This window comes from Mastigoproctus giganteus, chromosome 6 (genome assembly GCF_048544385.1).
Source record: "Mastigoproctus giganteus isolate SK-2022 chromosome 6, ASM4854438v1, whole genome shotgun sequence".
NCBI lineage: Eukaryota > Metazoa > Arthropoda > Arachnida > Uropygi > Thelyphonidae > Mastigoproctus > Mastigoproctus giganteus.
The window spans coordinates 132,791,342-132,863,430 of NC_143580.1; the positions used below are offsets into that span (position 1 = coordinate 132,791,342).

The 72,089-nt window shown below is 39.1% G+C and overlaps 1 protein-coding gene across 3 annotated transcripts; it reads left to right on the forward strand.

The window, feature by feature from the left end:
- Positions 1-9,258: 9,258 nt before the first annotated feature.
- On the forward strand, positions 9,259-41,546 carry LOC150084588 (dual specificity protein phosphatase 10-like). Of its 3 annotated transcripts, none has more exons than XM_090376495.1 (4): positions 9,259-9,493; positions 14,951-15,643; positions 28,096-28,500; positions 39,097-41,546. In XM_090376495.1, exons 2-4 carry the CDS (start codon positions 15,016-15,018, stop codon positions 39,405-39,407), a joined length of 1,344 nt encoding a protein of 447 aa, XP_090232621.1. In that variant the 5' UTR covers positions 9,259-9,493; positions 14,951-15,015; the 3' UTR covers positions 39,408-41,546. The 3 variants fall into 3 exon arrangements, with proteins under 3 accessions (XP_090232621.1, XP_090232622.1, XP_090232620.1); XM_090376496.1 differs by lacking the exon at positions 9,259-9,493 and adding an exon at positions 10,706-10,768; XM_090376494.1 differs by lacking the exon at positions 9,259-9,493 and adding an exon at positions 13,188-13,371.
- Positions 41,547-72,089: the final 30,543 nt, after the last annotated feature.

Here is a 72,089-nt window from a genome sequence, read left to right on the forward strand (position 1 = left end):
AATTAGACCAAAACGCTCTAAAACACCTTATAGAACCATGCCATGCAGCTCATTTGCTGTTATTCGAGACAAAGGAGGTCCGATCCGATACTGAATAAAGATTCTTATGTTTTTGCCAGTTTGTGTAAGTCTCTGCGTTAATAGCGCATCCAAACCTCGATACCGTTGTCCTTGGCAGTTTAACGGTTTTCCTCCTGTCCTTGCTTAGAGAGGTATGGGTTCAAATCCCGTCAGACACTGGAAAAATTCTTAAATTCCTCTTCAATCGGGACTGGAGCAAGTCTTTCCCCTTTGCGTTGAGTTCCTTCGGTTGTTTCAACCTGTCCAACATGAAAATCAACCAGTAAACACACTTATAATGTTCTTTGGACTTTTTGACTCTAGACACACGTCGATAAGCAAGCGAGCTTACATTATAGACATTTTTGATCCAATCTGTGATATGCTAACCATTAGAAAAGGAAAAGTAATACGTGATGCAGCCCCGAATGATCCTAGTCCAGCTGATATATGGGGAGCAGCAAGCGTAGGAGACAAGCCGAATAAGGCACCTACATGTGAGTAATATTTTTCCCTCCACAGTCATCCCTATCACGTTTCACAAATGCGACTCGTGTCTCATCACGCACGAGCGTTTCCAAAACTTTTCATGCCTACATCCGTTCGGACTTTTTTTTTTAAACCTCATATCGCCCTCATCCATAGACGAGAATATACGTAAAATTAAATTCAGAGTTTGCAGGAATATTGGGAAACAGAGTACCATTTTGTTTTTCTTTAAAACTGGGATCACAATTAGAATCTTCTTCGTAAAAGGATTGTTATTTAAATAGGCGTGTCAAAAAGCATTTTTATTTATTATTGAAAAAAATTTCCTTTGTTAGCTGGTCTCAGGAAAGTTGTAGGCCTTCCCGAAGATATTTTTTAAGTTTCTTTGTCTTTTCATTATCGCCACGCCCCGAAAAAATCAGAAAAACCGACCTTGAAAAACATGAGTTTATGGTAGAGTCTACTGACGCTCCTTGGCCTGAGTTGCCTTGCGAGTACTTAAATATAATCCCAGTTTATAGGTCCCCGTAGAAGAGCAGTTAAGCGAAAGAGTACAAAAATGCTTTGAGTAAACGTGGTTCAAGTCCGCGTGACTACTAAATACGGTATATTGTTCGTATTCTTTCTTTCTTGTGAACCCACGCTTAGCTTAGTGGTTGCCAGAGTATAAGCAGAAAAATTCATAGAGTATAAATAGAATTATTCAAAGGTGCCCTAATGAGACGTTGTCCTCGCAATCCGCCATCTTGAATCAAGATTGAAATGAGCTCCATTCTTTGCGATATCAAATTATTTGCACCTACTGCACTCCCTTCTGTACGGCCCATACAGAACCTTGTTAAATATTTCCTTAAGTTGTTCATCAACTTAAGGAAAGAGAGCGCTGAAAATCTTAAAATTTACAGCTACCACGCTGTATCCGTGGTTGAAACTGCCACCACAAAAAGTCAATTATTCTCATCCTGAGATTTGTAATAGTTCTAAGTACTTTGAATCATCCTTACCCTTGTTGCTGTGTCTGGTCTTTGTCAATCTGGCTTCCAGTTGCCTGTGTGGCCCAACGGTTTTTCTTCTAAACGGATAAATATTCTCTTTCGGATGACTAACTACCCGTTGCATTTCGTGGAAGGTCCTTTTGTTTGCCGAAGTCTATTTTCTGTAGCTGCTTTGAATCGTTCTGGGAAGAATTTGGCCATGAAGCTAAGATGATACTTTTATAATGTCATCTTCAGTAGGATTAGGCTTATTGAAAATTGTTTGGATGTTCTGGACTACAAATGTATCGTGTTTCTAGTTATATAAAAACAAATCTCTTTGTTGTACTTGTGAGTCAATCCGGTAAACAAATATCTTATATAGGGTATAAGAACTACAGTGTCGAAAGAAGGGAAGGGAGAGTTGTTTTTGATGATCTCCGATCACTCGACCCACTGGTTAACAACAATTTTCCAAACATGCGCAAGTTTAATCGAAGTAAATTCAAGGAGTTTTAAGGTTTGAAATTCCTGTAACATTGAAGATGTCTCGTAACATTCCTGTACAGATATTAAATGTTATTTTAACCCTTCATGACAGTGGAAACCTCTGTAATAATAACGTATTCAGAGAACGCTGCAGCAAGTCCAAAAATGTAGAGGTAATCTTCAGAGGACAATGGCGTTCTGTTTATAAGAACGGGGTTTATGCCAGGTGTGAATTGTGCAGAATTTAATCAGCGATAAAACACGTGGTGACAGCTGTATCGTCTGGAAGATTCATCAAAACTACTGACCAGTTCACAGAAGCTAGCTCCAACTTCTTCAGGATGGGAGTTTCAGCATCGCTTTGGCGTTATCGGCAGACTTTGTGGCCATCAGAGAACTTTAGGCGAGGAGCCCTTTCTCTGTAGTTAGAATCGACTCAAAGATGGCTCTTGGGTTAGTGATAGTTGCAAAATAACTGCGAACTGGATTCTGATCCTATGAAGCATCTGAAGTGATGAACAAAACGTTGCACCCAGCTAATCCTAGCAGGGCTTTATCAGTTTCTTGCAGCAGACTAAGTCCGGATTAGCTCTTGGTGTGGATGGAAATTATGCTGAACCGGAATCAGAGTCCACGACTTGAGGCCATCACCTTTTCAGCTGATGGTTTGGTTCGAACCTTTTTTTTTTTAGGGGGTTAGAGCTTTCTTGTGACTAAACGGGATAAAAATCTATCTGGGTTAGCAAGGATTCATTTCAGACATTTCAATTCTTCTCTTTTCTAAATTTTTTCTTTAATGATGACAATCATTTGACAATTGATTTCCATCTGAAAAATAACAGATGGCAATAAAAAAAAATAAAATACAAGCATCTGAAAGATGGCCGACCAGACCTTGGGTTATCTTCAACTGACTCCCATCCTCTTTTGAACTCTGCCGGCCACTTCCAACAGCAGCATAACTGGATGATACTCCTTCAAACGCTGTAGTCCTTGTTTTCATGGATTTCTGCTCTCTTTAGTCAATTTCGATTATTGAACGATGCTCGATTTGCTGGATTATCATTCTTCTTCCATCTACCAACATAAAAAATAAATCTTAGAAACTGCATCAGGCAATGACCCACAATCTTTAGATGTTATTTTATAAGATATTAAGCTATCAAAATAACCTACTCTATAATTCCTTAATACATTTGATATATCCTGTTCTTAGAACTGTTTGACCACCCCTTGTAGCTCTATATATATATCCGGGATTCGTTGTTCCATTATTATTTTTCTTCCCTCTCACTAAACATTATCTGGATCTGCCATTTCACATCAAATAGGAGAAATTTGACAAAAGAATGTCACTCAGAGAGGTGCGAAGCCTTTGGAAAATGGGTCAGTCCTGTTCCTGTGTATCTCCTTGGTTATTAACAAATGTCGATTTAGGGGAGTCCCCCATTTTTAAATTGAAGTTGAATGATTACTCGTAATGGCAAATGATCTTCACCGTATTTTTCCACGCAGATGAATTTTTACAAAGGAACGGTTACCCATACTTATCAACTGCACACTTGCTGGTCATGCTGATGCAATTCACACGATATATCACCCTTTAAAAGCGGTGTAACCTGGCGGAGAAAGCGGCAGGTTGAGCAATTTGTGGAATGAGTCATGCCAGCCTCTCCCAGACTTGTCCTTCGATATGGAAACTTAAATCTTCATAATGTAGTTTCAGGAAAGCGCCACAAGAGGGAGAGAAATAGTTCCTCGTTGGTGAACGCGACAAAGAGGAAACCCTACACCGTTCTGAAATACTAAAGTTACATATGAACGGAAAACTATGGATAAGGAGGAGAAATCGATTTACACTCATTTGAAAGAATGCTTCTTAACGGTGCTGCGTGAGGAAAAAGACATTGAAAAATCGAAGTCGCGCTGTCAATATCTGTAGAACATGCAAACTTATATCTGTTACTCCATCAGACGTTGTTTTGATCACAGTGTTTATTAAACAGTGGATTTTGCTTCCTTCATTCTTGAATTTAATTGTTAAAAATGTTTGTTTTACTTTTAAGAACGTATAACGCACATTTTATCATTTTAATTGTTAAATTCTAATTGTTAAAAATGTTGTTTTACTTTTAACAATGTATAACGTGCATTATGTATTTTTAATTGTTAAATTATAATTGTTAAAAAAGTTGTTTTACTTTTAACAATGTATAACGCACATTATGTATTTTTAATTGTTAAATTTTAATTGTTAAAAAAGTTGTTTTACTTTTAACAATGTATAACGTGCATTATGTATTTTTAATTGTTAAAAAAAGTTGTTTTACTTTTAACAATGTATAACGCGCATTATGTATTTTTAATTGTTAAAAAAGCTGTTTTACTTTTAACAATATATAACGCGCATTTTATCATTTTAATCGTTAAATTCTAATTGTTAAAATGTATGTTGTTTTACTTTTAACAATTTATAAGACGCATTTCATTTTTAATTGTTAAAAATGTGGTTTTAGTTTCAAAAATGTATAACGCGCATTTTATCATTAAAAGATTAACAGACGCATTCTTTAATTTATTTTATTTTTTTAAAAATGAAGCTATGGTAGTTTTCTTAATATTAGCCAATTAGTTCCAATTTTAATTTACAAAATAAATTAAAGTCAAGTAAATGTTGATTTTTTGGCATTTTAAAATTACATAAGTTAATACTAAAGTCTTAATTTCACACAAACAATGGTTGTGTACGATATATCTCTTTTTCTCTCTCGTTTTGCTATTGGCGTTTCATTTTCTGGAACAAAAATATTAAGATACAAACGACATCATTCTACGAATATTCTATTTTAATAGTTTGCAGAAGAAAAAAAATAATCGCCGTTCAATCTCATACTATTATGGCAATAATCCTACTTCTCCCTAGCTGATTTTCAGGATAAAAAAAAATGAAAGAAAGCAAAGATCGTAATAAGAAGATGGGGAACTTCCATCCATGAAAGAAGATGAATTTTATGATAATAAACTGACCGAAGCTGCCACAAGATTTGTTCCTTTCCCGCACTTTTTTTTTCAACTTTACCACCTACTGTGACGAAGAGGGCTCCAGGATAGCCCGGTGAGTCACTTTTCAAAGAAAGACCTCTGCAGCTGCTCCTCTTTCCCCCTCCTCTGGTTTCCCCATCTCCTAGGGTTAATGTATTCAAGGTTAAAGCACTACAAACGTTTTTTGAGCTGTTTTCTAAATATGTTGGCGACATTTCGGTTGTAAGAAGCACGCTCACATAGAAACGGTGCACCAGTGAAGAGCGAAGTTTAAAGAAAGAAGGGAAGGGGAGTACTCTCAGAACTCCGTAATTAAACGATTGGCGTTAAAAAAATACTGATCAAGAGGTCAGTAACACCACGTATAGCGAATAGACATGTAGCAGTAATTGAAATTGTAATTTACTCATATTATATTAATACGAATAAATTACAAATAAATTATATTTGTGTATAAGCGCCATTTCTGAAATATTCTTCTCTTGCCTGACTTAGATAGAATACTGACTTTTGTACCGCGAGTTGTTCATCACTTTCTATTTCCTCAGTAGTGCGTTCACCCTCCTTAATGGCGCTGCTCAGTTATTCTAAGAAGTTGGCTCGTGGTAGATGCGTTATTTCTCCGTGTTAATAGTTGGTTGCCTTCAACTTTGTGACTTAATCTGCATTTCTGTCCTGATGATGCTTAATTATTACTATTATCCTCTCTCTGAAAGCGGAAGAGGCTATTTAATACCTCAACTTCAAGAAAGAGGTTGAATAAACAAATATAGTTGGTTTTTAATTTCACGTGGGCTTTCTTCTCTCTTTGGACGCTCGGTCCAAGTTGAGCTTCTCTTCTTTCTTGCATTTTTGAAACATCTGGAAATTGGAAACTTTTCCTGGGCTCTAATTTCTAATAAAAAGCGAAAACTGCCTTTTTTTCTGTTCATTTCCAAGTTTTTCTGGAATAAATGACGTCAGCTTGTAGAACTCAAAGGCTGCAAATATCGATTGAAACAGTTACTTCTTTAAATACTGAAATAATCTAAGGAATCGCTGAATGTATTGAAAGTATTAATGGATATAAGTTGAAGTGTAGGGGGGGGGGATTACACTGTTTTTAGCGTTAAAAACAAATGTTCATTTTCCACACTGTATTCTTTAAACTGTTATCCACAAGTTTCGTCAGTATACAGAGAGAATAAACAATATCTCAAACTTTTGCACCTTGACTCAGGTTTCTGTAATGCACTTTGTGACAGTTAGTCAGAGCTGTTTGTAGTTTAGCCGGACGTGCACTCATTATGGATAATCATAGCGATGACATATGACACAAAAATCCCCCCCCCCCTTCCTTCCACGTACCGTGAGAGAGGGATGATTAATGTGAAGCAAGTTTTAGATTTCTTTTCACTTAATACTTGAAACAACATGTTTTTGTTTTAATTTTTCAACTTGTCCCGAAATATTCTAAAAAAAACTCAAACCTAGAAAACGTTTAAGAATATTAATAGCGTTACTGCTGTTATTAATGATCTCAATTTTTTTTGGAAAAGAGATAAGTGCCTATTCGGGGGTCTTATCCTGAAATAAAGTTTATCTCGGAGGACAAGACTGCTGAAATTAAACTCGGGTGATAATGAGCTGAATTATTTTCTTTTAGGACTTAGGGATTAGAAATATGCTACTAAATGAAGTCATTTACCTCGGTGTTCGAAAAGGGTGATTTAAATCTGGGCGAGTACCGATTGGTAGTGAATTTAAAATATTAAGAACATTAAACTCCTTTTGAAGATTTAAGTAATCTTGTTGAAATGGTCCTGGATGGTGACTTCATAAATAAAAGGCCATAACATTCTTCTCAAAAGTAAGGTGGCGTTTGTTTGTAGTGCAGCATTGAGGCAACTCGTATTTATAATTAAAATCAGATCGACTTATATAAGGTTTTGGTTTGTATGGCGATGCTTAGGATTGATAAAAGTATACACTTGACGCTAGCTAAGTGTCAGGAACACGTGCATTTACTACACAGTATTTTAAACGTTTCTTAGTACACACTTCTCATCAAAATTCTCATCTTTTCTGAAGTAACAAAGTTGAATTCGATGAGGACTCTTCATAAGAGTTTTGTCGCCATTTTGTTAATAAAGCGGTGGCTTCGCTTTTTTTTTTAAAAATTGCCCTTAAGAGTACGTCCCCCGAAAACCCTTCGGTCTGTTGATATCCCTCCACAAAGGAAGAGAAAAGTAATAAGGTGTCATCGCACTCTGTCTTCAGCAGCTACTCTGAGGGTGGGGAAAAGTAACACCCAGCCTAGCGTGAATTAAAGACAGGAACCCCAACTGCGTGCTGAGGAGCAGCAGCTGGTTTAGAAGCAACTCTCTCATCTTCCCATTATCTTTGATAGAAGAAAACAGCCCGAGATAGTGAACGAGATAGAGCAGAACAGGATACAGCTATCTTTTAGCCTTTCTCTGACTGTGTGTGCGTGTATATAATATTTCTTAAAAAGAATTTATTTATATATACTGTATATTTACCTTATACTGTACATATTAGGCTTATCGTCAGCCATTCATTTGTCACAGCAATTACCAATTGTTAACAGTATTAATCACTATAGTAACGCCTTAACAATATCCTGACTCTCCTTTGTTACTTTTGCTGAACAAATATTTGAATACGTCTGCTTCGGGTTATAATAATGTGGACACCAGTTCTGAAAGAAAAAAAAATGTATACAGAAAGCTGCGAGTCAGGCCACCTGGTGGAACATATTTCAAGTTCCATTGAGTAGTGGGCTACTCACTTCTGCAAAGGGAGAATAGTTCATCCTCTCTGGATTCCTCCTGACCTTTAGTTTACTCTTCGTTGCCTGTAGGACTCCTCTGTCTATAACAAAGTTACCAACTAGTTTTCCAACTTTATTGGGTCTTCAACGAATTTGTCATCAGAAATCTTAATTAACAAACCGCTATTGTTGATTAGCACGATGACAACGCGCAGACATACGTAGAAACTATGCGTTCATCTAGATCTCTCCTGAGCGCCTGCGTTTGAGACAGGTGCAGTTAGCAACTCAGCTGTCTTGAGGATGGCGTGTTACGACAGCTGCCGGTGTCAGTATACGAAGCGGAAAAGAACAAAGTTGAGCGAAGTTTAGGCGTACACTTTATGCCTCAAGTGCAATATTTTAGCAAAAGGAGCATCTAACGGATACAAATATCGATATGTTTTTTATTATCATCTGGAATCAGTTAATAAAATAATGATGATGACGTAACGCGGGAAACTGGCTTATAAAATAAGCCAATTTCCCGCGTTACGTCACAATTATAGACTCCAGTTGTAATTGTGACGTTTATAGTATAATTAAATGCAAATTGTTGTTTTAACGTATTTTATTGTCATTCTATCCGATTAAGCCTAACTCTGAGAGAGGGAGAAGCAAGCTTTTAGTTCACATCGTGCCTGATCCAACTACTCCAAGCCCGTGACTGCTAAATACGGTGCTGTTCTTGCATTCTCTCTCTCTCTCTCTCTCTCTCTCTCTCTCTCTCTCTCTCTCTCTCTCTTACTTTCTGTCTTGTGAACTCCTCTGACCTTGCGTACAAACAGAAAATTATTTATTTATTTTTGTTTAAATTCTGGAAGATCTCTGCAGAAATTTCTTCAGGGATCTCCTCGTAAGAAACGTAAATAAAAAATCATTCGCACGGACAAAGGTCACGGGGGGGAGGGAAGGAAGAACAGGGCTGCTTGAGGTTTGTGCGGGATCGTGTGCGCGCGCGCGCGTTAGGAAGTGGGACAGATCGGCGGTACGCAGCTGAAAGGGCGCGGCAAGGAGGGCCCATTGATGACCATCGAGTTTTATTGTTCAAGGCCAGATGTCGTAGCGGAGTGCTTCACAACTCTTGACTGTTCGCATGTAAGAAGCGAATCTTCCATGCTCGGTTCCCTCCTTCAGCCGTCGGCAAACAGATATTTCCGGTTTCCAGGCTTTGGCTACCGCCGTCTGTCCGTTCTACCATCTGCTCCGAACGCACCGTAAACAAGGCGCACGATAGCGTTTTACGCATGTGGCGGCGGCGGTGGCTCGGACGACCTCATTCATCCTGTCCCGTCGTCCCTTGCGCGGCTCTGTGTGTACGGTTTCCGTGACGTAAATGTCGGGATGAGTCATAGGGCTAAAAGTTGTCTGGAACGCTGTGCGGTACGGACCTGTTGCTCGCTACAGCTAAATGTCCGTAGTTCGTTAAGCGGCGTGTTCGACCCCATCACTTTGCCAGACTCACTCGGTGAGTTTGGACCTGTTTCACGTCGAAGGGGTGACACTGCCCGGATCCTGCGGTAGTTCCTCGTGGTCTCTACGGAGACCCAGTGATTTAATTGCTCGTGAGAGTCTGGTTCATTCACTGCTCGCTCATTAGTGTACCCTCGGCACCAGGAAAGGTTAGGTGAGTATTGTATTGTTGTGATAGTTTGCCCGCTGTGGTGCAGTTTCTCCGTCCTTGCCAAATTTGCTCGTGCTCATTCAAGGAAGAGTGAATTAGCCATCATAATCGTTGTATGTTAAGACTGTTGGGGATAATAGATCCAGGTGACCCCAGATTTCCACTTGAATCTCGCGGACTGAAGTTAAATGTAATGCAAAGATGACGAAGACCCCAAGTTCCTTATGGATTTACCACCTTAAGTTTGCCGAAGTTCAGCTTTCGTTCGAGTGAAAAGATCTGGTTTTGCTAATTCAGTCCGAATCTAAATTTCACACCAACCAAAAGAGATTCTATGGTGTTAATTCCTCAGGATCGTTTTTGCTTATACACGAAGCTGATCTTACGTCTGCCAAAAGTTGCTCAAGGCTCCTTTAGAATCAGTCCATCTTGGTGTGCTCACTATCGGGAACAAAACACACCGCATGAATTCCACCGAAGAAGATCCCGTGCACAAAGGGCATTCAGTTTTCGTCGATACGAGGGCAGTGCAATAACTGTTACACATTCCTCTATTGTTGTGGAGGTGTTTTTACCCGTCAGAGCTTCCCTATTGTAATATCCCCCTTCCTGGGCATAACCCTTCAAAGGCCTAAGGGTCTTTGAAGAGTTATATCGACAGCCTCTAACCTTGGGGATCTTAGTCAATATAAAATAGAAATATCATCTGGTATGACCTTCACATATGGTCCAATACTCCTTCACTGTCTTGAAAACACTCGTTATGAACAGTACCCGCGTCCGATTCAGTAAACTAATGTACTTCCATTATCTTACAGAATAAAATCTAAACCCCACTTATTTTGGCCCTAATTATTTGATTGAAATTTTAATGGATCCAAGGGTGATTAGATTAGCGCTGACATTACTAATGGACGTCAGTGTTGGACATGAATCGATATATCAACAATTTGCGTTGTACTGCTGTGGGCCACAGGATATTAGTCAGTTGGACAACCTGGAATCTGTGTGGTTGTCTCTCGCGTGTGAATCAGGCATCTTAATCAGACACTAGCCGTATATTGTGATGATGAGTTATTCGAATGCACTGGCAAAAGATTCCGCAACACCGTGACGTCATCGATGGTACATGTCAGCGAGCGGAGCCCATTGATTTAAGTGCGTACGGTGGTCTCCGAAGTGCAGTACACTGATAAAGGCAGCCTTGAAGAATTCGATAGTGTGTGGCGACGCATACGAAGACGAAGGTCAACTCTTTCATCTGTGGTGGACTCACAAGTAAGGAAATCTATTAACTACCCATCAAAGAAAGCTCGATAAATTTTATAGTTTATTTTAACATGCGGGTGTTTTATTTAAAAAAAAAAAAGAAACAAAACTTCCCCTAGTTTATTTTATAGATCTGGTACCAATCTTAAGAGTTCTTAAATCTCAAGTTGGAAATGTTGCGCAATCGGACATCTTTCTTGGCCTGACCTTATCATTCCTCCGGGATCATGGCTGTCAGTTACTCGACATCCCATGACCATTTCCTGTGAACTGCCTTTAAGCCTCACCCCAGACTACATCCGGTGTGTACCTACTCCAAGAAAGGATTTGAATTACTGAAAGGACTGGAGCAAATCTCCCCCTCCCCTTTTATTAAAAAAGCATTGAAAATAATTCTAAAAATACGCCTGCTGCGTGGATTAACCTATTTTAGTTCACTACCAATACAAGTGATTTGTCTGGATGTTTATTGTGAAAGCGTAGTGGTTTCTACAAAAATGAATAAAATAACCGGGAAAAAAAAATGAAGGAAGTAGTCCCAGTTGAAGTTATGAAAGCTGGACTTACAGAGAAATCAGTCCCAACCGGATGGGTTAGGTTCAACAGCCATCCGGAAATTAACACGCCATAAGAAATATAGGTTACGTTGTTTTAATAACACCAGCAAAGAGTTGTTATTCATTTGGAATTATTATTATACGCGATAGGCTCGAAGAACCAAAATAATGCCAACTTCAACGCTCCCTGGTGTTCTAATTAATTAATTTTTGTAGAAAAGCCACTGTGGGAGTCTTCTCAAAGAACGGGCCATCGTAGGAATAAAAATGGCGCATTGCAAGCTCCAATGGCTTGGTAGTGCAAGCCATAAAGTTGTTCTGAGTCATTTGTTGTTTTGCATATTGAAGCAGTAAACTCTATTTTATGTTGTGGCTTCTTTATCTATACGAGATACGTAAAAATATGGAATGATCAAGTAATAAACGTAAAGCGTGACTGTGTTTTATTACCATAGTTTGGACGAATGCGAAACTGGAGCACCTGATTTATTAGTAACAGCATGATTCATGAAAATGAGAGAGAGATTACATCATTACAAAGGCAGTAGAGAAATACAATCGTCCTCCGTGACAAGTGGTTTGCTGTTCGTTTGGTTTCGAATATGTGCGTGATTTGTAGGAATTCTTAAAGGTCTCTTCAATCGAGGCTTTAGTGGACCGATTTTTCAGCCTGCATTACATAAAATCGGCCTGTGGATGAAGTACGCGGTTGTAGGGGGTCGTATGAATGTATGCTCTAAGAAAATCTGAAGACCAAGTCTTCAGACAAATAGGCCTAAAAGTTAAATTTCTGTATAGTCTTTAAAACTCTGGTACTGTTGGATTTACTGTAGTTTTAATTAACTAGACAGATCTCTGGTGGTAGTCCTTTCTTTCTTTTTATTTATTTATTTATTTTTAACCAATGATATGCCGAAATTTTGGTCCAAGCATCTATAGCGTTCAATGTGAGTGATCAGCGACCTTTTGATTGAAAGATCGTCATAAGTTAACCCTAGTTCGTGTCAAGGCTTCAAGTATACGTCCATCTTAATTATTCGCACAGATTTTCACACGCTTTTCTTCTTAGATAAGCATGGAAATCTTTGAGAATAATTAATATATTGGGAGGCTGGCTAAAGACAATAATTTGTCTTTAGCCTTTAAGTACTTCCATCTGTTAACAATCAACAAATCCACTCTTATGCAATATTGCTGTTGGCATTTAAATCCCAATTGCTGCGCTGACGAAAACTGAGCAACAAGAATGGCTTAGGGGGAAAAAAATCCCCGTTTTAATTAAACTAACAACACTCTATAAAGACTTCTTTGTTTCAACAGCAAATGACAGAACGTATCAGAAAGAGCGTCATTATCAAAGCTGAATTCAATTCCAACAACTAAACTTTTTCCCTAGAAGTTTATTATTGAAAATATTTCGATTAATAAACCAGTTTTTGGGAAAACTCTCGCGTTTTAACATTTGTAATAGTATTTTAATGACATGCCTGAGAAATAATTCCCAAGAATCGGATTTTCATACTCAGAAGTGACTCACTCGATACACCAAGATGCTAAATGAATAAAGAGATCTTTAATGGATTATTGATAAAAAATCTTAACCGACTTAGTCATTATACTACGTCTTCCTCGTGAATAATATGAGCGATTAGATGTCCGATAATAAAAGCAAATACATTATTTAACAATAGACTGGTCATTTGGTTCGGGCAACAAGACGGGACGTCCTCAACAGGCAGACCACGCCAGTCATCTGCTACATCTACACACTCATATCGGGGATTACCGTACGCTGACGTCATGTGTTGCGTCACTCACTGTCGTTCGAAATGCAGTTGGCAACGTTCATTGTCATCTCACAATCGCGTCGAGCCACACTAGAAGCAGCACGTGGAGGTATAGCTTCAAGGGACGGTGCACATTCGCCAAAGAAATGCGTGTTCCTTCTTAGATCAGCATGCAGCGCCTTCTACACGCTTTGGAAACTATGGCATTGCTTTGTTACCCGGACTTTGGAGAATTATCGGCTGTCAGTTCGTTTGAAGCATTTTCTAGGTTAGTATTGCCTTACTCTGTTTATCGCCGGGTGGCTATAAACAGAGTCCGCACGCGAACTTGAGCGATGGTTTTAAGTTTTCCGTGTTTACATCGTAAACAGGCTCGTTTTATTTACTAACAAGGAAGGCCGATGTTCTGTTTTTATTCTTCGAGTAAGAAATGTTTTAAAACGCCGATTTGAATTATTGTGGTCACGTGAACAGCTAGCGTACGTCATTTCCGATTTCTTTTTTTGCAGACGATCTTTATAAAGCATTCTCGCATTAAACAATTATTTAACGATTTTTTTTTTTAAACTGAGAAGGACATTTATAGTTTTTAGGATTTTTATTATTTTTTATTTTAGCAATCTCGTGCATATGTTTCCATTTCGGCCCTCTGATTCATTGTAAGAAATTTTACAGGTAGACGTCCCACTTCCTTTCATGTCTTCTTGTGGGGTACTGTGAGTCAGCGGTAGGGGAATGCCAAGCTTAGCATGTCACGCTTCAAACGGAACCACACTAACGTGTCAGGTATTTGTCTGGAGGGAACACAAATACTTTTTTTTTTTTTTTTTTCTTCTCTCTCTCTCTCTCTCTCTCTCTCTCTCTCTCTCTCTCTCTCTCTCTCTCTCTCTCTCTTTCTCTCCGAGAAGCCTTATGATCTTTTGTTTTCCCTGGTTCTAATTGGTTGCTTGTAGCACCGGTCCTGTTTCTCTGTAAATTATGAAATAATGGAGTTAAAATTTAAAAATAAACTAAAAGTGTGTGGGGGAGGGCAATAAAAACATTAGATTTTGTTTTTGCAAGAAACAGTCGTGTACTTGCAAAAATCGTGCCAATTTTTCGAAAAAAATTATTGCGTAGTAGAGCTTTCCAAAAGGGCAAAATTACAAGAAAAAAAAACAGTATTTCCTTATTTTATTTTTATAATGTTTAATTTCCATAGTTAAAACAAAAAAAAAAAAAAAACTTAATTTACAAGATGCATGCACTTACACCCCAAAATAATGGACACTTAAATTTTCTTCGGCTGTTTTCAGGGGCTCTGTTCTTACGAACTGGCATAACTCTTCGAAATCTGTTGGAATACCTGGAAAGAAATCAACCAACGTGCATTGACAGTCCAACTCCAAACTGTCTCACTTATTCGGCTTTCAGCTGTTTATTTTGGCAAAGCCAGGGCCGTGCAAAGATCCTTGGAAGCCCGGATGCAAACGAGCTTACGTGGCCTCGTTTATTAACTTTGACGGCTCCCTCGATTGGGCCCCTTGATCGGGGGGCCCTAGTACGGCACATCCAAATGCACCCCATTAATGATTAAAATATTTCTTTTATATAAAAGAAACGTTTCATTAATTAAAACAAAAACAAATAATATTTTTATTGAGAGTGCAGCCTTCCTGCACACAATAATCAAATTCGTTGCGAACTGAGAAATGAAAATTCTTTTTAATAGTTAAACTAGTTAATAAAGCGTTTGATCCCCGTGTAGTGATTGCTGTTCCAATTTCTTGCATGTTGTGACTTTCCATGTACCCTATAGTAAAACATTGTTTTCTCTGTTAATTTGTTTTATCCTTTACGTTTTCCAGGTCAACAAACGCGTTTTGGTCGTAAAAGCTAAGAAGTAGGTCGACGTACTTCCAAAGATCTGTCAATGTCCGCAGCAGCACAAGTACAGATCTTACCGGAAGTCTCTAGCATGCTTCATGTTGGCGAACAGCGGCGATCAAGACTCCATCTAGCACTCGGATGCAACCTCTGTTTTTCGCCCTGCACCCAGCCATCCTCCCAGTCTTCCCTCCACGCGTCTGTGCCGATCCAGAAGAAATGCCGACTGGAAAACGTAACTCCAACCTCTTCGGAACAACTCACGACGAACAGCAGCAGCAGCGGCTGCCATGGTAACAAGAACTACTCGAAGCACGTGAGACTGGTGCAGGTGAGCGAGCTGGCAGAGCATGTGAGCAACAGGACGCATTCTCCTTTCGTGTTACTTGACTGCCGCTCGTTCCTTAGTTACAACGCCAAACACATCGTCGGTGCCGTCAACGTGAACTGCACGGACCGCATCAACCGAAGACGGTTGCAGCAAGGTCGGACAGCTCTGTGGGATTTAGTGCCTTGCAGGGAAGGTAAACAGTTACTGAAAGACAATCTCCACAAGGAAATTGTGGTCTATGACGACTCGACGACAGATTTGGACAAATTACCCGCCTATCAACCTTTAATACTGGTGGTGTCGGCCTTGTGCGAGAGTGGGGCGAAAGTCGCTGTGTTAAAAGGTAAGAAACTTTTTGATGTGTTGTGTGTTGGTCAATTGAATAATGAATGTTGTTAAATATGAAGAAATTGATGGTTAATTTGGGAAGTTTCATTGTCTGTCAACAAAATGGATTGAGTAGGCGCTTCACCTCATTGAATTAGACCTTGAGTCCATTTTTGTGCGCAATAAACTTGGCACCGGTCCTTTTTGGGGCAGCTGACACTATTGCGCAAGAAACTCCAAGGGTCCCGCGAGCAGCACGTGGATTTAGAATGCATTTTATTCCTTTAATTTATACGGAGGGAACTTTTCTCTCAATAGGAAGAAATGGGACTTTATCGTTTAGAAGCTATTACTGTTCATCCCACACCAAGATGCCTGACCGAAATTTTCATTCGCTTAATTTCGCTACCCAACTCAAACATTTCAATTTTATCTAGTCTCCACGTAATAGGCGACCTGCTGGATTAAAAATGTTCGTACAAACCACTCTTCTATAAATTTCATACTAACACTTAGTGCGAAATAAGTTTAGTGCCCAGGGGGCGCCACCACGGTCGATGAGAGATCCGGTTTCTTAACTTTCTGTCATATCGAAAAGGAACAGGGAGCACTTATGATGCTTCTTTTCCAAGAATCTCTTGGTCTCCATCTGAAACTGATCTGCGTGATTCGCAGGGTGGGCCACTTAAAAGGAAGCCGAAGGATGCTTATTACGTACATAAACACTACAAAAGAATACACCCAGATAAAGTATTTTTAAAATGAAATATGACCAACTGTATCTTGTGATGACTTGGATGCACTTTTAAAAGACATAAATCTGTTGTTGGAGGAGATTATACAGCAATGAATCTAGGTCTAAGCATATTGGAACACGATTGTATTATTTCAGGCAAAAACAGGCAGAAATATTCATTATTTCTTATATAAAATTCGCTTATTTTTATTAATTGGAAATAAACACTAAAAAGGTCTAAAGATCTAGACTTTTCCACAGATGGTGAGCGGTGAAACATTTTCATGTATATTTTGATAATTAGGACAAAAAAAATGCAACTGCAGCTGCCTATTCATATAGATTGCAGAAATAAATACGAAATAATAAAATATTATCGAAAATTGCTAACAATAGAAAAAGACAACAATACTGAAATTAAAATATGAATCATGATGATCTATAATATTCATTAAGTCTGTAATTACAAAAGACTTCAATAATTAAGCAACTTTCATGATTTTCGTTTGCTTTCTGTTAAATAATGACCACTTCAAAAGGAAGCTTTTATGATTGTTATTTTTTTAGTTTAAAAAGTATTTTTAAGCGGTTGAACTTCTGAAAGATGAAACAATTATTCTGTTTCGAATAAGCTGAAAGGGAGATACGTGGTGGGTCGTTTTAATAGAATTAATTTAAAATATACACTTCTATATATAAATTAAGGCATTAATTAACGTATTAAAAAGTATTTGACCTCTTTAATACGCAAACATAATACAATTTGGCAATTTCGACATTGTCAAGAGTCTTAAGCCTAAAGAGTGCTTGACTGGAATTAAACAACAAAACTGTTTTTAAGGAATTTTTAAAAGAATATCCTTATATTTAAAAGTAAAAAAAAATCGGATCCCTCAAGATGAGGGCTAACATTAATCCCCTTCCCCCAATCTTTAAATTATCGCCGAATTTTTCAACTAACACCCAACCCCTCATTTTATCCCCCTTTTCTGGTCGGTTCAATTTATGCCCCACCCCTCTACTTTCTCTCCGACTACATGTGCCTATCGTCAAATTTATTTTTACCGCTGCTTTGACCGACATCGCAGTTGTAAACATGTGTGTATGCGCAAACAGGACTAGCACTGTTTTGCAGTGGAACACTTACACTCCATCCCTCCCTTTCGCCATGTATTAGTCATCCGTTGTCTGTGTGCCAATTCTCGCTAATTTATACAGTGATGCTGTAATAAGAGTTCCGTGGTAGTTAAATACGTCTAAGACACGCAAAGGGTGTCAACTTACACGCGAGCGTATATTAATATAAGATTACTATTAGACCCAATACCTATTGTACGCATTCTTTCTTTTTTTTTTTTATATAGAACAATCTCGATCTTTTATCCACTTTCATTTCTAGTCTATATTTAGTTCGGTTGTACTTTTCGGGCTGTTCAGACCCCCTTTATTTCAATATAAAGGGCATTATACCACCATTGTCAAGTGCGCCCAAAAGAAGATATTATCATGAGAATTCAATGACTCATAATTGGATGATTGATTCAATTATAATACCATCGTATCATAAATCAAGTAGTCTTTCTATTGAATTCATGAATCAAAGGGCTGAATCATAAATCCTGGTTGTTATCTATAACGTATCCAAGATTTATAGCTATTTATTTCGATATGTCATCATAGCCTGGACTAATCAGGAAGCATAAGTTGATGGTTGATGTCTTTATATTCAATGACAATAAGATGACAACCTCTGCTTTTTAAATAATCCGATTTTTTTATCTGTAAACAACTTCTTTCTAATCAAAAGAAGCTAAAATTTGTTCAGGATGCTTTTTTTTTCTGCATGGCAGGCGCTTGACGTCATTGATGAGATTGGTTAAGTTAGGGTAATCGCCACGTTGTCCCATACATCCTTGATGACGTCATAACTTTGTCTGCCCGCTTTATACAACCTGCGTTCCAACTTGAGCCACACAGAAGTAATAACTTTTAAGAAGAAAGTTAAAAGTTCTTGAGTTGTATGCCGACTGATGAATAAGCGAAATGGACACATACGAAACCTTATTTTTCGGCTGCGTTTGCTTCCTGTTGCTCCTGCCTTCGTGTTTTAATGACTTCCAGCTGAGAGAAGTCCCAGACGTCACCTTAAGGGACCAAAGATACACGCGAGTTACAGTAGCGAGTAGCTGCACTATTTCTAGCCATGAGTTTCCCGTCACTCCACCAAGATGCTGTACACAACATCCATTAGATATTAATAAGCGAGCCAGGACACATGAGTCAGTTTTAATTCAGGTTCTAGTCTCCTTGGCTTCCTTGTCGGCAAGCCAAGGAGTTGTCAGAGCAGGGGAAGGCAAAAGCTCAGCGAGAGTTAAGCTGTCTGCGCAGTTTGGTGGTGACTCGGAGTCAAAGAGGTTATTCCTCATCTGGAGGTCAGCCAGTTTTCTCAAAGACATCCCGCTTCATAATGATTAGAGCGTGAGTCATCGTGTCATGTAGGACACACGTTTGACACGGCCCCCGCTCGTGTGTGTGTGTGACACAAAAACAGCGTAGCCATATGGTAGGGGATGCTTCCTCGCAGTTTTCTGCTGTACGCTTTGTCTAAATGATGTGTGCCTACGGTGATTACGACAGGTGCCGTTGTGGTCTGCACTCGTCAGTAATTGACGTGAACTGTAGTTAAGTTGAGAGGCTATCGTAACGCTTACTCCCCGGCGATTTATCCATCAGTTCCTTCCCTCTTTAGAAATATCATAGTATGGGCGCGCGCGTGTACGCCTTTCATCCGGCGATTAAGGTGCTGTGTAGTTGGAAAGTCACAAGTGTTTGAACATCTTCAGATGTTCAGTCCAACTCAGACTGTGGCCTGTAAATTTCAATAGTATTGAGCATATTTGGACTGGAAGTTCTTCATATTGGTCTTACACGATTTTTGCTGAAATGTTTTTCAATTAGCGCAAAGACCAGTCAAGCTGGTCAGTCCGTTTTCAGGGGATAGAACCCTGTAACCTTCACCAGTGACCAACTGACTCACAATGGAAGACATTCTACAAGGGCTTTCTTCGGTGTTCAATTAAGAAAGCGGAAAGTATAAACAGAAGAATGGCGGATGCCACTCACAAGAAAAAGCAATGATATTTAAGTTGGGTGCCCGCACTGATGCTTTACCTCAAACATCGTTTTAAAATTCGAGGATAATTAAAGAATTTTAATATCAAACTGAAATTCATTTTATAGTATTCAATTAATTTCAATTTCATTTATTATCAAGATTATATTTGCATTTTTCGGGTGGATCGCTCAAGGACCTTTTGAGATTCATTCTTATTAATTCCGTGATTTTGCATTTTACACCTAACAAGCAATGGGAATGACGGGGCCCTTCCCGATGATTTATGTTATGGACAACCGGATCTCCTAATCATGCTCGCGAATAAATAATATTCGAGACATTGAGGACGCAAAATGAACACATTCCGTTGTGTGTCAGATCATTTCAATTCGTCAGACCGTTTCAAAATGGAAAAGGCCAAGAGCTGAGTAGTGTGTGCCACAAGGGCGTGCTATATCCCAGCTGCTAAGCACGTAAACAGTTCGAATGTTTATTTAAACAAATCCCGACAGCCTCGTGTAAGGTGGAACCCCCAGTTTTAGTGTTGTCTTCGCTCGATTAAAAGGAGCCACCTGGCGTCATAGACACGCAGCTAACTAGCAGGACTATCTCTCGTATTTTTGCCGATTCACTTCATCCCTCAAAATAGAATGCGCACATGTGACGAGTATTTTAGGAAACTCATCCGTCAAGTAACACGCCTACTTACTTTCCCTAAGAAAGGGATCAAGGAAAAAGAGAAGTGTCACATGACAGTTTTTTTCTGGGGGGGAAGTCTGTTTAGTTTATTCTGCACGATGAAAAGTCACTCTTAAAGGGGGGTGGGGGATCTTCTACCCAACCTGAACCGTGGTGGTAGTTTTGATTTGGATAAACTCTAGAAGCTAAATGAGGTTCTCGATGTCCATTGTGGTTCAAATGCAATCCTTTAAAAATGCTGTTAAATGAAGGGGCATTTTATATAAAGTTCCGGGGGGCTGCGCGTGCAGGTTATCTGAGACGTTTAATCCTTGTGGGCTGCGACTAATTTCTGCCGAATCCGTATTACTCTCCCTTCGCGCCCGTGTTTTCCTTATTCGCATTCTGATTAATGGGCTTTAAATTATCACGCGGGCTTTCCCTTTCAAACAACGCTGCCTATTTAAATACGATAAACTTTTGCAGCAATCTATTAACTCCCTTAATCTCGTTTAACGTTAGTCAGAGAGAGAGAGAGAGAGAGTGAGGGAAGGATGCAGGAGGAGAGAATCGACGCTATTTAAATTCCGAGTTGCAAAGTAAACATTAAAGATGGATGGCGCGGTTTTAATTAGATACAAATCTAAGGCGCGTGTTACAGATCGGGACACGCATCCCACCCGGTTCCAAAGGGCACAGCCGTGCAGAACAGCTATCGGTAATCTTTTAGAAAAGGAAAAGGAAACTGTTTTGATAATTACTAAACTGTTAATTTTATTGGGATTACTTTATCTTTATATATCTTAGACTAACTGTAATAATAAGTATCCCTCCGCCTTCGTTTAACTCGTATTTAAACCACCGAAGATTTTAGGCTTCTGTTGTCAGGTGTGTTCAGCCGCAGTGCATTGCATATTAGAGGAACGGTAACTGCTTGAAATGTTGAAACAAGTGTAAATCAGGTCAGGGCTATCGGACTGACTCATTTCTTCAAAGATGAATCCCCGAAACAGCTTGATTCACGTGAATATGGATTGGAGCATTGCTAGTTTACCACTCTGGTTAGTTTCTTGTTTTCTTTCCCTTAAAATATTTTATTACAATACTCTATTCTTCCCTTAAGACAATTTTCTTATTGGAAAGCATAAAATTCACGAGAACTTTTGTAGGATTAAGGGGCCATCATTTTTTTTTCTAGTGGAGCAGAACTTTGAATATACTTTTGGAGTGAGGGCGAAATTCTTATAACCGCTGTACTGATGAAGAAACTTAATTCGTGAGGGAAGGAGGGGGGAGGATACAAGTATAAAGATATTTATTTAAAATTTCATGAGGGATTTAACACCCCGATCCACAAAGCGAGTGGATCGGGGGGGGGGGGTTAACAGGTCCAAATGTCCTATTATCAGGGATACATAACATGGTTCATTGGAATTTATTCCCCCACCCCTCTGTTTCTTCGTGGTATCTGATACTTGTTTTGTCTGATGCTCCTAAATGGATGATCTGCATATCATCTCCAGTCAAATTCTCTAGAGGAATACACGATTAAATCTTTTAAAAGCTGTGACTTTAGACTGGGACTTCCCCACCACGTCTAGAATTTTTTTTATCGATATTAATGGATTTTAGAAAACAAATATGTATCAGAAAGGGGTCTCATTGTAAGATCCAGCGTGTTCATATAAACTTTCTTAAGAAAGTCTTTCTATACGGCAAATGATCCTTCATTGAACTGTGTTACAATCAAATACAGGAAATTTAGACTAAACCAGGTAAGGAAGTGTATTTAATTGTAAGTTAAATCATTATTTGCTTTTGATTTTACTTTAATGGTCCGGTCCGAATCTTTGTTGACATGGATGACTCTTCACTAACAATAGGAGATGAGTTTCTTCTTCGAGTGCAGCTTTTATCCAGAGGTTGTTTTATTCACTTACGGACATCACGACCTGGAGTGTGTTGCCCTTGGTTAGAGTCATTACCGGACACCCTTAATGCAAATGATGTACTTTGAAATTACTATCGCCATTGTCACATTCGCTGCGAGTGTGCCAACAAAAGTATTATTTGTAAACGGAAACCGCACGAGGGCTCGAGGTATTGTAGTGTCGACAAGATAGCTGTAGCGAAGCATGAACGGTGTTGCTTAAAGGGTGGGGTTTCCCGGGCTGCCGGGAGTGTGCGCGCGTTCTCGCTTAGTCACCAGCAATGATTTGGACGATCTGATTGCCTGCTTGCGCAGGACACCGATGTGCAGTTGGGAACCACAGTCACTCTCGGCAGCCCATTAACTGGGGGCCTCTTCGTAGACCGTGAGCGTGACCGGTCGCGAGAAACGCCAGCACATCTTGATCCCATAAATCCCCTAATAGGTCGGAAATGCGAGGATTAATAAATCTGGAGTAACATCCATTAACTCGTCTGCCTTACATAAGCAACTGTTCGGGATCAGTCGTTCGCTGGCCACACCCCACATTTTCTGAATTAACGGAATAATCTGGCTGGAAGAAACATTTCCCACCTTTGGGGAAGGGTCTGGTGGATCGCCACAAAAGACATTTTTCACGTTCATATAACCTTTAATGTGTTTATCTGTGGATCCAATAGGATTTGAGTGTTCTTGCTGGACACCATTAACAGTGATAAATGCCTGCACCTGTTTTAGCGCAAACTAGGATTGGCAGTTTGTTTTTGGATTTTGATAAAACCTACTACACACAAAACCCTTCTCACTGATACCACAATACCCAAGTGGAAGTCATAATCACCCCAAATTGCTGAGAAGTGGAATTGTGATTCATGAGCTCCGCTTCTGTCCTTGTAATGTTTCGAAAATTTCTTCTTCCTTTTAGTCTGTCAGTTTGAAGCCTATTTATCTATAGAAATCCTTGGCTCTCCAGCATGTACTGACATTGTTGATCACGACTGCAACTTGGATACCAAATGCGTCAATTATTCCATTCTAGTGTAAACCCTAACTAAAATGGCGATAATTCAGAAACCATTCAACTCTTTTGGCATCTGTTTATCAATTAGATGATGTACTTTCAACAGCCGAGTGACATCACATTTAATTCTCTGGTTTACATAATCTGTCTGTCTCTCTCTACAAGTTACATAACCACTTTACATTTTGATAGTACAGTATTTCCAGTGTGACGTAAGGAAGCCGACTTTCTCAATGTCTCCTTCACCCATCTCATCTACCGGTTTTTTCTATTTGTTAATCTCTCTTAAAATTTACATGGTCTCATCAAGACTACATTGAAATTTATGCCAGCAGTTAATTAATCTCTAGCCGAAGGCGAATTCTCGCACATTTTTAATGCAATTATGCTTTCTCGATTTGAATTGGTCCACTTTTGTGTTTCTGAGGCAGAGTGAAGATATACAGTGTTTAACTTACTTAATATTTTAAAAGCCTTAAATACTTAAACCAGCTCATCATGCAAACAACGACTCAAGTGTCTACTCAAAGTAAAACTCCTTGGTGTCCGTAACTGATCTGGTTGCTCTTTTTTGATACTTTTTTTAAGGTTTATTTCCATCCTAAATGAGATTTGGAACTTCACTAAAAGAATATTTTGTTATTTCAAGATAACCGATTGATCATCATCAGCCATTTTCAATCCACTGCAGGATGAAAGCCTCTCCAGCAACTTTCCAGTTCCTCTGTTTTGTGCAATGGCCATCCATCTACTGCCCACGAACTCCTGAACTTCATCTGTCCATCCCCGTTGGTTCCCTTCCAGGTTTTCTTTTAGCTCCTCTTGGGTACCATTCTGTTATTTTCTTAGTCCATCTGTCGTCATGTCTTCGAGCTGTGTCCTGCCCAAGTCCATTTCAATTCTTTAGTTTTGATAAGACTGTCCTTTACTTGAGTTGGCTGTCTAGTCTATTTGTTTCTCTTTTTATCCAATAGGCTGATTTCTAATAAAACTCGTTCCATTCTTCGCTGTGTAGTTTCAGCTTCTCTTCGAGCAATAAGGGGATATAAGTATTTCGAGAGTGGCTGTTGTTGATTGAGTACGTTTGGTTATAACCTGGACAAACAATAGATAGTGCACGAATTATTAAAACTAGATGCTATATTTGATAGCCAGCTAGCAGAGGCAGATTAATGTTATAAGTTGTCTATTCAAATAATGGATTTTCAGATTTTTAACATCATTAATTCCATGGTATTTCCGTATAAATCACAATTTTTACTAGTCAAGAATTGAATAGAATTTCCTCGTTGATTTAAAGAGAGACTACAAACGAATTTGAAAGAAAATCACTCAAGGGACTTAAGAAAGGCGTCTGATTTGATTTAATGAAGAATATTCTCACAGTTGAATGTTTTCAAGGGGTGGATTTATTTCGCAATCATTGTGTGTGTGAGAGAGAGAGAGAGAGATGACACATCATGTGCATGTATGGACGGTACCGGAACTGTAGCGCACTAATTAAACAGTAACCTTGGCATATTTCCTGTCCTTATCTCTGGTCCGCTGGTCTGGTATAGTATGCCTTAATGACCACAGTTTAGCCTTTGTTAGGCTTCCCTCCACATCGAATTTTGTTCGCGTGACGTCACCTGTTTCATAAAATTAGTTTAGACTCAAATGGTTCTAACAGGAGAAAGAAAATGGCGAAGCTCTAAAACAACAATGATCAACAAATTGAGGCGTGCCACGTGAAAACGCGCCAGTTCAAAAGAACTACTCGTGGCGCCATCTTAGGAAAAATATTAAATTGATTTTTAATAATTATAAATTTAAAAAATATATAAATTTATTTTATAATTTTAATTATATTTTATTATGTGCAGTATATAAATGTACAGGAGCGATGAGAGGATGGATGGATGGACATTTTGGGGGAATGGAAAGTTCGCTTTTTAAATTTATCGATTCTTCTTTTTTGTGTTGTTTGTCACAGACCCTGTTTATAAGGCAGAGGTTGCGCTGTACTGGTATATATGAGAGAGAAAGTACAATTAAGATTATTTTCTTTAAATAAAACGCGGGAGGTTAACCCGAATAAAACTAAAAGAATTAATCGTCATCGAGAGAGTAGCCGGATAAGAAATTTATAGAGTCTGAGACATACACGAAATATGTAATTGGCAGAAACTCTTCTTTCTATTTTAGTCCTCTTTTCTTAGGAGGTGCTGACAGATAGCTGAATGATGAAACGTAGCTGGGCCCTGGGATCGCACCGTGCAGTCTGGGGCTTGCCAAGTAACGTCGTATAACTATCCTTAGAGGAAGAAAGGGAGGGGGGAAGCCGAAGAATGGCGTCTTGTTGGCCAGTAACAGCTGCTATTAAGGAAACCCTCATTCCTACGCGGTGAGGTCATCGCATGCAGTGAGAAAAGAGAAAGAGGAGGACCAGTTATTTTAGAAGGATAAGAAGTTTTACAAGTGGCTTGTGTTGAGGCTAACTTATATATCACGTGGTGAGCGCGCAAGTACGTTGTCTCTGAGCTTGTGATGTTGGAGAAGCTGACAACTTGGTATGTTAAAGTGATTATAAAACGGGTTGTGTGTTGAGGGCCCCGAATGTGGTGTTTTTTTTCTAAGTGTTTGGATTTATGCTCAATCTCAAAAGCTGTTGCCATAAGGATATCACAAGACGGTACCGATTAAGGTCTGTATAAATAGGATAAAGTTTACTTAGAGTCCGTTGCGCAGTGGTCTGCTTTTCGATAGTTATTTGGCGTTTTTTTGGAGTAACTGTTTGTAAATAGTGTTTGTGTGTGAGAGAAGATATTGATGGAAACTGTTTCGGATTATCTTTTTGGAGGCTAAATCCAATCCAAGATATTTTATTATACAAGCCATAATGAAAGCAGTTATGGGCCCCCTGATCTTCAGCGTGTTTCTTTGTATGATGGTACTGATTCACATAATGTGAGATTGGTTTATTTTATTAAAACTAATAAGTAATATGATTTATATATTTTCTACTGAATCTCTGGATTATAAAATTATAGCAAAATAACTTAGTTTAACTAACGATACTGAATTCTCAGGCCAAAGATTTGTATTAACATTGCCACTGTTCAGAACGCTTCACCTCCATCTTCCCATAAGACAGATTAATATATATTTATTTAATAATATAATATTGGTAAAACTAATATTAAATTTATCTCTGTGATCATTCATATTACTTTAGTTGAATTTTGCAAAGGGATTTAGGATTGATATTTTATTTTTTTAACGAAATAAGTTTCAAGGATCTCCGTTCAGGTCTATTGGTAGGGATCTAGGTCCTCTGTTTCTTAAAGCAGCGTTTTGTGGATAAATAAAACAATAAAAAAGAATTCTGAATCCTGTGTTGATGGAGATTGTTAGAAACAAAGCCGTTACCTAATTGTGCGCGGATGCTCAATTTTCTTTTTCGATATGTTTTTAAGAAAAAATATTAAATCTCTTGGAAGCCAATTTTGAAATTGGCTTGATCAAGCCACAAAAAATATTACCATTTGAGTTGTTCGGTAATATAATAATCAATTGTAGCATGGCAACGAAGAGTGAGGTGTCAATACATGGTGTCTGTAGATTGCACGAACTGGGCTATCGGTTTCTATGTTTTGCGGGATGAAAAACTCGACTTTCTGGGAGGTAAAGACAGTGCAATTCACTTCAAGCTACCTAACTCCCTGTGCTGTGAATAAAGCACAAGTTCCTCCCGTCCCGACAGAAGTTTCACAACTTCGATTGGTCACGAGATTAAGATCCGAGCCTTTTTATGTATCTAAGTTGAATCTAAGCAAGTTAATCCATCTTCGATGTAGGCAACACACAGAAAACTTCCTGTTTATAAGAGATTTTTGAACATGGACAAGTTTATTCTCCTTCCTGTTTCTTATCTTCTTGCCATGCTGTTATTAAAACTTGAGCGATGTTTATACAATGGAAAAATGGTTTCTCCCTCTCTCAGATTCATGACACATCTTAAGATTTATTTAACAGTTTTCAATAAACCATTCCATTCACTTTATCCTGAAGAATTGATCATTGTTGGTGAAGCTGTCCAGTCCGAAAATGTTACAAAGTTCGTCAGTCCATTCACTCCACGAATAAGCATTTCTCGAAGCAACTATATATAATGCGTAGTATATAAATATACAGGAGCGATGGGAGGACGGACCATTTTGGGGGAATGGAAATCTTCCTTTTCGGAAGACTATATTTATGTCATACAGTAGTAATGACTCACTTTGTTATCTCTGGACCGAAAGTCTAGCAAAGGTGCCTTTTTAAACGCCCCTCTCCCGAACTTGTAGCCATGAGTCAGGGATAGGAAAGCAGAGGGCAATGGCAGACACCCATGAATCATCTCACGCGGGGCACACCACCACCCCCTCCTCGACCTGGGAATTGAATCGTCATGGAGGGACCTCTAATGGCCTCTAATTAATGGGAAGCTTTCTGTGTTATGCGCTATAAAATTCAGCATCCCTAAATGATAATAGCTGGGGGAACTTGCCGATGAAGCCACTGATAGACCCATCCCTATGGAAATATTTGAGCTTCGGATAGCAGTGACCTTTCAAGACTCGACGAAGCTCGCGTTATCTCCTCTTACGGAGCGTACGCTAAACAAGATAAATACGGCCGAAAAGCTAACGTGTGTATGTTGTCGGTGGTGATGGATGATCGCCACATTAGCAACGGCTTATGGCTACTCTCTAGTCAACGAAGTTTTCATGACACATATTCAGAATTCGCTGCGCTCCACGATATCTCTTTTCATTTTTTATTATTTTCTTTTTTTTAAAGCTCTTTTCTGGGTGTTGATGTTGGGGTGGCAGGGGGGGGAGCGCGCGCCCACTTATAAAACACTTCTTGTTGCGCGCTCGGCACGCAATTATCTGAGCGCCTTGTTGTGTGAAGTCATTGTGACGTAATACATTTATTTTATTTTTTTCACCCGCTTACAGGTGGATGGCGGGAATTCCAGCGTTGCCATGGTGATCTCTGTACGGACTCTCAGTCGAAAAGCGTGTTCTCAGACGAAGAAAGGGATCAAGAGTGTAGTTATCCTCCAGAATCTTTGCCCGCTCTAGTCAGTTCCACGATGCCCGTGTCTCCAAACTCCGATGTGGTGTCGGACATAGAAAACATGAACGCCACCCCCATCCTGCCGTTCCTTTACCTGGGCAACGAACGGGATGCTTCCGACCTCTCCCGACTCCGTGCCCTGGGTATTACATACGTCCTCAACGTAACGGCACACCTGCCAGGGTACCACACGGAAGAAGGGATTAAACACAAGCAACTTCCTGCCTCAGACAACTGTCATCAGAACCTAAAGCAGTACTTTGAAGAGGCCTTTGCTTTTATAGGTGAGTACATTTCGATATAGTTTTAAGTTAGCTTTAGTTCTCAGATCTTGAGTAGTGAATGAATTACTGGCAATTTTCCCATATTCGTTACAAAAACAATGTGCTATCCCAAGAGTGAATGAGTGGGTGTTGTTAGAAGATTCCAGATGATTTTTTTGACACTACCAATTCATCAGCTTGTCCACTTTTTCACACGAAAAGTGGGAGTCAAGTAATTCCATGTGTGCCATCAGGAAGTGCGTTTGCTTATCCATGATTTTGGGTTCGTGCTGGTGCCGTTGTTGTGGCGTGATTGCGCTAAGCAGGCAGCGACCTTGCCCTCCAATCAACAAGGATGTGGCAAGGAAAAATCCTTGACCTGCCAGTCATGGTGTTTAATGAGTAGAACTCAAATTAACTTCAGACATAATTGTGTCAGCTTCTTGATTTATGGAACTGTCTTTTTGCTTCTTATTTTCTCACTTCGTTACCATTCGCTTTCGGTAGCATTCGAAGCTGCCGTTAGCAAATGGGAGGAATAAATAAGACCAGGTACGCGGGACCCCTGAAGTAGTCGGCAATAGCTTTAGTTACGAAACAGGTCAGATATGGCGAGAACTTTTTTTTTTTTTTTAATGATTGAATAACACGCTAGAAATGCTGTAAGTCATAACCTCGTTGGTTTTGTTTCGATTGTAACGCATGGAATGTCAATTCCGGAAGTTTTTACTTATTTTTTCTAAATTTGTAACCATTTTCTTAACTGCAAAACTGATGTTCTTAAAACCATGCTTAATAAGCTTTCAAAAAAAAAAATTATAAAACTTCCAACAAGTACAGAAGTTTTAAGCGTTGTTTTACAAGCCTAAACAATTAATAAATATAACTCATGTTATTTTTATGAATAATTATGTTAAACAATAAAAGGTGTTTTCGTATAACTCAAATAATTCTTTTATTAATGTAACAATTCTTACTATTAAAGAAGAATGTAAAATAACTTTTTTTTATATTTTAACTATTTATATTAATCTTTTTTGAATATCCTATTAATATATATATTAATTAGTCCTGCATAATAAGACAAGCTGCCTATGTACAGCTTTCGTGGAGAGCATGCTCTCGTCCATACCATCTTGGTTATATCTTGTTATGGACAACTAATGAAAATGAGGGGAGTCATTGTTATATATTTTTATCGATTATAAATTAAAAAAAAATCAAAATACATCTAATAATAAAGTGGTCTGCGAGTACATCATTATTTAGTTAATAATGAAACTCTAATGACAGCTGTTTCATGCTTCGAATATCAAACAAGCCGATTCACTGAGTGAAACGAAAACATGTTATGAACTGGATCAGTACAGCTCTCATGTTTGTTATCACTAATAGCAATTTTTTACCATCGTCATTATGTAAATTTTATTTATTTATAAATATTATTATTTTTTTTTGGTGTGTACTGGTACACGATGTACAAAAAGGTACACTAAATATTGTTTCTCGTGTGTTTTGCCTACTGATTTCTGAACCTATTTACTACATTACATTACGCGTGGAGTGAGAAATCGTCAGATTTATCAGCCCCCTTTAGGGTTGGGGAAAACTGATTGATCCCTCATGGATAAAAGGGTGTCGAAGTTTTCTCCGAATGTTGCCGGACTCCTGTAGCTTCTATCCGAAACCCCCCTAAGCCTACGGTCGTAACGCGGACTGTGCTTGTAGAGTGCTCGTTCATTAGTATTACACGATTATAGCGCCCTCTGCCCCGGAGTAGTGCTGCGGTGTCACTTGTGCGTGGCAGATCCTTTTTGTCTGGCAACGTAATCACGTCAGCCGACTACTATTAATCATCCTGATAATGCAATCAATAAAGCTTACATCTGCGTACAGCTCTGTTGGTATTCGGACTATTCGGCGAACCAACAGTTGGTTCTTTTTTTTTATTTGTTTTTTTTTTTTAGTTTTATTTCAAAATGTCCTACGTGTAATATTCTTATCTATAAGATACCAACGGAATGTCCTTTTATTTTCTCTGAGACATTTGAAAGGCGAAATTTAAGAAGTTATAATATCCGTCTTTCCCTTTTTTTTTTTTTTTAATTTATATTTCTTATTTTTAACGTTGAAAAGGCTCCGCAATGGTTTCTTTCGTACTTATCTTTCTGCCCCTATAGATATTTGTATAACCGTGACGTCTGGATGAACTTCGCTTTAGCTTCGGAAATACTAAAAATATGACGTCTGATCGCCGTAGAATTTAACCAGTCAAAAAGACAACTGACGCAGCTCTCCTACTTTGCGTCAAGACTAGTAATTAAGGCGCTAAGTCTCTAATACGTTGATTTCCGTTGAAGAGAAAGGGTGCCTTGCTTCGATGCACTTGTGGATACACTCCAGGGAGGAAATTCCCACGCACTCGGGATCTGTATGTGGAATAACAGAAATAGCGCGTTAACGAGAACAGTGCATTGTTTCGTTTCGTGGCAATGGCTGCCGATAAAGGAGTTTGACCGAAAAGCTTTTGATTGAAATTAGCTCGAATGAAAGTACGGTATTTATTAAGAAGTGCCGAAGAAATAGTGGTTTGGGGATAGTGTACAGTAGTACACGCGTTAGAGTTGAACAAGATTCTAGCCCACGTAGCCATTAAATACCGTGATGTTCTTGTATTCTCCTCATGGTCCTATGTGGTCGTATTTTATCCTAGGACCAACGGTTTTGTTTGCATTAGCTGTTGATATTTTTCTGAAGGTTTTATTTTTTTTCTCTTATTCATAATACTTCTATTGAATAAAAATTACAATTGCTGCTAGGTTATTTGGTTACTCAGTACGTAATTTAAACTTGGGCCAGATTAAATTGATCTACCTTCATTCGTTTAATGGATGCCACAAAAAAATAAAGGTGGTTTTTTTTTTTCCGCTTGAAATACGATATTGGTTCAACTGGATGCTTCTCGCTGAGCCAATATCGTCTGCGTGGATGATAAATGGAAGCACAAATTTATCTTTCCGTTAGAAAACACGTCTGTTCTGCTGACTTTGATTAGTCTGTGGAAAAATAGCGATTAGTCACCATTGCAGTCTGCTAGTTTATAAATTAACCGTTCGTAACGTTTCTTTATTCAGTTATAGTATTGGAAAGAAACAAAAGATAATGCGCGTGAATAATCCCGTCACCGACCGCCCGTTGTGTCAGTGAATATCACTTGACCTAATCTTCTGAAGTCTTTCCAGATTTTAGCGAGAAAATGAAAAATACCTTTACAAATAGAAACAACGCGCGGAACAGTACAAACAAAAGCCCCAGTTTTTACCCTCATTAAGGGTTGTTATGCTACCTTAGCGTACAGTGCCGGTATCGTGAAAAAAAAAAAAGTGGGTCATGCATCCCCAAGCTGTTCCCCGTTTATATAACAAACTACTACATCTGAGTTTTCTGAAAGGAGCCGTCTTAGCAGCGAGAAGTTTGGCTTTGATATTTGATTTGACTCAGCCGTGGCACTTTGTACTGGTACCGGCATCCCGGCATGCAACATAGCCTTATCCCCTCAGGTGTTCAAACTAGGGTCAGATGACGTCACGCCTGCCCCCTACTTTGTGCTTATTGTCCCGGGACAACTGAAGTGCTGATTCATGCGGGCGATTATGTGATACTTAATAGTATGAAGGGGCATGGAATCATCACGTGCGACTGCGTTGCGGAGGTAGTCAGCCACAGGTAAAAAGGGGGTTGTCACGTGGGAAGTGACTCATATCTACATGCGCTACGGAAACAAAGCCTTGGGAACAACACCGTACTGTTGGTTACATCAGCCGTTGGCTTTGAGCGATCTCTCTCTCGTTTGGTGACTGATTCGCCATCTGGTGACGGTTCGGAAGAACCCGTTTTGGGTGTTAGTTTGGATGGGGAGCGTATTTCAGACTTCCAAGCATCCTAAATGCCTCTTACGTGAGTAGTACTTGATATTTGGGAGTGTCTATTCGAGGTTGCGATGGCTTGCGGAAGTAACGAGTAAAATCCCTTTTTTATAGGGAGAAAGTGGCGCGGATTTCCCACGAAAAACACTGCTGGTAGTTCTGAATGAGTTATGAAACGAATAGCTTAGGGGATGCGCTAATGATTCAGCTCATCCCCTAACCTATTCATCCTAAAAGGTGAAAGATCATTTTTAGGCTTAAAGTAGTTACACAACGGAGAATTCTATTCTAAATATTTAACAATTCTTCATGTTGCTTTTTTTTATTATTGATTCTGAATTTGAGCAAGTTTGAGCATTTATTTGCAATGACTTTTCACTTATTCACATATTTTTTCGCAACTGTGTGCAGTTGCGAAAAAATATGTGAATTAGATGAACTTTAATTCCGAGTTTCCCCAGCATGAAAACTCAAAATCATCATAAATTACCTACTTAATCTGCTATGGAATCTCTTCGAGTATATTCATATAGAATTCCGATTTAATCACTTCCAACAAATCCTTTTCTTCGGGATCCATAAAGTTTCGATACTGGTCGCTTACACTATGATAAAATAATTTTTATCGTAAAGATTGTACTTAATTAGTATCAATCATCCCGAGTTTTTATTAAGCTTTTGGTTAATAAAAGAATTTTTATTAAAGATAATCTTTTAATAAAAAAAGTTTATTTTTAAATAAACCCACTTAAAATGATCGAATCGTACCGATGTCAGCTGACCTGGAGCTTATCATTTGATTATCAGACAGTACTTTGCAGTGATCTGTTAACAAATTGCATTGGACTAGAACAGTCCAATTAATAACTAACGAGCTTGCAAATCCTACGTGTTTTATTGCGTCACAAGTCACTTGGGCCTGCTGTCTGAATTCCCTTGTTTATTAAAGAAAATTACTGAGTTATAAACATCTCTGATCTGTTGTAATTTTCTTTTTCTGGTTGCTCTAATAACCTTAGAAACTAAATACCGCCAATCTAACTTTCCTAATCTGCCCCTAATGATAATCTGAGTGCGCGAAAAGGTCACTTTTAGTGAATATCTGCCATCGCTTCTGTAGAAGCGGAAAATATGCAACCAGACACAAAAGGAGCATTGCAAACTTCAGAAAAATCTGCAACGCCATTGTTTCAAATTTAAACTTTTTTACAGATCGTTCCAACCTCCACACCACCGTTAATCAACTTTTTTATTACTCTCCTAGTGCGAACCTTCAGCAGAGTACCCCAGAATATATCCCCCTTTTTTTTTTTTTTTTTTTTCAACATTGCTTTCGTGACTGTCCGGCAATGGGACTGTCATGGAAGAAAACTTAAGTCCCTTCGATGACTGGAAGAATTTCTAAAGGCCTTTTCACAATGGCGCGATATGGACAAAGTCGCTGATCTGCGTGAAAATCAACAACAGAACTTTGCAAGGAACTAATCGTAAGTGACACAACTACCACAAGAATTTTCCTCCGTCAATCTCGTCTCTAAAGGACATCCAAATCCAATGCACCAAACTTTTTAAAATCTCCTTGCGAAGCGAATCGGAAACAAATTGAAAAACCTTGAGGTTATCGCATTAGAGAATTAATGTTGATTTGGAAATAAGAACAACAAACCTTCATGAAGCCCATAACTGCCTGATAACAAGCGCTTTACTAAATCAAGGTTAGCGTCTCCATATTGCTGAAAAATCAGTTCAGAATTCTAGACGCAACAGACTCTTCTTCCACAAACTTTGAAGCTTCCCTTGCCCACTTAAATACAGAATCATTAATATCACTGTTGTATACTCGCTCCCACCCAGATTCTCTTCGAATATCGGCACTGTTTACAACAGCCTAGAGGACTCAATCTCTGGAAATTTAAGCCTTCCTCCACCAAGTACTCTTAAATCCATATTTCTTAAATACTCTGACCATTTCAGCAGGACTATTCCAATATTTGCTTCGATCTGATATTTTGTTGGATATTTGCACATATGTTAGACTGCCCCAAGATAGCTGTCCATCCCTAATTCTGCTACTGATCAAGAGGATTCCAATGAGTACCATCACATGAGAATGATGAGGATCATCATTCTCACGACACATCTATACCAGTTATCGGAACTTGGGATTCAACAGTGTTGGGAACACTTTCACCATCTAATATGGATTCAACACGTGCTGCGCGTGACTTTTTACTTTAATATTGAGTTCATATTACAATTAAAAGTAACAAAACCAATTATGAACTGATTCTTCTATCTTTAAAAGCATGCAAAACATAAACCAAAATTGTACCTTGTAGGTTAGACAAACATTAACAGTGCATGTACGAATGGAAATATGTTACATCGATCTAACATTGTGCCACTGGAGTTATACCGATTTCATGGGTCTTTTCTTTCCTCCCCCCTTAAAAAAGAAAAACCCGATATTCTTCCACCAGCTGTCTATACAAAATGACTCATGGAGCAATAAGGAAGTCCAAGTGAATTACAAGGATCTTCCCATCTGCTCAAATAACAACGGCTTCGATTGGAGACGTCGATGCAACAAGTATTTAACTCCCACACACTCGTATTCTTCTGCTGGTGTTAAAACCTCACCTCATATCGTCCCCTTAACGTATGGCAGTTCGCTTTTTAATAAGTAAACGGATAAAGTTATCGCGATTTATCTTCAAAATGGCGGAATAATTTATGTTCCAGCGCGCGGGGATAAAAATAAAAATATTCAGTAAATCTTCGGGTTCTTATGAGAGAGGGAACTATGAATTCCCGCCCCTCTTTGACTTCCCCGCCGCTTGATCACTCCAGTATGAATGAGAAATGACTAATTCTGATAAAGGGTATGTTTAAGTCCTTTTTAGGGGGGAAAGGGGGCAATGTTTCGCTCCCTCCCTGAGATCACCCTATCCGGGAAGGATAGCGTTAAATATTACGAAGAACACGTCACTTGTTGGTGATGTCAAACCAGACAAAACCACCCTCACACACGTGTCTAACAATCGCACACCGAAAGCGGGTCCGACTCTAACCATCTGCGAAAACGAGCTCGGTGTTACTCAGCACAGAAGGTGAGTATGACGTGGCGCTAACCGACAGTAGCTCTGACCCAACGCATATCGGGATGAGTAATGCAGGCTCTTGTGTACGCCAGGTAGCTCGGCAGCTGCGCGAGGCCACGTACCTCTATTGTATGTGCTTGTCGTCAACCTCGTGTCGGTCCGAACTTTTGCCGTCCGTTCACTTTTCCCCCATTCTTGGCTTCTCGGGTGATATGTGACAAGCGAGGGAGATACAAAAGGGCACAGATTCAACAACAGCCTTTTTAATCCCCATCACCCTCTTTAGCTTTAGTCTTGATTAGCTCAAAAGCGTCGCACTTCGGCCACGAACTGCCAGACTTCTATCCGTCCACATGGACGGAGTGGGCAGGGCGAGACAAAGAGTAGTAGTCAAAGTTCACCCGCACCATCCTCCCCTCCGTGACTCACTGGATGAGACAGCTTTCTGTCACCGATTTACCAGTCGGTTTAAATATCCAGTCGGATATATGGGTGTTATCTGTCCAATCAGTTCCCAGATAAACGACCCATATGGAAGGGTTACGCATACTTCGGCATACACCCTACAACAAACTTTTATTAGCAGATAACAGCAAACTAACAAGGTGAGTTGTGACAGGATGAAGTGCATCGCGAATCAGACGATGTCTGATGCACTTTTAATATTGGTAAGCACTTTTCAACGCGCATCTATCATTCAAGACACGCGCCACGCATTTTGATAAGTGTTGCTGCTTGCGCAATCTAACAATTGAACTCGTTGCTCTCTAAATAACGTATTGTGACATTATATGAGCATATTAACCATTAAATCTTTAAGGAAGCATTCCTGTTACGCTTTTTCTAGAGTTCTTGTAACTTTTAAACTCTGATAGAATTCCTTAGTGGTCCGTTAGAAGTAGGTTTGTCAGCTCTCCACAGGACTGCTAGTAATTCTTTTTTTTTCGTTCTTTATATCTTCATCCCCCTCTCAAACATCTGTTCTGAAGTACCTGGAACGGTGAGTCACCTTCTCATTACCTACCTTGTAAGTGACCCAGATAAAGTTTCTATTTCCTCGGTGTGCAGCGGGCCACTCTTGTCCCACCGTATCTGTGCCTAGCAGCACTCCAGACTACCTTTACCAAACCCTCGGTTTCTGTACCTCGCACACATGACTCATCACACTTCGGCATTACACCTGCGCACGTGAAGTTCACGTGTGTTTCTCGGGTACCGCTTTTTCTTCGTTCTTTCCTTCCTTTTTTGTTTCTTCCTAAAAAGAATTTCGACTTGTCCGTTAGGTGGCTCTGTAGTCGACTCCGATTGAAGGACGCCTGGAGGATAACTGATGGTGGTATTGAGTGTCGTAATGCGATGTTTTACTTCTCGCCGTGTCCTCTTGTAGATTTCAAAGTACAGCTACAGAATTGGCTTGGTAATAATCCGTTTATTAAAGCACTTCGAATATTCCTTGGTATTTAAAATACTCAATTCATTTATTGCCCTCCTTCCGACAGCGCTGAAGAATTCAGAAAATTTTTTAAATAAATTTATTTAATTCATTTATTTATTCAGAATTTTATAGCCCTGGTTGGTTAAGAGTAAGAGGATATTCCTTGCCCTCTTACCGATCTTTAATCAAGGTCTTGCCTCATCTTCATCAATAATATTTTGTGCAATCCAATATCCACTTCTTGGCGGTTCTACAAAAACAGATTTAATTGCGGTCCGCCTTTAGTACACCAGATTAATCGAAGAGAAATGCTTGGATTTCTTACAGTAATCGCCAACTAACACCATAAAATTCCAGTATGTCTGTAAATTGCATGCATTATATGGTGGACCTGTTTAACTGGATGAAAAATCAGTTATGAAGACCTTAACTGTGATTTTTCATCCTTAATTGAGTTATTCCGTTGGCCATGAGGATCGAATATGAAAGATAGGAATTCCAACATGTATGACAATCTTTAGGATATAATCTGGACTTGCTCCACTCTGTATTCACTTGAGTCAGTATCAGGGAAGAGTTAAGAAAATTCTCTCCACACTCGGGATTTTTCCCTCGCAAATAAGTGGGTCTAAGAATATATACACACATGACACCTCCATAGAACATGATATCAATACGACTAGTTAATTTTGGAGGGCTTGCAGATTTCTTTAAGATAATCTTAAGTCAGCAGTATGGTTTTGTTTCTAACCACAAACAAAATACCCATCTTGAAGCAAATAAAAGCGATAAGTTCTTTTTCCGTCTTCGTAAATACTTTAGTGAATCATTGAGCAGCCTTATAAACCTCCCCAGTTAGATATCCATTAGTCAAATAAGGGATTAGAGAAACCCTTAACATAACCGCCCATGGACGTTGGGAGTAATGACGCGTGTCATTGGTTTGGTAGAAAACCAATTTGATGTTAATTAAAGGGTTTTACCGTATTGAGGAGAGCTGACTTTTAAAAGGAAAGCACACACACAGGAACAACAGAGCGTCCCGCAGTACGATAAGAATCTCGACTCGTGAGAGAGTTCCATCGGCCCTCACGTGGTTTGCCGTTAAATTACCACTACTGGATGTCGGACGGACTCCAGTGCTGCCGGATTCATGAGCTGCGTTTAATGAACAGTCAGTACACTTGTGATCGATAAACCCAACCGGTGGGGAAAGGGGAGGGATACAGAATGGGATGCCTTACGAGCACGTGCAGGCAACATATGTTGCGGCAACATCCTGTTAGACGGAGAACAAATTGTAGTTTAATAGAGCGACATCGTACACTCTTGTTTTTGATAGGATGTGCTTGTCTACACCAAAGCACGATGCACACTGACATGCCGTGTTGGCTGGGAGTACGGAATGTCGATAAAAGCATCTTGGCATGATGAACTTGGAGCAGGGAAGGTTGTTATTATTATTGTTAGGGAAGAACAAAGTAGACTCAGATTGCCCGCATAGTTGAATGCTTTGCAATTATAAAATTCTCCAGCATTTTAACTAACGTAAACCTGTAATTCGATTGAATACCACTGGAGGGAGGAGCTATCTATATTTTATTGCTGAATGATGTTCGGTTGTACACTTCTGTTTATATATAGAATGATGGGAATTAAACTTGACCTACTCCAGAAGGGTCACAGAATTATTGGATAGTCATGTACGCGTAGAAATCGGAATGGACATTGCAGCTAACCAGCAATGTCCATTCCGATGAGGTCCAAAGTTATCCAAGAAAAAAGTATTCTTTATTTCATCTGAGCACTTCCCCATCGGGAATGTCGATGATTTCAAGAATAAAGGGTGTTCATAACTTTGCTAATCAGTTAATATGGCAGCAATAGACCCAAAACTTAGAGAAAACCCAACCACAAAATTCATGGGGTAATTCCTGGTTTATTTCCTCCTGTAAACATCCATAATCGATTTTTTTTTTTCCCTTAGTGAATGTCCATATTCAGCATATCATTCATATTAAGCACACTTCGTCGGAGATTTAAATAAAATTACTTCTGAAATGTTTTTTTAAAATGTAAAAAACTTTATTTACGTTTTTCATTATCTTTTTAAAATATGATGTTGCTAACGTGATTCCTTTCTTTTTCACTTTAGATGAAGCCAGACAACAAGAATGCAGTGTACTGGTTCATTGCCAAGCTGGTATATCCCGTTCTCCGACTATTACAATAGCCTACCTTATGCACCACAAGCTTATGTCTTTAGTGGACGCTTACAGACTTGTAAAAAACAAACGGCCTATCATATCTCCCAACTTAAACTTCATGGGTCAGTTGATGGAATTGGAGCAATCGCTTAGATCCTGTGGTCCTTCGGAACCGGAGTGTAAACCGTGCAGACAGTGTTTACATAACTCTCCACAAACACCCGAAACCCCATCTCCCGGATCCGGTCCAGGAATATGAGGCATAGCGAAGTGATGGAAATGGTTTTAATTTAAAACGCTCAACTAAGTTCTCTAACTGAATGTTAGGGTCGAATACAAAACGGCCCTTAACCTGGGCCAGCTGCGACGTGCCATGATCTTCAACACCAGTGTGCCCAAGAAGAGTGTCGTTGGTTTCAAACAGTAACTGAAAAATTAAGTGCTCATATTTAGTTATAAGACTGACAATACAATGGGACTCAAACTCGCATTGTGGAGTAAGTGTTCTCTAAGAGTTACGCCTTGGTTATCGAAGGAAGAAAGCCTCGAGCTCTTCAGTTCTCCCAGTGCGTGAGAATAAGCAGGGAAAGAGAAAAGTTTAAACGAATTCAAAATGTCAAATGACAAACTCTTGTATAAATTCAAGATGTACAAAATAACTTATTACAATATCTCCAAGTTCTGGATGGCAGCTGTTATCCTTAGGAACAAACCTTCATTGTGCCTTTAAAGTAATAAGATAAATGGGTATGGGGATACCCATTGTCAAAATAATGCCTCAAGGAAACAAATGGTAATCGAAGAAGGAAAAACACCTTTTTTATTTTAGAATTTCGAGTTTCTGGATAGCTGAGTTCGATCGAATAGAAAACTAATTCCAAGAAACTGGAAGGCTCTAATTTTCACGTTTAAAAGCAATTATTATCGTTAATAATTTAAAAACCTAGTCAATAACTATTCTATAGTTACCCTAAAAGCATCAGGAAATATTTAAAATATCAGCTTATTTCGAAAAACAATCACTTAAATGTAGATAATAAAATAGTTATTACATATCCGATGTTAATATTATTCTAAGATTAATGCTGGTTTCAATAAATATTCTAAACATCCCGGTTATTGAAATAACAATAACTGATAAGTTTTTCTTTGGTTTTTTTGCGAGTCGATGGATAGATGCTCGAAATAAGATGAAATGAAACGGAATAGATTTCTATATAAGCGATGTAGTGGGTGATGTGTAGGAGATGTAAATTTTGGAAAAGAACTGTGTATTATGTTTAAAACTTTTGTATATATCTTAAGCAAAATCAAACATCAAATCATTTCTGAGTTTTTCATTTCATATTTGCATAAATTGCTTCTTTTTGGAGAAAACTTAAGAGTCGATAAATGTAAATAATCACTCGACTTTCTGATCAAAATTTGGTTTGAATATTCGTAGAAATTAAAGTAGTTTAAAGCGAGTTAAAACAAGACTTCGTATCGTCTTCAGTGTTGGGTAAAATGGTTATCACAAAGTGGTGTCGTCCATAAGGTGGTAGATCTGAGCTGGTAAATGTATTATCTCGATTTAAACTGCATTATATTCGGGAAAAATGGATAAATGCTTGTTTCAGTGTCAGCTGGTTCCTTCATCTCATTCTGGAAATAGGACAAGAATAAAACCTAATGAATAAATTAGCCAATTATCTACAAAATCTAAGCAGCCGTTTATAAGTCCGTTGATTAACATAAAAACTTCAGGGAAATATTTGTATAAAGTCGGCTTAATTCGTAAAATTCTTCCTTGACCTGGCCGGAACTTTTAATAATTTCCTGGATGAAAGTCTTCCTGTTTGGTACTACCAGTTGGGAACAAACTGCGTATTCGAAATAGCCCAGATTAAGCCTTAATTATTAGAATTCAATTTATATCTCTCATTCAAAAAATATTCTTAAACTTTCTAACAGACGTATTAAAAAAATCATTGTCATAACACGTATTTTAAAGATTTTTAGGTGGGTTTATGTAATATTTATAACCTTGATGCGAAAAACAAAAAAGCATTTTTTTTAATGCGATGAAATGAGTCATCAGTTTTTGTACATTTAGGCTACCATTTAATGTTTCGGCTAAAAGAGTTTTGAGAACAGCACGCGCTTAATTGGGGTTAAAAAAAAAAAAATATGGAAGGCAAAAATAGAGAAAGAAATGCATCACTGAATACAAGGTATCTTTGTGCGCACTCAGTTTTGTAACTGCGCGAAGAAGTTTGACCAATTTATCGTGTTAAAGAATGTGCAGTGACCCGCGAAAGCTGTTAACCGTCCTTATACTCCCACCGCCCCCTTAAAAAAATTAACAATCGAAGGTTTAGATAAAATTTTGGCACTAATCCAGCGTTAAGAGACTTTTTTTTTTTTTTTTTTTTTTTTTCATGAGGACCTTAACTCCAAAATAGTCCAACACCAGCGGTGTTCGTACTTTACCTAAGACACCTAACCTCGACCAAACTGTGTCCACAAGCGCTGTGGATCTTAAACTAACAAACACTTCAATAATCTCAATCGATCTAGTCTGATGTCTTTCTCTGCGCTGTACAGGAGAGAATTCTTCGTTGCAAATAAATGCAAAATTGGTAAAAACTAGAACAAGGCCTTCCAAGCTTTTTAGTCTACTCAATGGCCTCAGTTCTTCCTTCTTCAAAATCCTCTTGACAGATAGTTTTAATCTTCAGGAGGTATATTTTCATAATGTATCATATCCCATGTGATTGTGTTTAATTGCAATGTGAAAACGATATTTTTAGAGAGAATACATAATAAATGAAATTATCTCTGTATTTGTGTGTGTTGGCTATTTATTTTGGAAACACCATAAAACCACGCGATGTTTTCAGTTATTTCAATTAATTCAGTGACTTAGTGGTTTGAATAAAATATCGCAAACCTTGGCACTAGAAACCTCAAGGGAGAAAGATTGCTAATTAAATTGATTAATGTTACTGTCCGTGAAGATGGTGGATTATAACAGGTAACCTTAAACAGATCCAGCATAATTTTTTTTTTTTTTTCCTTAATAAAATTTATCCATTTTCGCGAGGACATCAAGAAACTCATTCCAGGCGATGGTTCCAAACAGAAATCATAGAAAGACACCAATCTGTTCTAGAGTAGCGTTTCTCAACTCTTTCGAACGATGTGCACTCTAATTTAGGCAAATCTGAATTGAAGTCTGATGCTTGTCATGCATATTCTTTGTGAACGGAGATTGACCGCGACGGAGGTTTCCTCCTATCGTAACTAGGATCGAACCACCAGTGGAGAACCGCTATTCTAGCATGGAAAAATTGCATAGAAGATTGGGTTGCATGGCATCGTGAGCACTGCACATGCTGACCTGTTCGAACAGCATACACTGAGTGATCACTCAATTATGACTACCTACCTAATACTTCGTAGGTCCTCCTCATTTTGCCCTCAGTACAGCAGCTATCCAATGTGGCATTGATTCAACAAGATTTCTGAAGCGTTCGGGAGGTATGGCCAACCAAGCTGTGTGTAATGTGGTCAGCAAGCAGTTGATGATAGCGGAGACCACTGTTCCCATGACCAGGGGGCCCAAGTTCCTGCCAGTGAAACATGCCCACACCATACAACTGCCTGCACTTTTGATACCGTACATGATGTTATCAAAAGCCTCATGTTGTTGGCGCCAAATCCCTACACGACCATCCACGGTGTTGCAGTAAATAAATGTGACTCATTCGACCAGCATACCTTCCTCCAGTCTTCTAACGTCCAACTTGCATGCTCTTTGTACCAGGCGAGTCTTTTACGCCGATAAACCTTCGTTAGGAGAGGATGCCGTATGGGTCGTCTGCTGGAATATCTCATGCGTGCGACGTATGGTCATGCCAGATGTATTGGGTAATGAACTCTTCAACAGTGCTGCGCCTGTTCCCCTGTACGAGTCGTCGGACATCGCGGTCACCTCTAACATTGACCTTTGCAGTTTTGCCGTCGGGTCGTTGTTTAACCATTTTGAGGCCAGTCCTGGTACACTTTAACTACGGCGGATCTCGAACACCCCACCAGTTCAGCCGTTTGGGAAATCGAGGCACCAGTCCGTCGAGCACCCACAAACTGTACTTTATCAAAGTCCGATAAATCCTTCCTTGTACCCATTACGCTCGGAATTTTACTACCTAATGAACCACTGACACCTTATCTATGCTACGTAGATCGACTAACTCCGCACTCTCGTACCTCACCTGGTCAACGGGACGCATTCAGTTTTCATAGGAGTGGTCATAATTCAGTGATCACTCATTGTATGTACAGAAATTTAATTTTAATCTTTCGCTTTGGGCAAAATGTTATAGGCAATTCATGCATATAGATTTCGATTCATGGTTACTAAATAACCATTCCTTCTAATTACAATTGGAATTTATAGCACACGTTTAGGAACTGACCAAAATATTAAGAACCACCATTGAAATATTTAATCAGCTACTAAAGAAAAAAAAACCACCATATAAATTATTCTTTTATAATGAAATATCTTCAGTGAATAGTATCGTAAATATAGGCTGTGCATGACATTTTAAAATGTTTATACAACATACACTGAATGGCCACTTTATTAAGTACACCTACCTAATAGCAAGTATGCCCCCCCCCCCCCCTAGCCTTCAGAACAGCATGGATTCATTGAGGCATGGGACTTACGAGGTGTCACAAGGCTGCTTTTCCATAGTAACTCAGTTGCTTCCTAGAGTTGTAAATTGGATGATTGGGGATATCTACTCCAAAGGCTCGTTCCACCTCATCTCACAGGTACTCAGTCGGATTGAGACTTAGTGACTTGGGGGGGAAGATCACTGAAGCAGGTTCATGATCCTCGAACCAGTTCTGTCCTTGTGATATGGAACATTATCGTGTTGGAAGAACCCATTCGCAGATCGATACACTGCAGCCGTGAAGGGATGCACCTCTTTGGTACTACTTGCACTGAGTTGCTATTTGACTGGTTGGGTTGTAGTCTTTCTGTCAACCTGCGCAAGTCTTATTTAGCCGTCATTGTCCACTTGCATCAACGAGCTGTTTCCTACCTCACGATTGCCATTGCTTGGATGTAACTTGACGAATTTAGATACAGCCTTGGGTGAAAATCCGAGCAGAGCTGCAGTTTCCGAGATAGCCATACCGACACATGTGACCATGCCACGTTCAGTCACTTTAAACTTTTCCATTCTCGCACTGCATCTGCATGCATACAACGTCCTTACTTACTTGTTCACCTGCTCTGTATCACAAGGTGCGAAAATATGATGCTGTTACAGGAGCATGGTAAGGGTACCTCCACGATAAGGGCAGACGTCCCTCATAAAGTGACTATTTGGGGTATAAAGGGCTTTGCGTATACGCATACACGAAAGATAAAAATAACATGATTAACTTATAATATAGTTAGCAAATAGACTGTATATTCGACCATACACAAGTATATTAAAGATAAGCTGCACGAGAACAAAACTCAGTTCAGTGCCTTTTTCATTCTTTCCGAAATTACACTTCTAATGGGCCGTTTCTGCTGAAGACCACGGATTGCTGGGAAACTGAATTAAAACAACTAGCGCAAAGGAATTTGGAAGAAAAGTAAATCTACAAAGATAATAGTGGTTGGAAATTTTTAGTGGTTGCCGATAGGCCCAGTGAAATCAACGGAGACGCTCACCTCGAATACAATGCTGGACAGTCCAGACCCATTTTTTGCAGGGCAATGTGATTACCCGCTATCGGAGGATTTGTATGGGATCGGTATGCAATTTGCGTTGATTGCAAAAGTGGATCGCAACCGTTTTCTGGTGGGAAAGACGATATCCATTGAGCACAGCTCGCTTATGTACTTTATTGAGGGATATCTGCAATTGCCGTTCTATAAATCGCATGTTCTGAGAATGGCAAGAAATGGAGAGATCATAAGCGTAAAGGTACGCTTCTACAGTATTTGGGAGTTCTTTTGTAATGGAATCAATTCTAAGGGCAAAGAGGGTTGCACTCAGCACTGATCTCTGCGGTACTTCTTCCTGCGAGAATATAGTAGAGAGGGAGTTTTGGTATCGTACTTTGAAAGATCGGCTCTGTAGCAAGTTCCTAATAAATATAGGCAGGTAGCCTCTTAGACCAAGAGTTTGAAGGTCACTGAGAATGCCATAACGCCAGGTAGTATCAAATGCCTTCTCTACATCTATGGAGATCATAACAAGGTATTCATTTTTAACAAAGGCATTGCAAATTTCAGATTGTCTTGATCATCAGTTCTAAGGAGGTCTTGTTTTCAATTCCAAAGAGCTTCGTACACTAGAGCAGCGGTAATTTGTATCTGGTTGTGGGAGCTCGTGCTTCGAGGGCTTCCATATCTGAAACGACATATCTCATCCGTTGTTCATGGCCCACTGTTGTTAAGGTGTACAAAGAACGGTTTGAAACCGTTCAAACCACCTGACAGAACTGTAAAGGATTACGCAAGGTGAATATTCATGGTGAAGTGCGTTGTACGGGCTAACGGCAGGTCACTCTGCGACAGTTGACATCGCAATGCAATGTGGGGAATTCAAGAATAATGTTCCAAATGACGATCCGCTGCACACTCACACGTATGGGTTTCCACAGCCGATGCCGTCTCCTCACCACTGATCGTCATCGACGGCGAACTCTGTGGTGTCAACAACACTCTGATTGGATACTGGGCGACTGGAAACGAATGTGCTGGTCGAATGAATTCAAATACTGGTTCAACACGTTGACGAACGCCTGCGCATGTGGCGCAAGCAACACGAATCCATGTACCCATCGTATCTAGAGTCCCTACCCAGGCGGTGTTGCTTAACATGATGCATGTTTTGGTAGCAAGAACTAGGACCCCTGGTGCATATGGACCATCGTTGCACTGGCGAGGTCTACTGGCAGCTCTTAGGAAGCCAGACGCTGAAATGTTTCCAGGACAGAAATGGGATCTTCCATGACGATAATGCGCCGTGTCATGGGCTCACACTGCACGAGTGGTTCGCACAGTAAAGATATCCACCATCTTGATTGGCCTCCAAATTCGCCTCAATCTAATTGAACATTTGTGGAATGTTTTGGAACAGGAAGTGAGGCGTAAGGACACACACAACCGTCATCTTTTCCGGCACTGTGGAAAGCCCTGTAGGTAACATGGCTGCAGATCTCTACAAATGTCTTCAGACATCTAGTGGAATCAGTGCCTAGGCGAATAGCGGCCACTATTCGTGCGAACGTGGCCAAACACGGTATTAAGTAGGTGGTCATAATTCAGTTATCACTCAGTGTATGTCTTAAATATCCACGATTTTTTCCCCGGAAACTCGAGTTTTTCATCCAGAAAACAGAAACTCTACCTCAGAACACACGCAGTTTACAGACAATATATACTGAGCAACATGGCCTTAGTCGCCGATGCTCCTAAAACCCAACAACAACAATCTTAAATATCATACCAACTCAAAATTGTAGATATACGGGTACAGTATTTGTTAAACCAGCCCAGCTTTTTCCAGTTGTGGATTGTTTAATTGTAATGTTCCCGACGCCACTCAAATTGCAGTAGTTGACATCTAGGATTAGATAGTGCGTCGGAGTAGTTCTGAGAGGAACTGCCCTGAGGAGGGTACCCCATTAATAGACATGTGTTGAGTTCAACTCCGCTATGGGACCCTGTGATGAATAGAGAACTCTGTAAAATATTGTTTGCGAAGTATGTTTCTTGCTTTGTTGTTTGTGGCCACTTAGCTACTAGAGAGCAGCGATCACCTTATGTTTGCAATCCAGCAGTCGTCAGTGTCACATTATTCCTTTCAAATTATGCAGTAACACCAACCTTTATATAATGGGGAATGGAATATTATGAAATACTGAAGGTCTTGTGCCATAAAATTGCATCAATATCAAAAGAACAGCGGTATTAAGAATGTCAAAAAATCTTGCCGCTTCTGAAAGGCACCATCTACGGAGACCATCGGACCAACAATATAACATGAAAACCTAGCCTAGACCATCATCTATGATTCAGAGTTGGAATGTGATTCATGGACAGTGGACTAGTTAATTCCCTTTCTGAAACGTTCTCCCGTTTAGCCTCACGCCGAAATTTTTCCGTCGAAATTAATTGTTCCATAGATCGATTCCCACTCTCCCAGAAGCCAGTTTCCTTCTGGCTACATCTGTCACTGTGCATTAGCCTTCTTGATGACAAGTTTGTGGACGTATGTCTTCAGAAGTTCAGCTGGCACATCACTCTGCATAGAACATGCGCATTGGTTCTCGGAGTTCTTGGGTGATTCTTTGGTACGGGTTTTGCAACAACACAGTCGAGGATTCATATTGTAGAAATAAGATAATCAGCTTGTTCAGCATTCAACCTAATTGGAAGGCGATTATGTTTCCACTCTGTTTCTTGTTCCAGATAAGTTTTAGGAATATTGGGAAGATCAAAAATCGTAGTACACTACGTCTCACCGTGTGGTATCCCATCATCTATTCTTGATTAACCTCGCTGAGATCGTTACCACTTTACATATCGATTTTAAACGAACCCTTTACCTTCTACAGCTTCGTTTATACCTCTGTGTTTTTGCATTGCAGCCCACAATATTTGCATAGCCAATAATTTACTTATTCATTATTGTTTCAATAGTTTTCTAACATATTGTACTAAATCTATAAATGGGTGCATGTTTGTACCTGACTGATAATTTTGGTATTCCTTTTCTGTACCTTAACTGTATAGTTAATGCAAAACCCTTGTAGGTTCTTCACGATTATCTCATTATATCCTTTGTATTTTAGCCGACATTACCTCCAAAAATCTCATCGGCTACACTGGTGTATATATTTCATTCTCCAATTTAGAAACGGCTCGCAAGGTTGGAGTGCGATTTCCTTCAGAATTTGCATATTTTTTTGTTTTTAACATAATGAATTCATGTACAAGCAAGCTGCAGAAACCCCATATGGAATGATGATCGAAAAAGGTTGCTAACCGCCGTTCTAGGTTGTCTTGAAAGGGACAACTTATCTGTCCACCATCTTGAATCAAACTTGGAATAGATGAGGTTGTTTTTTGTTTGCTTCACTGCCTGAGAAGGTTTTTAATTTAATTTATTTTATTTTGTTGACTCTAACAACTCCACTGTGGGATTTTATGCTTGTATGATGTACTTGTCTACTACATAAATAAATATGAACTTTATGGGAGATCGAGTACAGTCATAATGTTCTTGTTGTAATCCGATGTATTAGGTATCCAGTGAAGTGTAGCTACAGCGCCCTGGGACAGGGGTTAATTTTGTACGCTTCTTTTCCTTATTTTCTAGAAATCTGATACTAAGAGGCTGCATCCAGCGACCTCCATTACAGCTAAACGCAGTGACAGCTACTTTTCCTTCTTCCCCATAGCTATGCCTCTGCGTGAAACCACCACAGGCCGTTGTGGTACAACAGTGGGACTCTCTCTCCAGGAAGCAGGGCGGTCATATTTCCGGATATGTTTAAAAATCTCTAGTATCCATTCCACGACATTTTAAAGACTTTATACGCCCGCTCAACGATCCCCAAATATTGCACGGATGGGTCAGTCACACTTCAATGGCCGCTGAGTGTATCTGAGATTGTTGTAAGAGATTTATCGTTTACTGCATGACGATATACAATAATATTTGACGCTGTTGTAGTTCCAAGCGTTATTAATAGCCTGTCAGAGTTTCTGTTTTTTCACACTAAGTCCCGTCCTAGGTGGTAATTAAATGCTACAAGTTAAAAAGTATTTCTGTTCACGTTTAATTTCTAATAAGATAAAAAAAAAAGAGTGGTAATAATACGCGATAAAACTAATACTTGAAGACTGGCAATGGGTATCAGGCCAAGGACTGAATGAGCTTAACATTTGACCCTGACAGTCTGTAATAAAAAATAAAAAAAAGTTAAACAACCATTTGAAAACAGATTAGAAGGATAGCTATGACTCATAAGTGTTTACGAAAGCTCGCTGGAATTATCGCAACAAAAGCTATTAGAGGACCAGTTCGAAGAAATGCGTTCTTAGATCATCTGTTCACAGGGTATTCATTTCCTGCAGAAGAAACAGATCTTTATGTTAGCTAATTACGGACTAGCAAAAAACGAACTGATGAATATATAACTAGAGTGGAGTGTAAAACGAACCCTTCCATTCAAAAATACGCTTTTTTAATCTGAAGGTTTCTGTATTATGCAGTTTATTCTTCCACGTTTCTGTTCTGCGCACGGTACAACCGTTTGACCTGTCATGGCCTCCGATTCGGGTCAGTTACTGAGTCTCGGTTCAGTACTGATATTCAGCTCGGTACTCGGCTCATTCCTTTTCCTTCTTAAGAAACGAATCCAACGACCAGAAATTTTTCAGTGAACCATCTTGCTACCGCACCACCTTAAAGTCCATAACTGCTTCATTAAGGCGATTTTAATTTCCCTGTTTCATATTTCCACAGATTTTATTACCATTTTTTATTACTTCCTTTGGATGACCTCTGTGTGAGGCACTTGCTGTTGCTGTGTTGGGAGAGAGCGAGCTGTTAGGATGTGAAGAAGTCATTCACCTCAGGGGGTTATACTGGCTGCCCTATTAAAGCCAGGACAACTCCACAAATACTTCGTCTACCCTCATAACAGCTTATATAAAAAAAAAAGGAACTGTGTGTGTGCGTGTGTGTGACAGTTCAGATGGACTGAATGGAGAAAATAATTAGGCTAACGCTCGATGCATCGTCCTTTTTGATTTTTTTCTCTTTATGTCTGTGTATATAATTCATCATTGATACATCGATCTATATTACTGCATGAAATCTGATGTAATTAACTATGGTAAGTTAGTGTGATGTCGATGTATAATTTTAATATTAAAAATAAGTAAATCAGAGCTAAATGGCTATTGACAGGATATTCGCAAGCTGAGGTAGCCGGAACCTTGAACGTGTCGAGAATATTAATTTCAAGGTTATGGCAAAAATATTAGAAGAAAGGATGGATGTTTCGAAGTCAGAAAGAGTTCCAACACGCAGGATGCCCGCTATCTGTCCCGAACAGGAGCCATACGAAGACACAGTCAAATAATTCTTTCTGAAACTCTCAAAGACCACACGAACAACAAATTCAAGGCGAACTCTAAAAGAACTGAAATTTTGATCACGAACGAAGAGGTCATGAGAGGATACCCGTGGTTTGTCTCGCAAAGCGCCGGTTCACTAATGGGTCGATGTTCTCTTTACAGATGATTCCAGATTTAGTTTCTAAACTGAATCTCCAAAAAGTAAGAATCCTAATTATCGGTTGATTCAGCACTGCTCATCTCAATTGCCCTAATTATTCGCTGTACGATCCCATTCGATTCAAAGGTGGTGCTTGTGCATATATACTGAGTTTACTTCTGTTCTGTCACCTTTTTACATTTTCTTAGTCCACTGGTGTTTTTCCTTCTGCTTGGAAATTTGCTCATATCATTCACTAAAATAGGTGACGAATCCCTCTCATCCAATCATCGTCCCACTGCATTTGCTTCTACTCTTTCTAAAGTAATGGAGAAATCCATTAACTGTCAACTCCCACACTATCTTGAAACCTTCCATCTGATCAATGATAACCGATATGGATTCTGTCAGCGTCGATTCACTGGTGATATTTTGCTTTATGTTACCCATCCGAGGAAAAATTCAATGGAAAGTTTGGTGAAACTCGTGCATTTCCTCTTGCTATTTCAAAGGCTTTTTATCATGTTTGGCTTAAAGGTCTTCTAAATAAGCTTCCATTTTATGGATTGCAGACTATTTTTTGCAATTCAGTATATATATCCAGTTTTTTCTCTGATCGCTCACTGAGCGTGGTAGTTGGCTCTGTCTTCTAACTTCTCCATTAATGCTGGTGTTCCCCAGAGTTCAATGCTTTTTCCCACTCTTTTCTCTTATATGTTAATAATCTTCTTCCATTGACTGGAAATCCGATCCATTGTTTTGCTGATGACAGCCCATTGCATTCCACCTTCCAGTTGTAGAAACTTTGCCCTGTACAAACACATTAAGCCCCCCGAATATCCACTACTAATTTCTTAAATTCTAATTTCCAGGTAGTTTTCCAATGGAGAAAAGATAACCAGTTAATTTCAACCCTTACAAAATCCATTCCTATTTTATTTCTCAAAAAGAGGATTCTTCTGTTCCTATGGTTACCTTCAATGACGCTCAGATTTCTGAACAAGATCACATATCTCTATTAGGCATTACCCTGGCTTCTAATCACTCTTCACATATGCACAATACAAATATTGGTTCCTCTGCGTCTAAAATTTGGTTTTTCTCTTCCACATTTCTTCTAAACAGTTACAAATCTTAAATCCGCCCTTCCATGCAATTTTATTCCCAAGTCTAGGGCGGTGCCTTCATAACCTTTCTCAAGCTTCTGGACTCCATTCCAAAGAGGGAAATTAATTTAATTAATGACCATCTCTTAGAAAGTCTCTCCATTCTCTGTTGGAAGACAGATGAAATAAAGGTTGTCAGGGTTGTTAATGACAACAATGATTACATGCTGCTGTAACAGGAGCTAGAAAATTTGGGCTGAGAGGTGGCAACTGAAGTTTTACACTGACAATGCAAAGAACTATCTAAGGATAGCAGTAACCCAAGAGTAACATACCAACTGTAATGTACTACACTCAGGACATTGGAGAATGACAAAGACCTGGGGGATAATTGTGCAGTCAGTTATGAAGTTTTCAGAGCAGTGCAGAGAGGCTGCAAGAGCAGCTCATAGCATCTTGTCAATAATATACAGGAACTTTGCTACCAGGAATAAGGTGGTGATTATCCCTTTGTATAAGGCAATGGTCACCTTGAGTACTCAATATACGTTTGGAGGCCTCACTTTAGGAAGGATGTAGAGCTGCTCGAACGAGTACACAGAAGATTTGTGAGGGGAACAAAGGGGTGCTCTTAACAAGAAAGGCTTAAGTTCTGCAAATTGCTGCATCTGAAGTAGGAACCTGCGAGGGGATTTGATTGAAGTATATAGGGCTTTGAATGGTCTGAGCAAGCTCAATTCTGATGTGATTCTTCCTCTTCTTAGATTATACTTTTTAGGAGCAGAAATTCAAATTGAGGAAAGAGTTGCAGAATAGATGTGCAGAAATCTCCCTTTAGCCAACGAGCTATTGATTGCTGGAACGAACTTCCACCTATTGTTGTGGAAGTTGATATCTTAAATAGATTCAAGAAAGAACTGGATAAACTTTTGGAGTTAATGGATAGGTGAAATGGGAATTTTTTCCCCTTATTGGTTGATGCTGTATAAGCTTGCTTTCTTGCATGATATGCCTCTACTAATACTAATACAGATGCCACACTTGCCCCACTTTTCAACGGTCTCCTAGAAGCTGCACACATTTTTCACACCTGTTCTTCCAAGCTGTGAAGGCCAGCAAAGCTTTCTTGGAAGGCATGTTCATTCCACTAGTAAATGATAGAAGCAGCTGCTTGTCAGCTAGGAAATCTGCCATGAAGAGCTTCCTTCATCATTGGGAAGAATCAAAAGTCACTTAAATGCAAGTATGAAGTATGGAGGATGTGGGATAACCTCAATGCTGCTTTCTTTGAAAAAAAAAAGAAAAAAAAGTAGCGATTGTACCCCGGATGCACGAAAGGGGCTCACATCTGGTGAGTATGGGCTTGTCACTCATCATATATACTTACTGGGCACGGCTCCATCAACTCCAAACTATTTCAATTTGGCTTGCCAGACACCAATCTCTGCGTGTGTGTGGTGCCGAGGAAACCTGGACGCACATTCTGTATCGCTGAAACCTGTACCAGGACGACAGATCTACACTACAAGCTGCTGTCAGAAACTTCTCTGAAGGAAATGAAGTGGTACTGACTGAAAATTCTCAATCGTTCTCAGCTCTACTGTTTTCACCAAAAGAAAGCAACTCTTCTCATGTCTATCAACATATCAACAAGAAGGAGCCAACCCAACACCTGCAATGTCTATCGATATCTCTTAAAACTGATATCACCTGCCATCTATTTTTTTTTTTTATTTTCTTAGCTGGTACCCCAATTTGGACAGCTGTGGATACAGGATTAGCTAGCATCCACTGGTATAGCACTACCTCCAGAAAAAAAAAAATGGTCTCCATTCTCTGTGTCTGCGCTGTAACACCTTGGCATCATCACTGTCCTTCCCACACCGGGTGGAAAAGACCCGGGTTCGAATTCCATCAATGACGCGAGTAACTTTTATGGGCTCTTTTCACCCCTTGGCCCATTTAGTCAGTCTCAGGCGTGGGAAGCAAGGTTCCCTCCCTCTTCCCCGGAGGAAACTACTATTTTTATTTACACTACTTTGAGAGGTTGTCCCTGGGATAGACTACCTATTTTTACCATTTAGCATAACGTTGCTAAAAAAGTGAAGTAATCCGTTATGGAGTTGCTTTAATCACCGTTCTCCCCATACCGGGTGGAAAAGACCTCAGTTCGAATTCCGTCAATGACACGTGGAATTTTTGTGGGTCTTTTTCTTCAGAATTCCAAATAAGATTTATTTTGAAGAACTGAAATTGGACGAGGTTTTATTGAAACCTAATGTTGACTCATTGATAGGAGAACTGCTGTACACTAGAAGCATTTCTAAATTAACATCTAGCGATCTATTCTGAAGCAGATGAGAAACGCTCAGATAAGAGCTCATAATTTGAACAGATTCATCTATGGATAAATATTCAACGAATAATTCACTTAAGTTTCCTTTTGTGCAGATGGAAATTTGGCTTTTTTAGCTAATGTTGCAGAAAAGTCCCCGTATGGTTAAATTTCCGTTTGGTGTTTAGAGATTACACATTTCCCCTCCCTTGTTTTCATAGATACAGAACTACAGCGTTCGGTAAAGTCTCTGAATATCCCCATCTACACTAAGTGCATTAGTAATATTGCTAATGAACTCCATTGCTTTAAACTTATTACAAACACCACTGTCTGTATTATAATTTATTTAGCAAGTCCATGTGTATTTGAATTAAAGTTATTATTTCTGTAATTAATTCCTGATTATGGCACTTGTAACCGTAGAGTTTCTGCAGTACGCCATTAAACCTCTCTGAAGGGAGTGCAATCTTAGTAATTCTGGTGTCCCGCTTATCAATAATTTTATCATCAATTCTGCTGATTTGTTTTGCACGATTCTTGAAGTTCTATGGGAAATAAGAAACGAAAAGAGTTCTTTATCAAAGTCTGTACTTCATTCAGAGTAAGTTGAGACAATGTGGAAAAATCAAAGCTATCATTTGAAGAATTAGCCTTTGTTTCCACGAGGGCTATTCAATAAAGACTGGCCATAACTTTTTTCATAACTTTTTTCAACCATTTTTTATTGAACAGTCCTCATACATTATTTCCTTTAGTAGAAAGATTCAAATTTCCTTTTGTACTCGTTCCTTGTGATATTTCTTGTGGAGGCCTGCAGATGGCACATTTATAGCGGGATTTGTCACGCTGAGCCTTTTTTATTTTATTTCAACACGAATCCACTTTTGATTTGCACGAACAACAAACTTAATAAGACTCTTTTCTTTTTTTAAATGCTAATGTCAATGCATCCATTAACAATCGAAAAGAGATTCAACGGTGTAATCTGACTCCAAACTGCCCATCGACTAGACCTTATTTACATAGGAATATCTTGTTATCTTGGAAACTTTACCTCACATAGATCCGCTGTATCGTAAACAAAAACATAAACAAGGATTTGATTAGTAATCTCAGTATTTTTGGAACAGAAACACCTTAAAAAGGAGGTCATTTGTTAGTCATGTTTTCATAGATCAACGGACAGCAGCCAATTTCATCATCTTCACTCTCAGGAAATATTCTTTATATTCTTACAGTGCCTTATAACGGCCATTGCAAGAGCAATGACCATTTCTTCTTAACAGATCGAGAAGCGTCGCTTTTATTATGAGCAGAACGTTTTACGCTGATGTTAAAACAAATGGCACCATTTTCCAGCACGTTGCCCCTCTCTCTCGTGATAAGGGTAATGAGTTGAACTGAGATATGCTTCGAAGGCATAAATATTACATTCCCTCAAACAAATGTATGCCTCAATATTCATACATTGTAGGCCATAGAATATTTCTCCGTAAATAAGAAAATACCCTTCCTAACAATACTAGGAACTCGTTAGTTCCTAGTATTGCTAGCAAGCCAGTTCCAGTAGAATAGTTTGCAATAAGGTATTGCAAACTATCGGACTGTCCCTTATTGAGCTGACAGTGGATTTCGATGGTTACATGTTGCTTTTCATTCCGCATACCATGAATACCGATATTTAGAATATAAACACAATTTATAGACACAATAGGTGTTGAATCGGCGCTGATTCTAAGCAATCTAACCGACCTCCCCAACCCCTTTTTTACGGGGGTTCGTAGATCCTCACGCTGCATCTTCTAATCCCCATGGTGAGACAACATACAGTATATCGTCGAACTTACGGCGGGTTGTATTTACAGAAAATTTGAAATCGATTTTCTACATAAAATCCAATGTCCTTTTCCAGTAGGCCACAAACATGCTCAATTGTTTGGGATCGGGTGAGTTGGACAGCCATATGAGGACGGAGAATTCATTGTCATGTTCCTGAAACCAGTTACAATCTGCTAGGCCTCATGGCATGGCGCGTTTTCTTGTTGATAGAAGCCTGAATTGTATGGATGCACTGTTATTATGAAGGGGTGTACTTGGCGACCATAGAAGAGTAGAAGGTCCCATCGAGCCGTTGATTAAAGGTGATCAGAGGACCCAAGGAATGCCAAGAAAACAGTCCGAAAGCCATAACACCACCGCTTCCAACTTGCCGAACACCAACAATGTATTGGCTGGTTGGAGGAGTCATGGCCTCATGTTACTTTCTCTGAATGTGGATACCCCCATCTGTATGATATAACTGGAAACGGGACTCATTAGACAAGGAGCCAAAGTTCCACATGTAGAAATTTGGCTGGTTGTTGGAATGCTGTTGAGTCAGTCATGGTACTCTTGTGACGCAACATAACGGGATCGCCTAACAACGTTGTTGAGATATTGGCACCTGCACGTCTTGCTCCCCACAATCATTCTACGTTCGAAGGCGGAAAGATATCGACGCCGACCCATTCTTCCTTGCAAACACTGAAAATCGCACACGTGGATATCAGTTTTTGATACACACGAGTGCATTTGCAAACTGCAATCTTATGTGAGATGTTGACGACTTTGAGCCTTCAAAATACAACGCAGTTTTGTTAATCCAAAATTAGCAATATAAACTCCTTAAGTGACCTAACCCTTATTAACAAGTTTTAGTGATATAATTTACGTTGTAGGTTAGGGTATTATTTCCCCAGTTATAAGAAGTAGGAGAGGAGTTGCAAATAAATAATAAATTGAAGAGAGCACACAGCGTTTTTGGTGAAGATTTTTGTAGGCAGTGCCAAGGTTTTCCAAGTATTAACTGATTCTGACGTGTTCTCAGGGTTGTAAATCTATCCTTCAAACATAAACAGCCCCTCGAGAGTAGGAGGGTGCAGCCTCCTACTTTCGAGAACCCTCCTACCGCTTCACAGGATGTCGACTACCAACCAGGTAGTGAGGTACATTTAATCAAACAAGATGAGTTGAATGATTTGGTTCAAGACTCTAATTTGCCGAAAGAACAAGCTGAACTGTTAGGTTCTGGGTTACAGCAGTGGAATATACTCGCAGCAGGAAGAAAGATTTCAGTGTTTCGAAAAAGATATGAAAAGTTTTCGAAATATTTTGCTATGGAGGACAGTATGTATTTTTGCAAAGCCATTATTGGACTTCTCAAAGAACTAGGTGTCGTGCATTAGTCAGATGAATGGCCTTCATTTAAAAATGCCTCAAAATTAAGTTTAAAAGCAGTTTTACTTCATAATAGCAACGAATTTTTCATCAATTCCTATGTTTAGTCCAGTTGGACTTAAAAAAACATGTCTAAGGTTCTCATGCTATAAAATACCAGGGTTATGGTTGGGACATATGCAGTGATCTTAAGGTTTGCTTGTTGGTTTGCAGGTGGGGTGTTCCAAAATGTTTTTTGTGTTCGTGGGACAGCTGTACGGCAGAAGAACGTTATGTTGTGCAACATTGAGACAGGTGTAACGAGTTCATAACAGGATGTTAATGTAAAAAATATTCCTTTAGTACAATCAAAGAAGGTTCTTCTTCCACCCCTGCACATCAAACTTGGATTGATGAAAAATTTCGTGAAGGGACTAGATGAAGAAGGTAACCGATTTGCATATTTGAGAAGTGTCTTTCCTAATTTAACATATACCAAACTTAAGGAAGAATTTTCGTAGGACTCTAAATTAGGAAACTCCTGAAAGAGGATGTGTTTGAAACCCAGTTAAAGGAGGTTGAACTGGAGCTTGGCGAGTGCTACAAAAGCGTGGCTGTCGAATGTCGTTGAAAATCATTTTCTTCATTCCCATCTTGAATTTTTCCCCGAAAATCTGGGAGATGTGAGTGATGAACAAGAGGAGGGGTTTCATCAAGATATTTCCACGATGGAAAAGGGGTACTAAGGTCGCTGGAATCCTGTAATGATGGAGGATTACTGCTGGTTCCTTGTGAGGGAGAGTAAGCAGGAATACAAGAGAAAATCCCTTAGTAGCAAACATTTTTAAGGACAATTACAGGTTCGCTGATTATATATTATTAAAATATAACTATTTCGCTATGATTTATGGTATTTTTTTCCTAAGTTAAATGAGTTAAAGAAAACGTATAATATTTTTTTAAACTTGTATTACAAACTCGAATTATACGTATATATCCCTTTATTTTAACATCAAACATTCGTACATCTTTTGATGTAGACGTGGTAGAGACTTTTTATGGTGATCTTCGGAATCAGCGCGTTTATTTCCTCCAGAATCACATATTTTCATTGCCGAGTTACGAAAAAATATTTTTTTGTTGGCTAGTGTTATTTGTTACAATGCAAATTTAATTTTAAAACTGTAAGTGCCTTCTCCAAGTACTCCCGGTTGACAAACACTTCCAACTGCGACAAATTACAGCTTGTTTTGAAATGCTTGCAGCCCAAGGACAGCGTCGTAATTCTGATGACAGACGAACTGTGAAGACTAAGAATGGTTGCAGCGTGAATTGCACCCAACAAGAAGAAACTCTTCTTCTTCCTATTTGCGGTGCTGTATTGAAAACGCCAGATGTTAATGACCCCGTGGAATGGGCACACCCTTCTAGAAAAACAACATGGCTTTACGTTTCTCTATTGAGCGACCCTTAGGTCAAAGGAGAGGGGATGGTCAGGAACTTCTTAATGCCCCGGAGCGACCATTGTTTGGAATTCTAAGAAAGAACCAACCGCACAAAAATTTTCAACCCTATTTGTATTCTTAAGATGCCACAGCAGCCCGGTGGTACCCACTGGTTGGCTTGCTGGAGGGAGAAATAATCGTTCATTCTTCCTTCTTCCTACTCAGCCAGCAAGAGAAAATGATAAGCCGAAAAACTTCAGGATTCATCAACGTTTATCTCACATACAAATAAACTTTCCTCAGGATATATATTTGTACATTATACAATTGGAAAACGAGTATTGTTTGTATGATTACATTCTCGGGCATTTTTTGTATTAAATGTGTTAATTAATTTTATACTTCGTTTAATGTTCTTGAAGAAATTATTTAAAGGTATTAGCGAAGCAAGATACAGTATTCTTATTGTGGTCTGAGATGTACCAATAATCAAAACGAGAGATAGCTGGATTGACTCAGAAAATTCCAATATGCTATGAGGTGTTTCTGTGATTAATAGAAGTGAACAGTAAACAACTAATTATCTCGTTAATAATTAAATAATAATTTATTAACTAAAAATATATAAAAGTTATTATTTTCACATTACTGCATATACCTCAAGATTTGATAAAAATTGAAATGCAACAGGTATTTAACGTATCTACCGTGATTTAATAAAATAAAAATAAATAGAAGCACAGGTAGCTTAAATCGTAGTCTGCAGTCAAAATTTTCGTAATGCACTTTACTTATTTCTTCTTGGATTTTAATAATAATTAAAAATAACAAGTATTTCACGTTTCTGCTGTGATTAATATCATAAGTAAAGGGCAGTGACTCATGATTTATATATTTAGTAAGCTGATAACAAAAAAAAAAAAAAAAAAAAAAAGCTCCTCATAAAAGAAACGAATTTCAAATGGCAAACCAAAGAAACAGAAGCTTTCTTTGCTGTCCATATTGGTCATTCATTCCTCCAACCAGCGCATGGCAACAAACATAACATCAGTTACAATATACGGTATATGGATGGTTATGGGATATGTACGAATAAAATAAATCATAATTGCTGGATTTGTCTTAAAGAGTTAAATGTAAAATTTCAGAAATTCCGTCCACTGGGAGTCCAGTTATTACCTGTGAACGGACAGACGAACATGATGAAGACGATGGACGCTTTATGCAAATAAACTGGATTTCATATCTGTCTTGCGCGTCTGTTTTACACGAGTGCAAGCATGTGTCATATAGAAACAGCACGCGATGTTACACGCTCGCTTTACACGCGGTTATAATAAATTCATATATTTTGCACGAGTTGTAAAAGAAAAACACCGGCCAAAAGAGCTCGAGGGTTCATTTCATCCTCGGATTAAAGAAAACAAACGTTAAAGTGTGTCGGTATATTTTCCATACTGATTTTGATATTATCTGAGGAAAGAGGGAAGGGTATCCGATTAAAAATTCGATAAACATGGATCACAAATAGCTGTTGCTTCATTTAAATTGTCCCGTTGTGATTTTTTTCTTTTCTTACAGGCTTACATCGTATTCAAGAGCCAATATCACAGAGCAGCCATCATCGCTGTCATCAAGGCTGACGAGTGTGTCTTCCGTTGATGGATTTAGTCTGGATGTCCTTCCGACTGTCAATAACCAAGTTTACACATCGTTGGATGCAACCGCCCTCACACAGCCAGCAGCTTCTTACGATAGAAATGATCATCGGGCAGCCGGTTGCAGCCTCCTATCTCTGCCCACCGAACACACTGTCAGCTATCTTCCGTTTTCATTTGCCGAAATACATCGATGCCGTCAACAATCGTTTTCCTATTTACGGGGATGACGAGAATAGATTGCTCAGAAAAAGTAGTTTGCCGCAAACAAAGATGTCGATTATAGGAGGATGGAGATGCTGCGTCTTTGCTTTTCCAATGAGATTTTTCACAGTGATTTATTCGGCCGATATTTCCTGAAGGAGTTGGGCAGAGAGGGAGGTAAGATGCATTGGGGAAAAAAAAGGTGGGGGGAGGGGGGAAGAACTTGAACTTGCCATAATAAACAAAATTTCTTACAACCAGACGCTGTTTAAATTAATACTCGTATTAATACACGATAAGGCGTTTAGTATAATGTTATCTGTTTTTCAGCAAAACCAAGAGTGTCTAGGTCATACCCCATGAGGAAACAGTATCTAATGAGTCATCTAACCCTTATGCCGCAAAAGGTAAACACATAGCCAGACGTACACTGCATTATCCAAATTAGCTGACAGTTACGTAATTCCAAACCACACAGCGCCACTGAGGGAATTCGCTGGAAATATTTCATCAATTATTTAAGGTGAAGTTGGTTGCGACATGTTTCGAGTTAGAGAGGGTGGGGGAGGGGGTTTGGATTTACGAAGTGTAGTCATTCAGACAGGAGGTCTGTCGGAAATCTATATGTTTAGAACTTCGACTGTTTTTCCCAGAGTTACATAATCTATTGTTTCAAAGCAATTGAGGTGTGACGCTCGGATTTCAGTAACTGGAAGGAAATTTGGTGAGTAGGATTACAGTTGAAAATTTATTAAGAAGAAATCGGTGATGATTTCGAGTTGGGTAATACAAAACGAGACAACTATTTGAACAATGATTTGTTGTTCAAGTAGTTGTCGCAATCGTGCCAACAGAATTAAAGAAATTTATTTAAAATATTAGTTATTTAATTTTTAAGATAAAAGGTTTATAAGTATTTTAAACGTACATTCTCAATTTTAGTATTATAATAGCTAAATGATGCAAGGAAGTAGACTTTTTATTGCAACGTGCGAAAAAAAGAAAAGAAATTCTATCATTCGTATCTTATCAGTCGCCAAAACGTGGCTCTCCAATTCCACTTTGAACTTTTTACCAAATTCTCTGCCTCGACCACTATGGCAGTTCCTTTTCAATGCTCTATAACACGCTGCCCGAAAGTAAACCTTCATGAGATCCCCCAGCTCGCTTCAAAGATGTCTGGTTGTCCACCTTTGCTGTTCTAAACAGTTCTTTATGTAAACATCAAATACTAATCTGATTGCCCTTCTTTGGTGTCTTTCTTCTAAGCCTGCAGATCTGAACACAGTTTTCTAAATGCGGTCTCAACATCTTATACAAAGAGTTGACTGCATCCTTTTCCCTATTTGCAAACGTCCTATTTATGTTATAGACAGGACACAACTTCATGTGTCGCTGATTGCAAAACCTTGACGAACCATTAAACTTCAGTTGCCATTTTTTATACAATTTGTGCAACCGATCTAATTCATTTTGAAGCAAAATATCCTGGTTCTGGTCGTCAACCATCCTTTAAATCATTAGAAAACTTTGACAACTCCCCCTGCACTCCCTCATCAATGTTATCAAGGAAGATAAGAAACAGAAGAGGCCTCAATACTGATCCTGAGGGGGAAACATTGGTCTACCCCGAGGAATATCATTCTATTTGTCCCCTTGATCCAATGAAAGATTTTACCAGTAATCCCAGTTTATCTAAAAACCTTTTCACAGGGAACCGTATCAAAAGCTGTACAGAAGTCAAGGCAAATGATGTCAAATTTGTTTCTTGTCCAAATACTTTGACTTCATCACAATTTAGGTTGTTCCGGCAAGACTTCTCCTTAATCTACAAATCACACAATGTTCTAGAAAAAAAATGTTGGAAGACTGTCTTTGGAAACTCTTTCCGGACATATTACTGCAGTCCAATTAACATACTTAGTTTGCTCAAATGCAAATAGCAGGTTTAAGGTGTTGAGTTTATGTTCCCAGTATAATTCACTTCTGACCTAATCCTATTAAGTATTCATAACGTTGGGACTGCACTTAATCTTTTGCCAATTATTAACAGATACTCAGACATGTATCGCCATATCAACGGGCGAATAATTGCAGCAATCAAATATAAAAACTGTTCCTCTCTTTTTTTTGTTCTGGAACTCTTGTCCTTGTAACAATATGCATGGAATAAAAAATCCACGCCACCGGAAATGCAGCGTGCTCGTTTGTGTGTTGGCTGGAAAATGTGTTCCATAATGTATAGAGTCGATTTGTTACGTGGTAGTTGTTGCCACGTGCCATATGATTACTGCGGGACTACCTGGGTCTCCTTGGACTGGATCTATGGATTGCAAGATGGACCATGAATTTTTAAAGCGCGAGAGATCAACTGTCAACATGAACGCCGTCCTGAATCTCGATAGCAAATCAGTTTCATCAAATATAGAATAACTGAGAAGATGAATGACACCCACATAGATTATAAGTCCAATTAAGGATTTTTAAGTAAGGTGTTTTTGTTGGTATATTATCTGTTTCGCGATAGTTTCTTGAACTTCATTTTTTTTTATATACGTTTTTTTTCTGTTATTTCAGTCCATAAATCTTCGTTTTTCTCCTAATAATATTATTCCACTTGGAATCCAGAAATGTCCCATAATATGATTATTTAGTTGAAGGGATAGTACTTGAGTTAGGGTTAAATATTAGCTGAGTGATGTATCCATACAACAAGGACCTTCTTTCCCCATGGGCCTGCTCGTTCTCAAAGTCCCCGATTGTGGGGCTCCAAAAGTTGATATTCAATTCACAGTTAAGTGGACTATACAGTCTAATGATCATCTGAAGGAAGGGTGTTTTGAGAGAGCCACTTGGTCCCAAAATATGTATTTAATATTTTCAAAGATCAAATTTTTTTTTATAAAAAACGATGCTCGTGCAGATCCTTAGTTTTCTTTCTCCCATGTGCTCTCTCGAATGAAATCTCTCTCGTCTTTAATAGACTCCCTCTGTATTGACATACCGGTCCTGCCATAACTAAGTGGTGAAGAGTAAAGTAGAAGAAAATGCGATTTCCTTATTGCAGATATCTGTTGGAAATCTGAAGCTAAAATTGCAGAAGAAATTACCCGTGGTCACTGTTGGGATCTGTTATCTCGGTACTAGGTAGAAGGAATAATAAATATGTTTTGGTTCCTCTGTGGTCTTTAGTTTATTGGGAAGAAATCATGATGACATTTTATTTGACTATTACGTGATTTTGTTTGATAAGAGTAAATGTAATTCGTGCTTGATCAATCGTTAATAATAAACTTCTTAGTGAAAGAATACCGTGTTAACGATAGATACAGTAGGCCGAATATGAAAACAAACTTAAAAGAATCAACATCTTTCTACAGTTTATTCTACGATGCTCTGAGGATGGCCATCTTTCATTACTCCAAAAAGAAAAACATTTTAATTCTTCTGCGTGTCAAATAATCGCCCTAGATACATTGTACAAGAGGAACCAACCATGTACTGGATGTGACTAAGCTTGTTTACAGCGAAATTAAATGTACTTTTTGGTGTATTAAACATTTGTTAATATAAGGAGTTTTTTTTCCTGAGAGTTCAACGATCTTTTCCACTCAAACTGCGTGTTGACGGCTCTGCTGAGTGCACGTACACTTAAAAATGAATCACTGTTCAATTACACAGAGGGTGGGGGACGTGTTTATTCTCCTTATCGCGAGCAAACCAACAGTTTACTAAGACTTGTGCGATAACACAAGCCTTTTGAACCCACCAGCATTTCAGTGTTTATTAGGACTTCGATGAGGTTAGAAGATGCATCAGAAGTCACTAGATTACTGAAGGACTAGAAATCTTAAACTGGGGTTGACCTCGTAGTCATCTGGGAATAATTTTAAATTGGGGATGGTGGGGGGGGAGAACAATATGCACTTATTGGTTTCACCCCTTCTCTACCTAAACTAAAGCGGTGTGTTATTGATTCATGCTCTACTGACGATACAGCGTTCCTTTAATACAGGCCCGTCTGTCAAAAGGATGACGTGAGAAGACAGCTCGTGCGAGGCAAGCGCATCCAACCCCCCATCTCCCCCTACATGTTTGACGTGTTCCCTAACACGGAAACTCCACAAACACCAGAGATTCGTCATCGACATTGGAGCATTAATTGGCGATTAGTCATCTAGTGTATAAACGGAGGAGGGGGGGGAAGGGTTTCTTTGACGGTTAGTTACCAACAAAGCGGATAGTAGCCGCAAGGATGATGCGTGATGCTAATGTAAAGACAACACGGATGAAAGCCGTGACTCAGACCACCATCCATCCAGTAAGTAGTTGCAACGCGTCGACAACGGAAGCGACGAGCGTCTTCTGTCCCGATCCCTGTAGAGATCAGATGACGGGAGGTTTTCTCTCAAGCATTCCTGTGTCGTAGGTAACAGCGGAGTAAAGTTACACGTGCCGCGCAGTCCGCTGTTGCGAAGGTCATACGATCAACGATATATGTATAAATGTAGATATGAAACGTCCCATGATCGATTGGCCAGATGATTGATAGCTTCGAGAAATTTGGAAGTAAATTATGAAAATGATGCGCAGTGGGCACACAGTTAAAAAGCGCGGTCTGTGTTAGAAAAGCGTTATTCTTCATCCCTCTAGAGATCTGAATAAAGTTTTAGCCAACAAAGGTAATAAACAGGGAATAGACGTAATTAGGGATAGCCGGCAGAAGGCATGGTGCAGAATTAGATGTTAAGCATTAGTCATGCAGTTTAAGTAGGGTATACAGATGTGAGAGAGGGACGAAGTGATGAATTTAATCCCTCGAGTATTCCTTTGTCTTCGTATAAGCGAGTTGTAGTACAAACATTAATAATAAACAGCGAAGAAATTATTAAATTTAAAAAAAAATATGAACGCGTCAAAGAACGCAATAGTTGTGGGCTAAAACGCACAATTTAGCTTTAGAAATATAACAATTTTAAATGTCTTCTGAAGCGAAGAATGACAAAATTATTCTCTAAGACTTGGTTCGTTAAATTATACGGAATTATTATGCTGACAAATCCCTGGATGTTATACAGAGCAAGAATACAACTATAGATGCATATCAGATCATCGGACCAGATATTCTTCTTGCATAACTAATTATGCAATATATTAGTTGCGAAGAACGTTTCTGTCTCGAAATAAGGTCTTCAGATAAAGAACAACTTATCACGAGTAGAATTTATTCGAAAAAAACAAACTAATTTCACATTTATGTGAAAGAAGTCATTTAAGGACGTTGCAATGTTTTTAATATCCTATTTGGAGTCACGAAAGATTATTATGAGCATCCGACGTCTATCTCCTGATAACCTGCAAAAAATAAAAATTATACAGAAAAGAAAACTTTGAGTACATCATTTTTGTCCTCAAACTTGCTTAGACCAAAATAAAGGACACGTAATTTCATATTCCTTCATGGTTGCTGTCATGACAAAGATACTAACATTAGCTGGGTGTTATGACACAAACGCCTAGAAAGATGCTCATATCTAGCACTCCTTATCTGTAGACAATCCTGTTTCACCAGCTTTTTATAGCCTACCGATTAGTAAAGAACTGTGACAAGTCCCAGATAGCTAACAGCTAGTAAGTTTTCTTGAAGTAGAGTTCAACAAAGAGGTGGTGTTTTTCTCCTTCGATATTTAAAAGGCAAAAAAAAAAAAAAAGCAGACGTAAAACATTATTTCCTTAAAATCTGTTGGGAATACTGAGCGCAAGCGCTGCTTCGTCCAATGATATCATCCTTAAGCAGTTTGTGTGTACAAGACGTCAACTTCACCACAGTCGTGCACCAAGATGCAGTACGATCTGCAATTCGTTGTCTTGAGTGTATTTGGAAGAAACCGGATGAAATTTATAGATAATTGCTTCTTTACTATGGATACGCATAAATGTAGTTCATGTGAATATTATTGAGCAAAGCAAAGGTTGAAAAATCACAACTGCTACCAAAGGAACTACACTATGCCCAAAGTGCTTAGAAATATGGGCGTCCACTGTCTTGCGATTTTATTTATTTGCTTTCATAGAATACCCCTCTACCAAATGCTTAGCTGTTCGTCATGGTTTGTAGTGGCGTTCCACACGCCATGACGTATGGGTCAGTAATTCCTATTAAGATCTACGAAAAGTTAACGGATGCACACTCTTAGTCATTTTTTACCATGCCTAACTAATAACATCTTGGTTGGATAAACTTCAGAATAAAACGGTCGTTAGGCTCACGAACGACTGGCGAGCCCTTAAGAAAAAGATAAAATACAGTGAGAATACCCTCGCAGTTCTTAACGTTAACGCTGGATTCGCTAGCTTCAGCTGAAAAACCATACTAAAAGATGGTAACGTTCTATACGCACGTGTTCGTAAATAAATGCAGAAGTCTCCTATATTTCTCTGGATGGAAGAGTGTTTCTTCAAAAATTACTCTTCTTTGAAAGATAAAATTCATCGCTGCCATTATTTTAGATAGTTAATGGTGCCAAAGGGTATACAAGCACATTTCTTGATACCGTTTCTCTTTTAAAGTTTTATAAAGCATTAATGCCAGCGATCAAAGAACATGTAGCATCCGGTTGACTTCCTGAGAGATCTTTCTCTATGTAAAACTATTACGCCAGAGTGCCTCAAAACATAGTGAACTCCCACTTACCTATTCTGCTTTTCTAAAAGATAAGTCCAATCTCAAAGCTCGCCAGCAATGGCTGTGCCCTTCTATTAGTCTGCTGACTGAGAGTGTTTGCGTCATGGGGATTCTGAAGTCCAAAATATGAAATGCGACACCGAATTTGGGCTTCTGGTGTGTTTACTGTTTTCTTAGTACATTTTTGTCATCATTTTTACTATGAAAATGTGAAATACAAGTTTGATATAAGCGAGTACTGCTGAGTAAGGTTTAGAGTGTTGCCTTTCATATTGATTCTTAAAAAAGAGATGTTAAACTTTGTTCCTAAGCAACAGATCATTGTCAGCTTCAGCCATATCCGCCATAATGAAATTATAATTCGGTGTACGCTTATTTGTTTTCACTGACCGGAAGTTCTTTCTCTTTTTACTGCTAATGCGCCTCGCGGCTGAAAGAGGTGTGGTTTTCGTTGCCTGTATAAAGAGAGGGTGGTGCAGCCATAAATATTTAATTATACTTCATTAATTACATTAAGCGTGGGATTAACTTGTAATGAGTTAATCCCAATAAATATTTGCTTGTCCTCCCGTCTTTTGTTGATCCATAAATACTCGCAGACTAATATGAACACATAAATCTAATCAATTATGGAAATTTATATGCTGCATACGATGAGGTACCGCTTATGTGTTTACTACAGGCTGTGGTAAACAACCACATCAGCCTTTTAAATGAATGTTTAGGTCTTCGTCAGAGGTCTGATACGTACATCGTGTACAACATACCAAATTAAGGCCAAATTAATTATAAAAATATAATTCGAGGATATCCCAAGCAACTGGTTAGTCCCATGGTGACTAATGCGGGACAAATACGTTTTGGATGCGATCCCTCACGTTTTTATTTTGTATTAAAATGATACTCCACTTGCTCGTATGTTTCAGTTTTTTGTCATTGTTTTCTGATAGACAAAAACAATTATTCTGCACTAGACCGAAAACAATTTTTGTTAATTGGAATATTCACTTTTGGACGACATGACCTTAGGAGGGCAAGTGCAATAAATACCATTTTCTCTTTGAGGCTAGATTTTTTAACTCAGGTTGGGAGAGGGAAGGTGAGAGTAATATATAAGGTTCAGTCTGTGGTGGATTTCTCAATCCACTATATTCTTAGACATCTTTTGATTTCTAGAAATTCATCAACCAACTAAGTTCAGAAATTGCTCAACCAACTGAGGAAAGTGTTTTGTCGTCCATAAAAATGAATTGAGGGCCATTTTTATACTGAATAATCAAGGTGCTGTCTTCGAAGATATGGAGAGAGTGTAGGCATCACTGGAAATGCCTCTCACATTATTATTCCCTCCCTTTATGACGATCGAACTATTGACTTGGCCCATTATGGCCTCAGCTGCCACATTAAACACCAAATCAAACTCAAATGATCAAAACTATTCTATTCCCATGTGATCAAGGGAGTGGGGGTTAATATTGCGCATCACATTGTTTCCAGATGTAACACCTCGGAGAATCATTCAAGCTGAATCCTGACTCATCAAAATTTGACTCCATGTCCCAACTACTTGCTCTGAACTCAAGTATAAACAGACTCTTGTGGAATGGGGTTAAGAGGTATAATAAACCGCAGATTTCCTAGCATAGTGCTTTTTGTTTAGACCTCTAAGACATTTAGCTGTTAAGGGCAGATATTGGTCGTCTCCGATGTTGTTTCACATATAACAACTTTCTCTTTTTCTTAATACTACATGTTTTTGTATCCTAGAATTGTTCCCAAGAAACCAGCGACTTCCACATGACGCTGGCTTGTCTCCATCCTTTCAAGCATTCAGAATCCTTGATGTTACACTTCCAGATGTAATACCTTCGAGATTCGCTATTCAGGCTGAATCTTGATTTAGCTGAAAGCTGTTCAGTGGTGAGGCAAAGCGAAGTTCATCGATTTAATAAAGTTGAATAGAAGAGCATGAGGGCGGAAATTGTTATTTTATTGTGTTATTTTTGGTTTTTAGGAGCATTAGCAACTAAGGCCATATTGCTCCGGGATATGCGGTGGTCATTTCCTGACCTTTCCGCATCCTCCGTATTTGGTGGTGACGGGCTCGAACCCCGGTCTAATCAAGAAACATGTGTTACGCACTGCTGCTCCTTCCCACCTGGCTACGGAGGCGCCAGGGCGGAAATCTCCAACGTAATGGCTGCGCTTAGGCTAAGGCTTCTTGGAATTACAGCTACCTCCATGTTTAATTCAGCATCCATCTTTTTAAATAAATAAATAAGAAGGATCATAGGAATGCGGGGAATTAATGGATGGTGATTGTCGAGCAATTAAAAAAAAACAACTAATTATGGAAGGCTGACAGCTAAAACGATTATTTCCATTAAATTCGTTTCTTATAGATAGGTCCTTTTTAATAATCCCGATTGATCTGAACGAGTAATTCAGGTATTGACCTGAATAGTCCCCCTCTTCCTCTTTGATTCACAATGTTAATTATTAAAATCTTAATTTTATATGAAGATTTTAATATGACTCGAGTAAATTTCTGTTGTATCCTCTCCAGGATATGAATGTTGGTAGTTCCACCTGGGGAACAAATAAGTACTCCGTATTCCACTGTAGGAAGAACTAGAGTAACGTACAGAGAATGGTTACATGGTTGATTTATTTACTTTCATTATACGTGGTTGCAGTTATAATATTGTATTTTCTCATTAAATTATTTAATGAGAAAATTACCTCGAGTGTGAAAGCCACCATTAAAAAAAAAGAGAACCTTGCTTAGCTCGTGATCGGAATCCATCTGAAACTGTGCTCAACATAAAATAATGTCTTCGCAGCTTTCCTGCTGCGAACAGTTGGGATTTCGATTCAATTTAGATTTGACAAATGCAGTAATATTTCTGCATGCATTGGCATTTCTCCACAGACACCCAAAATTAATCTGAAAATGCTAACATAGCGTGGTTTCGTTGCTTACGCCTCACAGATTGCGGCGCTACATCATCTGGTCACCGAAAAGATCAATCACACCCCCTCTTCGACATAAGGAGTGGCAGAATTGGGAAGGTGATGAAATGAGAGTGATAGAATCTGCTCGCGAAGACATTTGTAACTGCACTCTGTACGATGTGTGTTTAATTGGATCCCAGAGAGACTCAATAAGCGAGACTACAATGCACCAACTGTTTAGTGCAATGCTGGACCACCAGCGGCTGTGATTAAACGCTTTCCTTCAAACAATATGGACGACTGATCGGTATGATGCATGTGTGCTGACCCGGAATTTAACCCTCCGCCGAGATTAGAGTTTATACCTCGCCACTCCCACCAGTGCTGCTACATCTCGTTCACTCCTACTATGAGTCAAGCAATTCATTTCTTCAGCAGGTGCGAGAACACTTGGAATGAGTGAGCGATAAACCAGAAGCAGCAGGTATTTCCCGGTACCTGAATTGCTTCGGGGGACGAACAAAGGTCACAAGTAAAACGAGAATATTCTCACACCTCTCTCTCTCTCTCTCTCGCCGTACTGCTACAGTCACTTCAGGATACGCCGCTACCTCAAACTGGGTGGACGCACATACCTGTTACGTGTGTCATGGGTTTCTCTAGAGGTCATTAATTTATTGCATTTCAGAGACGATGCGTGCGCTTGCAAATTTGTCGGGCTGTTCGTTCGCTTTCATCTCACGGGCTGTTGGCATCGTACGAAGGTACTTTGGTTTTAAAAGCAACCTTGAAAACACACGAGTCATAGTCCATTTTGACTGCAACTAAGCTATGCCCAGTGTTTCTACGACGTTACTCCTACCCCCCCTCTATCTCCTTCCTCATCGGTCAAGAAGTTGATCCTTTATTTTCAAAGATCAGTGATATTTCGAAAATATTCCCAAAGCATATTTGAAGATTGAACATTACATTATTAGCTGAATTATCATTAATACAAAAGGTAAAATTAATAATATTTATAAGGGTTGTCTAAGAATTACCAAAAAAAGTCACATTACAGAATTCAACACAAGATGCACGAAAATATAGACACGTGATATCATTACGAAGTGTGATCCCCTACAACCGCTAAATAGGCCTGGCAGTGGTGAACTGTGCTCGATATAAGGGTGTCTGTAAGATTCTATGGCAACAAATCCCATTCTTCTACCAGCGAAAACCTTAGCTCACCAAGTGTCCGAGGAGTTGGTTGCCAGAGTGCAATGAGAACCCCAAGTGCGCCCTGCACACGTTCTGCCGGATTCAAGTCTGCGACCGTGCTGGCCACGGCAGTCATTGGATATCTTTCTTCTTCTCTGTGTGCCATCTCCTAACGGAGGTCGGCGACCACCATGGCAAATGTCTTTGGTAACTCTGAACAGCTGCTCGGTGTTCAGTACTGTCCAATTCTTGATGTTACCTAGCCATGATATGAGTCTTCTCCCATGCTTTCTTCTTCCTGCCATTCTCCCCTCAATAATTGGTTGTGAAATTGCTTTGTTGTTCCGCATCAGGTGTCCAAGATACGCTGTTTTTCTTTTCTTTACGTCTTTCAGCAGTTCATGGGTTTTTCCAATTCTCTCCAGGACACTGTCATTGGCTACTTTTGCTATCCATGGTATCTTTAATATTCTTCTGTACATCCCCATTTAAAATGCTTCTAGTTTTTTGGAGGTGTTAGTTTTCAGTGTCCGTCTTGGCACCATACAAAATAACTGACCAAAAGTAATATCTCATTATCCGGATCCTAAGGTGGACAACCAAGTCCCATTGCACAATGCAAATCTCACTTAAAAAAAAAAAATGCTGCCTGGCCATTTTAAATCCTTGCTTTTATTTCCATATCCGGTTCGTTTTTGTCGTTGATCCAGCAGCCTAGATATTCGATTTTGTCAACTCTCTCTATCAGCCTTCCGTTTAACATGAGGGGAGGTGTTGGCATGGCCCCATTAAGGACCATGAGCTTAGTCTTGTTGATATTAATCCCTAGGCCCATTCTTTCACTTTTCTAATTCACACTAT

Bases quoted from the DNA above. Each gene is read 5' to 3' on its own strand.
- LOC150084588 (XM_090376495.1), top strand. From the start codon at position 15,016: ATGTCCGCAGCAGCACAAGTACAGATCTTACCGGAAGTCTCTAGCATG. The intron at 15,644-28,095 runs GTAAGAAACTTT...ACCCGCTTACAG, and splicing joins GAAAGTCGCTGTGTTAAAAG to GTGGATGGCGGGAATTCCAG. The intron at 28,501-39,096 runs GTGAGTACATTT...TTTTCACTTTAG, and splicing joins AGAGGCCTTTGCTTTTATAG to ATGAAGCCAGACAACAAGAA.